Source organism: Thermobia domestica, chromosome 17 (assembly GCF_964235325.1).
Source record: "Thermobia domestica chromosome 17, izTheDome1.hap1.1, whole genome shotgun sequence".
Lineage (NCBI taxonomy): Eukaryota > Metazoa > Arthropoda > Insecta > Zygentoma > Lepismatidae > Thermobia > Thermobia domestica.
The window spans coordinates 127,659,357-127,731,445 of NC_137470.1; the positions used below are offsets into that span (position 1 = coordinate 127,659,357).

At 35.9% G+C, this 72,089-nt stretch overlaps 1 protein-coding gene across 3 annotated transcripts; it reads left to right on the top strand.

Annotated features, from left to right (window-relative positions):
• Window positions 1–607: 607 nt before the first annotated feature.
• On the top strand, window positions 608–53,809 carry LOC145674327 (uncharacterized). 3 transcript variants are annotated; one of them, XM_081744252.1, is made up of 3 exons: window positions 608–688; window positions 14,281–14,720; window positions 49,904–53,808. In XM_081744252.1, exons 2-3 carry the CDS (start codon window positions 14,302–14,304, stop codon window positions 50,958–50,960), a joined length of 1,476 nt encoding a protein of 491 aa, XP_081600378.1. In that variant the 5' UTR covers window positions 608–688; window positions 14,281–14,301; the 3' UTR covers window positions 50,961–53,808. The 3 variants fall into 3 exon arrangements, with proteins under 3 accessions (XP_081600378.1, XP_081600380.1, XP_081600381.1); XM_081744254.1 differs by lacking the exon at window positions 608–688 and adding an exon at window positions 974–1,402 and having other exon boundaries at window positions 49,904–53,809; XM_081744255.1 differs by lacking the exon at window positions 608–688 and adding an exon at window positions 10,227–12,040 and having other exon boundaries at window positions 49,904–53,809.
• The last annotated feature ends 18,280 nt before the right edge of the window (window positions 53,810–72,089 follow it).

Consider the following 72,089-nt stretch of genomic DNA (forward strand, 5'->3'; position numbering starts at 1 on the left):
GTTTTTATTTGTTTCTTTGAAATAGTAATACAGTGTATGTGTGATGTGCGAGTATCGCATATGTAAGGGAAATATGAAGCAGAACTACTCTTATACTTTTCATTGCATTGTATTAGAAATCTATTGCATGAATTACCATTTTTCTGTCAAACATTACAGCCAGGTCCGTAGACAGAACACTAAGATGTTATCGTTTAAATAAGGGCAGGATAGTTTTTTAGAGGGGTTGGCGCAACTTGAATTCACTTTACACTCATATATACATACAACAAACAATTGCAAGTTTCAGGGGACTGGGCCCTCCTAGCCACCCTCTGGCTTTGAATCTAATTTCAGCCTACCCATTTCAAAACTTCACGCTACGCTACTGAATATGGCTGCTGACTTTCACAAATCAGATCAGTTGTTGATGGATTTTATTATAATTTAAAGTCATGTATGCTGTTTGTTAGTCTTCAGCAAATAAAATTCAAATTTTATTATAACTCACTTACAATCCTACACACAAAAAAGGGGGTTAAATATCTACAATATGGGTTATAGGTTAGCAGTTCAAAATCTAACCACTTTTTAAGTAAAAAAAAAAAAAAAAAAAAAAAGCTTATATTTGAAGTCCATTTATTCTATTTTCTTCAGAGGTTATTGGCAACACTGCTCTGAATGGTAGTTCGGTTCATGTGGGTTGCCGGTAAAGCTTATTTTTTATTTATTCGCCTGTTTTATATGCAAATGAGAGTATTTTCAAGTACACATACAGTTATTAAAATTATAAAAGAATTATATATATGCATAAAAACTTACAAATAGAGTAATACATACATAACAATAACTTTTATAACTTCATACATTTATAACATAATTAACAGAAGATACTTATACAGTCCTAAAAAAAAAAAAAATAACAAAACTTATATACCGAGTAGTAACATTAACCACTAAGAACTTGCGAACATCAAATTTAAACATAGAATATGATTTATTTTGCTTTAGAAAGTTAGGAAACTTACTGAGAATTTTTGTACAGTTAATATATACGCTTAAAAAAAGTTTCTGGGGACAACATGCAAATAATCCGGAATTAGTTATTAGCAATAAGGGTTACCCAAAGACAAAACATTCCTATTGTAATTAGATGTGAAAGTTAAGCTTTAGATACAGAGACTCGTGTTATGGTGTGAAAGTAGTAACACCTCTCATACCATACTTTTCCATAATCTACTTATTATACTATGCTATAGAAATGACGCTTCTATTAAGTTATTGTACACTTAATTATTTAATGACTGCAAAAACCACAAAACAACCTGTTAGGTGGCCACTAAAAAGCACGGCTGCTATATAAGCGAGTCAGGGCAGGGCGAAGCTAGTGGCCACGCGCGGATGTGTATGCGGGTAAGCGAAGGTAAGGAAAATAAGTGGGTTTTGGTGATGATACGAGTTTCAGTAGCACTTGGCATGGTTTCATACTAGTAACGCTCCAGTTGTAAACATAAAACAGGTTGTGTGTACTGTGCAGTAATATACCGCAGTAGAAAATAACATCTAATAGAGTCATCTTTGATATGCACTCACTCATTTTATCCGTCGTAAAACACTTGTAATGATTTTATACTAGTAACCTTACACTTGTAAAATTAGAATACAGCTCTATTACTTTGTATTTAATTCTGTCGGCTGCAGAAGTTTGTTACTTATCATGTTTTTTCATACAAAGTATTAAATTTTACATGCAAATCTTCCAAAACATGGTATGCCAAAACTACACCAGCACCCGTTAGAGCTGGTCAAGTTTAGGCACATTACATTTTTCTAAATTTAGAGGGAAAATTCAATACTCTGCTTTAATGACATATTCAGAGGGAACAAATTTCTGGAGACTGAGAATTAAATAGTAAATAATACATCTGTGTTTTATGTTTAAAAGTACGTAAAATTTGGAGGAAAGAAATGGTTCATAGTTTTTTTTTTTTGGCCTATGTTTAGCAGAAGGGGTCCAGCTCTTTTCTCTAAAAAATGTTACAATTTTGGTAAATTCTGCTCACATTCGGTTAGTTTGGGGTAGGGTTGGTTAGTTTAAGTTAGGTTAGGCTAGTTTAAGTTACGTTAGGTTAGTTTAGTTTATGTTATATTAGTGTAGGAGTCTCGCATAATTTTCCAGAAATGATAGAATTTCGCTTATTTGTACTAATATTACGTTAGTTTAGGTTAGTTCAGGTTAACTTACGTTAGTTTATGTTAGGTTAGGTTAGATTTGGTTACGTCTAAGTACTTGTATCTCTCATTTCTCCTGTAAATTTTGCGTTTTCTACGTGCTTCTGGACCGCTTGTACTAACCATACCCCCCTTTTTTTTTTTTTTTTTTTTTTTTTTGGTAAAATTCCTAAAACTAAATAAGTTTAATGTGTTATTTAGATTTGATAAAAGTTGCGTCGTGTTAGTACTATTTTAACTGGAGGCATGCTGACGTCACACATTGGAGTGTAATGAGGCAGTTAGTTATATCTATCGATAAGTGGGAGTTGTATGTGTCATTTTGATTTTCAGTTTTATAACAACGTGTGTTGGTGAAATAGAAGAGATATTACATCTTGTGGAAAAGAACGGATTACTGAAATTGAGCACAAAGTGCGGTAAATGTGAGAAGCCATTGAAAATAAAGAAATGGAGGAAAGGTTTCACATTCAAATAAAAACTTCTCGTTGATCATCTGAAATAAATGTTAACACGCAGATGGTTATGTATCGGACGCATGGGCGCCCGAAGAAGATTTTCCGGAAAGCGTTGTTATATATTCTTTGTTGTATTGGAAAAATCTTAAGAAATTTAATACATTTTCGTCTGAGGATCGGGCACCACCCTGCCCTACCATAAACGAATCAGTTGTCCATAGATTCCTGAAGGTAGTGTCAGAGTTGTAAACTGTAAAGTTATCACAGTACGTCTCTTAAGAAAGGAATTAACCTAGGATGTAGGATTTTAGATTCCTGGGCTTTCGGCATCTATGGCCATTTAGCCAGTCACGTCTGAGGGTTGACGTCTCTCGGTGAGTACACTATTCCGGGAAATGAAGGGAGAAAGGATTGGTGAAGGAACAAAGCGACGTAGGTATTGTATGTTCGGTAGCGCCCCGGCATTTGCCTGATATGAATGAGGAAAACTTCGGAAACCTCATTCAAGGTGGCTGGCCTAAAAAAAGCATTTACACTTTTTCGACCGAGTGTCCCAATCGGAAATCGAACCCGGAACGCTTATACCGAGGGCAAGAGCGTTAGGGGCTACTTTACGCGGGGCCACACAGATTAACCTAACATAACTAGCGACATCCTTTTTTACGTGCATTTTCACCTTTGGTAATGCGCCTAGGGACACATTCCCCGCTACAGTTCTGTCGCTCCTACTATCTCCTGTCATGACTCGGTTTGATAGCAGTCGTCCCTTTAGGTGGCCACCTAGTACAGGTTGGTTTCTGGTTTTTAAACTAGTTTATATTATATACTCTTGGACGCAATATTTACACTGTTATGTCCTAAAGTGAATGTGTACTGACGAATTATTGAGAACCATTTTCTAAAGTAGTGACAGTAAATTTCTGAAAATGACAAAATTTTAACATTTTTAAGTCTGTAAATACTCAAGTTACTATACGGCACAAATACTAATGTAAGTCACTAGATATAAAAAGTGATCATATTATTTACTATGTTGTGCCGGCGGAGTATTTTTTTTTTTTTTTTTTTTTTTTTGTACGTTGTAGGAAAGCTGTATCTTATACAGTATTTACAAAACTAGTGTTACTAGTGTGAAACAATTACAAGTACCTTACAAACTCGTATTACTCTGAAAAATCCGTGTTTTCACTACCTTTGCTTACGTACATACTCACTGCAACTGACACGTGAGGTCTTCGAAGGAACTTCTGAACCGGCCTAACAGTTTTGGTCTGCCCTTACTCAGCTTTCTTGCTTTTAAATATCCCCCTAGCATAGGTTTGTTATGTTTTTTAAACTAGTTTTTATAGTGTCGGAGCGCTGTATTTCGTAAGCAAATCGTGTAAAAATTGTTATTTTTTAAAAATTAATTTTTGTGGTCCTTTGAACTTTATGTACGATAAGTAGGTAGTTTCATGTCAGTCTTTTCTTCTTTTTTTTTAATTACAAGAAAAGAAAATTAGTGAAAAAATTATAACTTTTGAACAAATATTTCCACTAATGTGCATAAACTTGATCTGCACGCTATTGTGTTGTAAAATCAAGTAAGATTTCTGCGTAGATTTTACAAATTCATGTTTCTTTAAAACAGGATATTTCAAAATATTTTCCAGTGTTAAAACGAGAAAATGCTAATGCAACACCTAGTTGTGACTGTAATTAATATTTAATCCTGGTCATTTTCGTTGAGACAATGAGCACTGAGTATTCGTTCATTAATATGAAAGCGATTTTTAATCTACATTATGTTCTTTGTGCTATTTTATTTTACGTTATTATTTCCTAAAATAATAATTTTAGTTGTATTAATAGCCAAACACACACACACAAATAAATAAACGAATAAATAAATAAATAAATAAAAGTTCTGTGCATCGGACTTCAGGATATAGATTCGATGTATTTTGTAACGCAGAATCCAAATTTCGAAACCATAGGACAATCTATGTTGTCATTGTTTTTATGGACGAAAAAACTTTTGCGAATTTTGATAGGGAATATACACGTAACACAACGATGCCAAAGAACAAACCCCAGGGTATGGATTCTGTGTGTTTTATTATGCAGAAACCAAATTTTGAAAGTGCAGATTGATTAACCGTTATATTTTGTTTTGTGGGTGAAAAACTTTTGCCCTCCCATCCAAAATCGCTTGTTTTTCGCCCATAAAAGAAAACTGACACGATAAATAGTCCTGTGGTTTGAAAATTTATATTCGGCGTATTAAAATACGTCGTTTCCATACTCTGGGGTCCTCTGAATAGAACTTTTTTTTTTTTTTTTTTTTTTTTTTTTGTATGGCTGGCTTACGTGTTATCCTTGCTATCCAAAATGGGCAACGTTTTTCGGCCATGAAACAAAATAGACAAATTCAGTCATCCAGGGGTTTAGAAATTCGGATTCAGCGTAACGAAATACATCCAATCCATACCTTGGAGTGTGGAGCAAAGAACTTTTATTTTATTTTTTTTTATTTTTATTTATTTATTTATTTATTTATTGTGTATGGCTGTGTAATGTAAGTACTTTATAAGGTCATCCTTGTTGTAATATGGACTGTAGCATGGTTGAAAGCACTCAGTTTTGATTACCATTTTAAAAAAATATATATATTATCAGGGATTGTTCCTCATATTTTTAATACTTATATATATTGTCCTTTTGAAATAAGGCATATATTTCTTCTGTAAAGTTTACAAATGTATCGCCTCATAAGGCATACCCTCACTGAGCAGCCATATTCGAGTTATTCCGGGTACTGTGGCTGATAACATTGTAGGTACTGAACGTTAATATTAATTCCCTACTGTGGATAGACGAGTGAGCCTCAGGCTCGGGTGCCAAATGTAAAATGACCTCTAAAGCACAGGTGTGCAGAAAATTGCATATGACATTAAGTGTCAAGCATGTAAATTAGGCTGAGGCCCTGTAGAGAGAAGAGGAAGGCGTACCAGTGATGGTGAGGTATGTCTCTCTCTCTTCATTCGACAGCAGTCTTACGTCACACCAGGGAAGACTGTCTGTCATCGTGGGTCCCATGAACTATAAACTTTTTAGTTGCGGTAGAGACTGAATAAAAAAAAATGTAGAGACTCTTTAATAACAAAATTCAATTTGATAGATAATCCAAAATTCTCCTATGTAGATCTATGCTACTTTTAAAATTAAAAAGAAAATCCCGATTTTGAGATCTACACAGGTCTCATAGTTCATGCTTCCTACCCTGATTTTACGCTCTCAAAGTGACTCATGGGCTACACAAATAGTAGCGGCTCATGTGACATGAGACTGAGTCTAATGACACCAACAGAATACACATTAACAAGGAATATTATTTGCAGTAAGTTAAATGAAGTCGCCGAACGAAGTCCACCTGAAAAAACAGAAGTTACACAACATTTTATATATATTTTGAAACTCACCAAGCAGCAAATAACCCTTCAGGATACGTACAGGAATTGCAGTATGAAACGAACGTAGAAATAAATTTTCATAACGATTTAATATATCCTTGGCGGAATTGAATTGAACTATGTACACAAGGTTTCACAAAGAACACTGTACACGAAAAAAAAAATGATACTTATGTGGCAGTAGCTACTGTGTTTACTTATACCAATAGTTCTAGTCCACGCGTGTTAAGTTTGTTGTCTTCACAGAAATGTCCTGAATGATTCCAGTCTTCACTGTTGTCTGGTTCCTCCAATCTGCATGCATTCTTCCGTATATGCGTGACGTAATTTTATTCCACATAGTACGGTTTTTGACGATCAGTCTTGAAGATCACGCTGTCTCCGTAGATCTCTGCATTGGCATCTCTCTCTTAAATATAGAGAGTAACTGTCATCATGATCACAGTAAAGGTGACATAGGCTCGTCACGCCTTACTGGATTTGGTGCGCTGTGGTGCAAAAAGTCCCACTATTTTCAAACTTTACAGGTTAAAAAAAATATATTGTTCGTGGTGCACTAATTTGCGATGCACAGTTCAAAAAGAAAAATAAATGTTTCTGCTGACGACAGATTTACTAACATACTGTGTATTATCAAAAAACAAACTGGTTGGAAGTGTGCTCATGGTAAAGGTGAGCCACACGGTGAGTCCACCAACACACGTCACTAATATCCTCTGAGTACGTACATGTTCTCACTTAATAGTTGGTCATGGTGTACAAATAACACCCCTAACTATATGTACGAAAATGTAACTAAAGAAAGTTACTTTAAAAAAAAAATCACACTCCCGATGGGGTCATATATAGGAGATATTTCCCCGGTTGCTATCTAAGCACTATGTTGTACATTTCATCGTAGTTGCTATATACTAGCAAAGACTTGAAAACAATGTCACTTAACGAACTGTCTTGTCGTGTATCTCGAAGCGAAGTCTCCTGTGTCTAGGACCGAAGTGTCTTTTTGACTAAAAACGAAGTGCCCTATGAACAGACCCGAAGGGTCTCGTCTCTCTGAGCGAAGTGTCCTGTGACCTCCCTGGCGACCGTAGTTATTAGGCTCGCCGGAACTAGAAAAACCTAGAGTCACCTTTGGTCTACCGGTTTTCTTATGGGTCAACGTTCCCTCTCTCTTGTGGTAACTACCGAATTCCTAAATAGGTCACCACTTTTATGCCCTAATATCTAGTTTATATACACACTCTGGTGAGTTTCAGATAGTTTACATAATTCTTTGATCTTTAACGAAGATATTGATATATAACGCTACATATGTTATGCACCGGAAGATTATGAACACAATTAAAAAAACAAAACATATTTAAAAAAATACACGTTCCCCCTTCCATCAAGCACTCACGTGACAGGTGGAGCCATCTATAAACAAACCCTGTCTGAAGCGGGGTGTAATCACAATACAAACTTGGACTTAATTTTACTCATCCCTGCTTATTTGACATATATACTGCAAAATTACACATTACATTATCAACATTATACAATTTACTTGATAAATATATTATAATACATGACTGTCATTACCTTATGTGGGGATAATTAATATATTTGTCTTCCGGATACATTGGTTGGCAGAAAGCCTCTTCCATCTTTGCAGACGAACACCGCTCAACGGGTTCAAGAAACTGCCTGTAAATAGTACTGTCTAAGCCTACTAAAAGAGTACGTGATACTTTCGGACATGTGGCATACCGTGTTAAATAAACATAATTTATATTCGGTTGCATCCAAGAACCTTTAAATTTAAATAAAATCAAATTTCCCAAAACCAACTCACATTTTCAAAAACATATTACTCCGCGCCGTGGCTGACGGTAGGTCGGCCTAGAGCCGTGGCGGGGGAGGCGGGTAAGGTGACAAAATACGTCATCGAGTTCGTTTGTAACACCTTATTGTTCCCAAAAACCAACACCAATGTGTGACTAGTATACAATAGCCATGTTCACGACTGAACGGCGCTATATCGGAGAGTAGCCAACCCATCTCTCATCCACTAGTCCTGGACATACAATTGTAGTTCTGCGTACCACTATCTCTGGATAGTCCAATCTCTAGTCTTGAAAATCGTAGTAAGCTGGAAACAGTTGTACTATACCAACTGCTGTTCGTGTGTGTTCCGCTGGAGGCTATGAGTTCGCTGAACTTCAGGTTGAAAATTTAGAAATCTTCTCCAGAAAAAAAAAAAAACTTAGTACTTGAAGTTCTTCCATCTCTTCTCATGAAAATGATATGAATTCAATACAAAGCATATACATATTGTTGGCTTTTAACATTTAATTAGCATGATTAAATATTTAAATTATTTTATATAAAGTATATATGATTACCAATTTACATATAATTTCCATTTTGATATGCAAAGATTTTGATACGACATTTGCATATCAAAATTTAAATGACGTACGCACTAGGTCTTTACACTACCCGACGAAACAAGTTTCACGAGGAACTTGCAACTTGTTGCATTGTATAGTTTATAATAAATAAGAATTTTCAAGATATTTGAGAAGAAGAGGACGTTTGAGCGCAAAGCCGTATATCTAAATATTTTTATTTAATTGAGTTATAATGTATTTCATATACCCGGACGTTTACGTACTAAAAGTCTTGAAAATAGGCACTAACATCTGAAAAGCTTTGTCATAGAAGTAACTGCACAGCATAAAATTAAAAAAAAAATAAAATAAATTTGACACCAATGTTCTTCAAAAAGCCGTCTTCAAAAACTAAAGTTTCGTTACGTCATAGAATGACCTTTGGTGTACAGTCATTGAAAGTCTGGGCTGCGTTAAATGCTTGGCTTAGTTCTAGTAATTTTTTGTATAATGCAGAAAAAAAAAAAAATACGGATTCTAATCATTTTGATTCTAGAATGATATATCTTGATTTCAGGAAAATCGGAGACCATGACCTGCAGAATTTATATCGAGCATGAATCTCTATTTCACTAAAATAGTATTTTTCTGTAGGCATTATATGACATTCCAAAATAAACTGAAGTTATCTTTATAATATCTCTAACGTAAAGTAATAGGCGCTTTGGATATTCATATCTTACCTTTTGGTTGTAATGTTCCCAGTCAAAAACGTTACATATTACAGTCTTCAGTTTGTATTTTTTTAGGAAAAATAATGCAAATCACCGTGACTATAAGAAAGATATAATTTCACACTGTTTCAGTCTATGATATGAACTTCTCTGTCTCTTCCACGTAATTTCGTTTCCTGAGTTCAACATTTATGTTCATAATATTTATAGTTTTTCTATAAATATTTTCCCAGCAATGCGATTATACTTTTATGTTGTCAACAAAAATGTTTTAAAAAAGAAACGTGCTACAGATGAAATTCGATGTTAATATCATTTTTCGTTTGAATAAGGGACAAGAAAATCTCAGAAAATAAATAAATAAAATTTAAAACTCTCTGCGCAAATAAAGTTTTTGAAAAATTTTAGTAACAAATAGAATTTGAAAACACAGTGGAATGAAATGTTTCAACATGCATATGTTGATAGCTCGTGATTGTTTCACTGGCAGAGCTCACTCGTGCCTAAGCGGTTAGCGTACACGTCTTTGGCGTGTGGGACCCAGGTTCGTTTCCCGGCGGGAGCTCATGTGGTTCGGATTCCATGTTAATCAGTAGGTCCACGTCTCATATAGCCTCGCTGCTGAAAGGGACGCTAAACTAAAATCAACTCAAAATTGTTTCACTGGGAGTATAGTTTAACATAAAAAATTAATTACCTTCTGTGAAAATTTTACCGAGGTAAAATGGAAAGCTCTAATAATTAGTTTAGTAGTGGTCATCTTTGAAGAGAAACTATTTGTAAAAAATAAATAAATATTGAAAAAGGAGGGTTTTCAAAATATTTCTGTATCAGCTTTTGTTTCTGTGAATCTGAAAAACTCAGTAGCAGATAGTAGTTTATTTTCTTTGTTTCTTCTTGTGCCGCGGTGGCTCAGTGGTAGAGCGTTCACCTCTGGTGTTTGGGGTCCTGGGTTCAAACCCTGCTCCCGCCAAGTGAACTTTGTGGTGGACAAACACCGTGTGCGTGGGTTTTCTCGGGGTTCTCCCGTTTCCTCCCACTTTCTTCATTCCACCATTTCATTCATCTCTCATAATCACCGTCTCCTTTAGCCTAACCGGCATAACCGTGGGACGTAAAACTCAAAAATTTCATTTCATTTTTTCATTGTTTCTTCTTTTGTTAAGCAATCTTTGGTTTCTGTATGTTTCGTGTTTTTTTTTTCATCTTCCGTTTTGGCATTTTCTTAAAGCATCTATAAAAAATTCGTTACTCCACACGGCTTCTTTTTAGTTCGTTTACTTGTTTAATCTCATAATTATGCTTCGAGGCTAAGGGTGACAGTAATGATTATTGAAATAAAAAATATAAAAGGAAATCTGAGAAAGCCGAGAAGACCCACGCACACAGCGTTCATTCACCACAAAGCTCACTTGGCTGGAATTGGGATAGATCCAGACTCTCCATGGATTGGATGAACGTTTTACCACTTAACCATTGCGAAATAGGCATCAATCGTTCTAGTATATTAGTATCGAAATAAATAGCATTCTGAGCTCCTTTTTGGCTAAGCGGTTAGCGTACGCGCCTTTGGCGTGAGAGACCCGGGCTCGATTCCCGGCGGGAGCTCATGTGGTTTAGATGGATTCCTCGTTAATCAGTAGGTTCACGTCTCATATAGCCTCGCTGCTGAACGAGACGTTAAACTCAAAATCAACTCAACTCAAATAGCATACTGTTTATTGTCTCAATGTTACGACCGTATAGTATATAGAATCCGAACCACCTTGATGCGTTAGAACTTGAAAACACACCTCCCGGGAATGATCCGAGACTAGGTACTCCAGACTCGTGTGGGCTTGCCAATAAGTCAGCGGGGATGGCCACATGAAAATAAAATTAATTATACGTAATTTAGACCAGGCCCACTTAATGATTGTGCTCCTAACAAAAGATGTGTAGTTTTGGGCTTACGCCAAGTTCCATTATATAACTCGCAACTGTACCATATATATGTACGAGGGCAGGCTGAAAAGTTTTCCTCCTGGTTAATATCCCTCTAGTTTTCATATGTAAGATATCCTCTGTTCCTTACCTACAACGCTACGTAACGTTAGTTGTCATCTGACCACGATATCAGAAGTTTTGCCTAGGATGGCGGCTGGGATGGACGTGTGGTTAAAGCAAAGAGCAGCAATCTTTTTTTTTTTGTCGGCGGAAGGACTTTTACCCGCTTAAATTTTTTACCAGGTGCAAGTTATATATAGTGAGACCTGAGAGGATGAGAGTACCGTTCGAAAATGAGGCAACACAGCACAGGAATCGACCCAAGCCATTTAAAACAATTCACAAAGGTTTTCCAACTACAAAAAATTCTAGATTTGTGTGAAGAGTCATGCTGACTCTTCTTCGATGTGAACGGCGTTTTCCTCGTGTTTCTTCCTAAAGATACCACCGCGAACTCAGAGCGGTATATCAAGATCCTAAAGAAGCTAAAGGCTCGACTGACACGCGTCAAGCCTAACAATGGAGCGTCTATTCTTCTCAATGACAACCACGTAAGCAAGCTGGCCACCGACTCAATATTGAAGTTTGGATACACTGTCGTCCCACACCCTCATACAGCCCTGATCTTGCACTCATCGAATTTTACATCTACCAAATACTCGTACAAGGAGGAGGTCCAGCGCTGTACGATCGTGGTGTCGCTCGAAAGGCAAAGATTTTTACTGTGACCCCATTGAAGGACTGGTGCGCCGTAAGAGGAAGTGCGTTGAAGTGGATGGTAACTATGTACGTAGCTGATGTTCCAGAACTGAAGCATAGATGTCAAGGTACAGATTGTTTTTTATTTCATTAAATTATGTTCACTATAACCCAAGGTATTAATAACAATCAGAACTTTTCAGCACACCCTTCTATAATGCTCAGGTAATAAAGTAAAATAAACATTGCAATGGACACAAATATTGTATAAAATCACAAATATTACATTGTACTTTTATGTACTAAAATATATAATAAAGTATCTGTAGATATTCAAAACTTGAAACGTCCGTAGAAGCCACCACATTCGTCTGAAAATGTAACTTCAAGAAATACCAATATATATCAAGATCAAAACGTCGGACCAGTGCGATCCCGTGACAGTTCGGGGCTGTTGTCAGTGTTCTCGTTGGCCTCGTTTCAAACGGGAGAGAGCGATCAATCTCCGGGAAACAGGTATATCATACCAAGATAGTTCGTCTTGTACAAGGTATGCTACTACGATAATGATGCGAGTGTGGAGAGGATTTTACATAGCTACAAGCGGATACTCGACGATGCAACGCGACTAGAGCATAGGATGACTGCCATCTTGTCCACAAGAAGATAACAAATTGCACAGCTTTGTTCACACTATTGGCTTGACGCGTGTGCGTCAACGGTTAAAAGCCGTCTGCTGCGGAATGGACTGATGGCACGCATACGATTGTGTCGGCCTCCGTTAGCCAGCAACAGAAACTTCTCAGACTGCAATGGGCACGTCAACACCGTCGTTGGCGTGGTGATTGACAAGATTTGGGACAGGTTCAAGCGAAACTTGTTCGAAAACACTACATTCAGCACGCCTGCGACGACGTTCACGTATTATTTGCAGTCGGTGACGTTCTGTTACTGGTTAATAGCAGCCGACATTTGGCATAGAAAATTTCGTTGGAATATCGCACGATTGTAATCCATACAATGAAGGAGACAGATGAGCGATGCAAATGAATGATTATGAAAGAACTGGTAGAATGACAATGTGAACGAAAATTGGTAAACCTAATTAAGAAAGAAAGAAAATACACGAACTTTGCCTTCCTTTATCAAAAGTTGAAATTGTGTATCAGTGTTATCGTTCATAGGAACTGCACCCGAAGTTCTGAAATTTGAAGTACGGCAAGAGTTTTAAGCTTTTCCTGTTATGTATTTCAAATGCCTAACAATCATCATAGTTACATGGACAATCGTATATCAAGTACCATTTGATTCTCCCTCTCTCTTTTTTTAAGCCTAACTAGGAAAAACAGATTTTAAATTTGTTAAAGTTCACGTTTGCAGTACTTTTCAATGTACTTGGCTAATTTTGCATTTGTTGTAATCCGTCGTTTAGATCACAAATCTGAAGGTATTTGGTTTCCCTTTTCACATTCATATACAAAATAAATAGTTTGCTTAAGGCTAATCCCGTGATGCCAATAGAATGAATAACAAAACACTTTTACAATCTAATTTATATGAATCCTTATTAGATTAGCAATGTATCCTACACCATTATGAAAAATAAAAGACGAAACAGGTCATTCTCATTGTGCGAATGAAACACTACAGTTGTTGTAGTTTTAGTGATTGAAGTTATTAAAGTGGCAAATAGTTAATTCAATAATTCTTTACAAAAAACGAAGTGTATTACATTAATTTATTTACTCCTTTATTGTAGATGTTATTTATTGTTTCGTCTTTAAAATCCTTTGAAAGCAAGGAGTTCGGATCCAGTGTGAAAGGGTGTAAAATATCCAATAGTATACTAAAGAAATGGAAAAGTTGTGTGTGAGAGCGTTCCATTGGATTTAGTTTAGTTAATTGCACCATCATCTGTAGGAAAGAAAAGCTTTATATATATATATATACTGTCATACTTTGCGGTATCCTAATGTACTCCATTATTTCATAATCGTTCAGTTGTACAATCGTTACAGTTTAAATTGAAAATAATAATCGCTGGAAATGTTGTTCAAAATATTACCAAACACATCTGAAATAACGGTACTTCAGTACCATTAGAATGACGCAAGCCAATATGATTTATCATTAAATAAGTCATACTTGGTTTAATCTTCTTTCACAATGTTATAATTTATCTGTGTAATATGAGTATTGCGTTCCTTTTACCACTGAGACTAAAGGTGCTCTCAGTTATCTAATATTCTAAGTAGTTAGAAGTAGTTGATTTCGATTTATCTGTATTTGTTTGCTGAGTATAGTATTATATAATGGTATATTGTCATTTTTAATGTTCTCATAGTTGTTCGTTTCTTCCATTACTTAGTGGTGAAGATCAGTTAACCAAATGGCTTTCGATCGTTTGAATGTTGCTTCGATTGAAGTTGAAACGGAAAAGGAAGATGAGACATTTGAATATTGCGAAGTGAAAATGGAAAATGAGACATTTGAAGATTGCAACTATAAACTGTGTGATAGTAATCCTAACGAACTGGAAATTATGGATCCTCTTTCAACGTGTTCTTTCTCATATTTGGAATGTTTGGAGCAAGAAGAAACTGAAACGGAGAAAGATAACGTCGTTAAACAATCCATATTAGGAGAAACTTCGGTGCCTATGTTTGTAGTTCCTATGAAAAGTGTTGACCATGATGCAGTAGGAGTAGAATCAACTAATCGCATTTTTGCGATTACTGGAAACCCTTTCGACGAGAAGGTTCAACAAAATTATCATAGAGAAATAGATAGCAATTCTCAAGAACTCAGGTACGTTTACATTATTTTTTAAGTTGTATAGTAATTATTTTTAGCACTGACAATACTTTTTTAAATAGGTATCCATCACTTGGCTGGCACAAAAAAGAGAACATATGAACAATGGTCTTTCGCAGGTCAAAATGTAGTTCCGGAGGTAAAATATCCCCCATTCGGATCTCCGGGAGGGGGATGGCTAGGAAATACTATTGGACGAGAAAGTAATAATGGGGGGAAGACAGACAAAGAAAGAAAGACAAGGAAGAGCAAAAGGTATAGGATAGTGACATGGAACGTACGTACTATGTTACAGGGAGTAAAATTAGAAAATCTTAAAGAAGAAATGAAACAAAATAATTTAGATTTGGTAGGCATTTGTGAAGTTACATGGGAAGGTAATGGGGTATTGAACAGCGAAGGATATAGAATGTTTTACTCAGGTAATGAACGGTCATAATGGCGTAGGAATAATTCTTGGAAAGTGCTTAAAGGAAAAGGTAGTGAAAGTAGATGATAGAGTTACGATGTTAAGACTTAAAGGGAGAACGAAGGATCTAGTGTTGATACAGACATATGCACCGACGACTTCGCATGCAACTGAAGAAGTAGAGGAAAATTATAAGAAAATAGAATAAATTATAGATAGGGAGAAGAAGGGTGCATGTATAATTCTAATGGGAGATTTCAATGCAGTTGTGGGAGAAAAACGGGAAGGTAGTATCGTAGGCAAATATGGTTTAGGCGAAACTAATGAAAGGGGAGAGAGACTGGTGAATTTCTGTAGACAGAATTCACTAGTAATTGGGAACACTTGGTTCAATCAGCACAAGAGAAGAAGATATACATGGAAATCACCAATAGACGGCGGAAGATATTAGATAGACTATGTTATGATTCAGGACAGGTATCGAAATAGCTTAAAGAACGCGAAGACCCTTCCCGGGGCTGATATTTTCTCTGATCATAATCTTGTGCTGGCCAAAGTAGATATTCAACTGAAAAATGTAGGAAATGTCCGTATTTTAACTCCGTTACATTTCTGCTATCAATATCAGCTCATTCGAAAAGTAGAAAACAAAAAATTCTTACATTGGCTGGGAATCCTGTAATCAGTGAATGAACAGTACGCTATTGCATGTAGCAGTTTCGAGGAAGTTATTACACCACCCTGTTCGACTTGATAGCGAGTGAAATTTGCAATGCTACTTTTTCCATTGAACTTGATAGAAACTCGGATACTCTCCGGAATATTAAAAAAAAAAAAAAAAAAAAAAAAAAAAGACTTTGAGTGTTTCTACATTTACAAACACAGGGAAGATGGCTGACCTGTTCTCCAGCAACACATTAGATAATTTAACAAGAATTATAAGTTTTTCAGAGGCTAGGGGCACAGAATTGTGCTTTGGTCCAGGTCTTAAAAAAAATGTAAATCTGGTCCTGACAATTACACACGACACAGGGAGAAAAATCAGCTTTTCATCAGATTAAACTGACGAACGTAATTTTGGCAAATACAGCCATGTAAATAAATATTGCTAAACGCACGAAGAATATTGAAGGTAGATTGTACCACTGATTTAAATAATTTGCATATTGTTTTCCTGTAAAGCATTTTTATAGCACATCTTAAGTTTTTAGGCATCTTTAGTCCGTACAATTAATTGCAGTGTACGAACAGAGAAAAGCAGCTGCTGCTTCGTGAACTTTCGCCTATTATATAATTGAAAAAAAATTAAAATTAAATAAAATGAAATCTTTTACTTTTAGTCTCACGGTTATGCCAGCTATGCTCAAGGTGACGGTGATGATGAGAAATGAATGAAATGACGGAATGAAGAAAGTGTGAAGAAACATGAGAATCCCGAGAAAATCCACGCACAAGGTGTTTGTCCACCACAAAGCTCACTTGGCGTGAGCTGGGATCGAACTAGGGACCCCATGCACCAGAGGTGAACGTTCTACCACTGAGCCTCCGCGGCCTATTACACTTTTGTTCATAACCAGGCTATAGTTAAATCCGTTGTGTTGGAAAGTTGAGGAGGGGGTGGGGAGATCTGAGGGGTCTCGTATTCTCATGGAGAAAATATGGCAGGTTTATTTACGCTGGAAGATGTTAATTTCATGTAAGACATTTTGAAACATTTATTATTTCATACAACATGAATTGTATCTGTGTTTTAAATTAATAGACCCTTTTTGGTATTCATATTTGACGAACGTCAATCTGGCTTCTGGATGACTTGATCTACATTTGTTCATTTGTCTGCCGAGGTCCTTCATGGCTAAGCGGTTAGTATATGCGTCTTCGGCGGGAGTGACCTGGGTTTGCTTCCTGGAGGGAGCTCATGTGGTTCGGATTCCACTTTAATCAGTAGGTCCCGTCTCATATAGCCTCGCTGCTGAAAGGGACGTTAAACTCAAAATCAACTCAATTCGTTTGTCTGCCTCTACCACACACTACAGGGTACAACTTTCGGCCTTTTAAGTTAAAATTTTCAGAGTACACGCACGAGACACACTAAATTTCCTGTATAGATTTTGGCGGCATACCAACGTAAAATGTCAAAATGGCGGCCATTTTTTCAAAACAGCGAGTATCTACGCTACGAAGCGCAATTTTAAGTCTTTTAAGTTGAAATTTTGACGGTGGAAGCACAAGATATGCTAAATTTGCTGTATAGATTTTCTCGGCGATCGAATGTAAAATTTCAAAATGGCGGCCCTTTTTTCAAAACGGCAGTGAGTAGATAATTGTTGCAAGTTGTGACAATGACAATCTTGAAATATAAATCACATTTTAATACTTTTACCCCAAAGACATTGAAATATTCGAAAAAAACCGATTAAACCCGAAAAAACCCATATGGACCCAGGTGGATTGGGCTTTTTCAGAAAAGCCCGGGTTTTTTCAAACCCTGTTAGTCAGTATACCAGCGGGGAGGGCTTTTGGAAGCTTTATTGCCACTCAATGGTGATACGTTACACAAGCGTTCAAATGTTATAAAGCAGTTTTTGTGTTGGTAAATTGGGGAGCAAACAGTATATTTGCAGTAAATATGGTCTAAGCATGACCTGGTATTTTGTTAACTCATACCGTTTGTTAACTTATACCCATCCGAGACAAGTAACATTTCGATTCTATGAGGTTGCTTACTTGATGATATATAATTATATATTACTAATTATATATATGATGATATATGTGTTACTTAATGATATTAAACTTAATTTTCTTGAGTTCTTCAATGTCTTTTACCTCTCTTCAAGAGAAATAGTGAAAATTGAGACCTGGTAGTCTTTTTTTTCTGGCAGCCGTTCTTTTCGAAAAGACAGCGGCAGCTGATAATTAGTGACTGAATGACGGATTATCAGTTTATATTTTTGACGGTTGTCTCTAGCTCTTCATTCACGCGTTACGCCACATAGAGATCTATCGCTTTTCACTTGTGTGGATTTCGTACTCCTTTTTATTAGCACATTACTAAATATTTTACAAACTGATATCGGACGATTACTTTACGAAAAGGCGAAAAGGATATGAACATTCTTCATAGAGCTGGGTGCACAAACCTTTGTTTTACTGTAAGTGATGGATATCTGTATTCGTGATAGTAAAGAAAATGAAGTTACCTTCATTGTAGAGAATTTACTTCATAAAAAAAATATAATATTTTGTCAATATTGTATGATTAATTGGTTATCAAACACATTTGCAGTTGAGATGTATTTTATCATATATAAAATTAGTTTGGCATATACATTTCTAATTACATGCTTGTATTTATTTCAGTAATTTCACACCCATCCAAGCATAATTGATTATTCTAGAGATTTTCAACTGATGAATCGTAGAAGTATTTGTTTTGGAACTAAAAATAAATAAATAAATAAAAAAAACAATATAGACAATAAACGTTAAATTTTAACACCAAACAATTAAATTTGAAATTTATGTATGTAACAAATATTACACTTTTAAATATTTTATCGCATCTTCATGTTTAAAAGATAAATAAGAAATATCTGAGACCGAGTTTCGAACCCTCGATCTTCAAGTTTCACAAGTTCTTTACAAATACTTAGTGTGTCCACGCTCGGCTACCGTCGGTACTTCTTGCAGCTAGTGTCTATATACAAAATGGACGGAAAGTGCAATTCCCTCTATACAGATCTGTAGGAATTGTGATGGATCTAGGCTCACTTTTTGGGCTTAGTTTCTGGAAGGGATTCTAGATTTCTGTGAAAGAAGTGTACAAATTGTGATCATGTCGACTTACTAAGCTCTAAGTTCTCCTGAAGGATGAAAGAAGGAAATAAATAATTAAATAAGAAACTGTAACCCAAGAACAGCTGAAAAATAAGAAAAAGAAAATAACTAAAAACTCCAAGTGTTATTCGAACCAGGTTCAGAAATTTTGAATCCCAACACATCGAAGGAACTAGCACGGAAAGCTATCGAAAAAACAAGTTGTATTAATAGCAATGGAGCTCCTTAAGCACTTCTTTTGCGATTTGTTTTTAGTCCAAAAGCCTGTGTGTTTTCTTTAAGTGCAACAAAATTTTCTGTATTGGTAAGCTACTATTTTGTTCTAAAGTGACATTGCATGGGGTAACAAACTATAGAGGTTAAGATTTCAAACAGCAAACAGCGAAGTGTGTTCCGAATGGTTCACTACTCGGACGCTCCCTCCTTCGAATGCACTGTTTTCAAAATTCCTATATTAAGTAACTGAAAAATTCTGGCGAGCAAATATATTTTGGGGAACTGTACATTAGAACTCGAATATTGATTGTAGTTAGTATTAGATGGCAATCTATAATGTATCGTGGTGGACACAAGTCATTGATCAGGTGATGGCGACTGCATTGAAACAAATGCAGAGTATGACAAATCTGTCATATTTGTAGTTTCGAGTGGAGAAGTAACAAACTTGTGAACCAAAGATTTAACAACAACTTAAGTTATTAATATAAACTTTGCCGAAGATTATTCACTTATATCATCATAAAAGAAATACAAAAGACGTTTTGAAACGAAGAAAAATAACATACAATTTTGCAAGCGGAGGCAAAGAAACCTAACTTAACCAGACTAAAAACGAATGATTAAGTGCGTAGTGATCGTGGTTCAGTGGTCAAGGTGCTCGACCAGTAATCTGGAGGTTCTTGGATCGAATCCACATCGGGCATTTTTTTACTTTAGGATTTTTGATGGCGATTCATCGGCGATGACACACGTTTATTATATTCAGATATTTGAGTACACGGATGTTTCAATACTTGAACTATCAAATCTTCAGGAATAGTAATAGCAATAATAATAATAAATTAATTATATTAATAATAATAATTCTCTCTTAGAAGATTAAAAATTAGAAACTTATTGTCGCTCAGGTCATACCATTACGAGCAGAAATGTGACATTTGAGAAGAAAAATATTTCGGTTTTGTTTAATGCAGTGGCGAAGCTTTAATCTCACAAGTAGGGTAGACCCGATAAACTAATAACACAAATAACTTTTAATGTATCGTAAAATGTTCACAATTATGGTCAAAATTGTATTTTCCTTATTGGGTAAAAAAAAAAAAAAAAAAATCCCAAATCTATTCATTTCAAAGAATTTCCTTTGTTGTATTTCGAACACTGTTTAGATTTAAATTTATGTGCATTTATACATAGTAGTTTTTCGCTGTTCTTTAACAAGAAAGACTGAATATTTTATAAGCAAAAGTAGACGGAAAATAATCTATTATTATTATTATTATTATTATTCAAGAAATATTTACACGAAGCAAAACACGCAATGTGTATTAATCGAATATTGCCATTTAGCTCCACTACAAATTTTAAAGTGCAGTTAATATTTTCTTCTGTCTGGGATTTGCAGGGGGGATGAGACAAATTTCCTCCTCACATGTTGTTTTCATTTTCTGCATATTTAAAAATGGAGGGAGAGATAAAGAAAGTACATTCTTACAGTAAGCTGTCAAATTTCCTGTTTAACCGTTTGTTACTTGCATCTCCCACTTTAAAGTAAGTACAATACTGCATTTAATTAATGTATCACGTGATAATGACTTCATTAGAAATATTAATGCCCAGAAGGGTCTTCGTTTGAATAAACGGAAGATATTTAATATTGTATTCCATGCAGTGGTATTTTAAAAGGGGTAGCTTCGGGCCTAAGCACTCACCGAAATTTTATCGGAAATTTTTATTGTTTTATGTACGAGGGGGAGTCTAATGAAAACCATAATTATTTTTTTAAATATTATTTATTGGTCACACAGGGTACAGAAGTAAATCACTTTTCAACATAGTCCCCTCCTCGTTCAATGCAAGTCCGCCAGCGCTTCGGAAGAGCCTGAATACCTGCAGAAAAAATCTTTTGGGCGATGGCGCAACCACTCGTGCACCGCGTTATGATGTGCCGATCCATGACTCATGTGTACACATGCTGCAATTTCGTCTATTATCACACGGCGGTTTTCCAAAACGATGGCTTCAACAGCTGCAATGGTCTCTGGAGTCACTACTCGCCAAGCCTGGCCGGGGTGTGGAGCATCGGCCACAGACGTAACACCATTTGCAAATTTCCGGCACCATTCATAGATTTGTGGCTGTGACAAACACGCATCTCCATACTGAACCTTCATTCGCCTAAATATGTCAATCGGTTTCACACCTTCACTTCGCAAAAACCGAATCACAGAACGCTGCTCCTCGCTGGTGCATGTGGCTAGTGGGGCTGCCATTTTGGAACTGTTGTGGCGCCGGTGTTTGTGCATCTGCCGGCTGCTGCCACCTAGGAGACATCCGGCATACTATCGTAAACAGGCATGCCAACTTACAGCTCACTGGCGCCATATGCGGATTTTTATTTCTACTTTTATGGTTTTCAGTTGACTTACCCTCGTATATTGCAGAATTTTCACATTTCCGGGAATAAAGTTATCAATGCTCCTCGGAACAAAATCGTAAATACGCCATAGATTCTATGAAATGGAAAACAACTAAAATTACACATAAATATCATTATTTTATAATGTACGGTAGTGTTTGGTAAATTTATTTATATGTTTAATATATCAGACTTATATTCTACAAGCTGTTATAGACTAGGCCCTATGTAGGGGAAAATAAGAGCTAATCTGAATAACTCCTGAGAGTATATACCAAAATTAAACAAGTTATCACTAATAGGAATACATAATTTTACACAGAACCTTCTTACTCTGTATTAAGGTAATTATTTTATAACATATTAGCAGTGAAAGATGCCTTCAACGCTAAAACTAAACACCCAGAGGCGAGCCTTCGCACCTCCTAACAATGCGTGCAATCCGCAGCAATTATAGATTCGCTCCCTGAGCAGCATAACATGTAAACCCGTCTAGCGAGCTGGTGAGGCTCAGATGGAAGAGTCTCCAAGCGTTTCCAACCTACTATTTTGTTACCGAAAAAAAAGAAATGTTGAAGTATTGATTTTATTTTATAAGAAACAAATAGAAAGAAAATATACGGTAGAAAACAGGGTAGGCCAGGCATCAGTGCCTCATAGTTCGCTTCCACTAGTTTAATGTTACCCACGAGAAGAGCAATTTCTTATCTCGATTCTAAAACAAAACCTCTATAGTTTTTACGAAATTGGGATGAGAATTAACATTTTACATTCGAGACGGGACAAGGCTAACTCAAGTTATCGTCTCGCTTTTGAATCATGTACAACTTCTTGGCACCTTCTTCTACATTTGCACGACTAAAACTTTTAACTGACTCTTCAGTCTTTACTTGAATTACATTATATTGATCAATGGACATGCTCTCAATCTGCCCATACTCAAAATCAACGTGTTTTATTTTACTGTGTTTTATTTTGATGGCTGGCGATTGTGCACCTATGGATACATTGACTTTACATTGCTCTACAGACTGTTTTTTCAATACCTTAACCGACGCCTTTTCAAATACTGGAGTTTTAACCAAAAGTGGAAGCAAATGCTCACAGCTAACGTAGTCTGAGGTTTGCAGAACGTAATTTTTCTTTAATGCCATCTTTACTGACTTTATTTGCTTTTCATATCTGTTATCAATTTGTTTCCTAGTATCTGTACTAATGTCTACTATTTTACTTTCCAAAGATTCACGCAAAACTTGCACTTCTTTACTAGTTGACTTAATTGCGTCCATCAATTACTTAACATCTCTTCGTTCCATCTTGTTACGCTTCAACAAGACAATTTTACACCAGGAATTTATATAGGCACAGAGTTGCTTTAATGATTACGTTGTCACGCCCTGAAGTCACTGTCACTGATTATTAACCAACGGTTCAGTGTTTGTGTGTCTATTAGGAGCGCCATTATTTGTAATCCGATTCCAGTTCCTAGTGAACGTAAATCCTATTATCCGTGTTCAATTCCAATTTCATCTCATAAACTGTTCAGAATTTTATTCTATATTTCCACATTGAGATTCGAACCAAGACCATGAATCACTCAGTGACCAGATCCTCCAATAGCGCGAACATGCTAAGAATCACCATGTGAATAACTATACGAAACACCGGTATTATTTTCGTTCAGGTATTCACATTAAAGCACAAACATCACAAAATTAACATGCAGATAACTTATAATTAATCATGCAGTAAGAGAGGAACACTTTCATTAAGCAAGTCCAATTTAGTTTAACATGTATATTTTTCGGGCTGTCGTAATGACATTTGTTGACATTCTGTGATTTTGCACCGAAAGATGTACTCACACTAATGCAAATGTTCACGCAATGCAAATGTTCACAGTAGTATACTTTCTACATGAAACTTTAGTGGAAAGCTTTCGTTTAAAATTTGGGTACTTGCAGAGGTGTGTTGAAGGTACGGAACCCCTTCCCCCAAATCCCTACTTTTAAGTAAGTTTTGCTAAATTTTATTGCAACTTAAAGAATTCTAATACCGTTATTATTATTATTGTTACTGAAGTGTTGTGAATTTAATGGTTCACCCTGTTCCACCCAGCTCCCGCCTAGTGGGCATTATTCTGGTCAAACGCCGTGTTTGTAGGTTTTCTCCGGGTTCCGCTTCCTCCCATTTTCTTTATTCCAGTATTTATTTCATTCTCATCATCGATGTCTTCTGTAGCTTAGCCGGCATAATCATTACTTAAGGTGGATTACCCCTCGGAAGTCAGTACATATTTTAGCTGGCTCCCTTAACTACTGCGCAATGAAACGCTACATATTATAAATATTGTACTGCAAGACAGAGTTATGTTTCAGCTGCATCATAGGACATTGATTTATAACCGCCACCAGGTTATAGAAGTATTTTTGTGGACACTCTGTATATTTCGTGAAGACAGTGATTATTATTTTCGATTTGTACTTTATTCTGCAACGCATATAAGTTCTTTCTTTGGTGGGAATTGCTTCTTTCCCACACAATTGGACAAAGAAGTCTTTCATCGTTTTTTCATATATATATTTAAAACATTGCTTTTGCTGAGAACATTTCAGTTAGTGACTAACCATTTCAGTGTTTCTCCCTGACTTATTATATGCACAGTATATATTCTATAGTTATTGGGAACTGAATTAAGTGTTTTCTTTAATCGCTTATGGAAACATTATAATAGATTGGAGAAATACGGACTGACCAGATGTTTCAGTAACCAAAGTGGCACCAACTGCGTTGTATTCCAGCCCGTTATCTGTACTTTCTCACGCCAGTGTTATCGCCGTGTCTAGTGCATTATAGGCAGTTGACTAAAATTAACAGAAATTGTTTTCTATATTCTGTTTGTATGTGCATACAGGTGAGTTAACTGAGTAATTTTTGAAATGAACTGCCAACACTTTTCTGTTGACCATTGCAATCCGTAGCTTGAGCTTGGACGCTCAGGGAGTTTGACTACAGGTTTGGAAGATGCAACCACGCATCTCGCGTTGAACTTCAAACATAAGTTGTGTTAAGGGGCACAAGCTATTTAGCCGATGAAGGACGATTACTTACGGCTAGCCCCAATCAGTGAAATCCCAGGTCCTCAGACCTTGTGCGTTTAAAACGTTATATACGCGCCCTCCAATATCAGAATTCAACTGTGAAGACCTTCTTTTCGTTTATTTACTCAAGATTTACTTTTACGCTGCAGGACTGTTCAGCGTAACAATTGGGTTCATCGTGGGACGATCCAGACAACTTTTCCCCAGTGCGAATCCCCCAAGTGTGTTAATGGTGTGAGCAAAGTGTTTCTAGTGATACCTGAATTATAATCATATGTATATAGAAAGGGCTATATTTCCTGAATAGGGCAAAACGTAATTTCAGCGGCAAAATTTATTAGTGTCCAGTGTTGTGTTCATTTCTCTTCGTTATTTTTTTTTTCCAAAATAGTGTTCTAATAAATAAGTATAGTGTCATTTAACCCAGTGTGTTTTCGTTGTATGTATGAATGGTGTTTGTGTGCGTTATGGTCTGGATGACCGTCTGATCGTCCGTGAGGTTTTCGAGACGAGACACCCGAACCTCTCGGCGCCTAATGCTCATATCATTATTGAGACCGACGAGCTTTTTGGGAAACAGTTTGTAACCTTTCTTGGAGAGGTCTTCGTCGTCCTGTCCAGGTAAGTTAAAGTATCAGGAGTATACTTATTGGTAATACCACGAGCCGAGGACAGCGACCAAAACCCTGCCGGTTACAAATAAATGTTCGCCCGAACAGTGACCCGACCTCTAGTTGGTTACAAATAAATGACGCCCGAACTACCGACCCGAATCGAGACCGTTGGTGCTCGAATACTCACAATATTTTAATATACCATTTCTTTTTCAGCTCAGTACCAGAAAAAAAAAATCTCTTTTAGGTGATTTTAATCATACATTCTTGTGATAGTTCATTTTATTCTAATTGTATGTTTTAAGCTTTATTCTTGTTCAAGATGGCACACCAGAGACTTAATGCGATGGCTAGGGTGATTTCACTTCTCGAAGAATCGATGAGAGACAATAAAAAGAATTTTGCTCAATTTAAAGAGAATTTTGCTAGATTAGAACAGGGAAATAAAGAGAATATTGAAGATTTAAAAAAGGAAAATAAAGAAAACCTAGATGGATTAGAACAAAGAAATAAAGAGAATATTGATAGATTAGAAAAAGAACTAAAGAGTGGATTAGGTCAAAAGATAGACACTTTACGGGACGTGTTTCGTGAAAATAGTCAGCAAACTGAAAATGCTGAAAACAAAACACCGGAATGTGAACCCCAGTTACAGTCAGATGTTCCTACTGGATACGAAACACCGGAATTTGAACCTCAGTTAGTGACTCATATTCCTAGTGTAAACAAAACATTGGAATTGAAACCTGAGCTAGAGACTAATATTCTTAATGAAAAGGAAACGCAGGAATCTGAACTCCAACCAGAGACAGGTAGTCTAAACCAACCTCGTAACAAATCTGGCAACGATTTTATCTATTCAGAATCTAGTGACGTCGCTTGTAGTAGAAGTAGTGAAATCCACGAACATATGATTGTAGACGACAGAGGTCGTAAGCGTACAAGAATAACTACCACTAACCACAGAGTGAAAAAGCGCAAACGAAGTTACAGTTATTGCAATAAGCAAAGATACCAAGATCAGATCGTAAACAATACGAAAATTAAAGGGAATCAGAACCAAGACCGCACTCGAAAAGGCAGTAACAGAAACAGAAGGAGTCGTAAATCACGGCCACGTAATCTGAGTTATCACAAACGAGATAGGAAACGCAACTTGTGTGAGAACATTAACAGTATTTTTGTACATAGAGCTAACCATCGTAGAAATAGACGAACAAACCGTAACTATCAAAGTAGAAACAGTAATCATAGAAAAAGAAAAAAAAATAACTAAGACTGTATGTTGATACAAAATTTTCTCCTAGGAAAGCGACGCATTTCTAAGCGATAAACATGTATTCATTTTCTTTCTTTTTGCTTTTAGTTTTTGATCGGAACACTTGAACACGAAAAGAGAACTACGCATTGTTTTTAAAACTCCTCTTTGCTTCCAGCTTTTAACTGTCCGGCAAAGAGTAGATAACATGTTTTTCTTTCTTTTTCTTGTTTCGATAAGGCAGTCGCCAGACTGTAGAATCACTTGTGTTTATGGTTACGAATAACGGGTGATATACAGCTGATTAATTCTTTTCTTTTTTTCTGTCTTTGCTCCGTGTAGCAGTTCACACCTCAGTCAGCTGTGTATGAGTGTTGCAAACTTTATCATTGACTTATTATTAGTTTAATGTCATTAATTTTTTCTTGTTTTCATTTCAGATGTTTGCATTTAGATTTTTTAGTAAATAATTAACATATCCAATACGTAGGGAGATTGCATTTATCCAAAAGCAATTTGAACTAGTGGCGCAGTTCCGTACCCTCAGCTAGTGGGAAGATGTTTTGGCGTTATAATATATATTTTTATTGTATTTTAAATTTTAAATTCCTTTTTAGGATCCCTTCCTACTTTCGAAATTCTTAAATACGCTATTACATGTTATTTACAATTAATGTTTGATTTTCTTTTAGAAAAAAAAAAAGAGAATAATGTATCCAGATGCGCAGAATCAGAAAAATTTTAGTTGTTACTTATATATATAGTTGTATGTTTATAAATAAAATTTAGTATGTAATCACATACGTAGAGGGACCGTATTTATCCAAAAACGGTTTGATATCTTGGCGAGATATCCGTACCTTAGCTAGTGGGAAGATGTTTTGGCGTTATAATATATATATTTTTATTGTGTTCTAAAATTTTAATAAAAAAAAAAAAAAAACTTTTAGGATCCCTTCCCACTTTCGAAATTCTTAAATATGTTATTACATGTTATTTAGAATTAATGTTTGATTTTCTTTTAGAAAAAAAAAAATGTATCGAGATGCCCAGGATAAGAAAATTTTTAGTTGTTAGTTACGTATATATTTCTGTATTTGTAAATGAAACTGAGTATGTAATCTCATGCGTAGAATATGAAACTTTACATTTATAATCAACGTTAAATTTCTTTTCAGTGTTAATCTTAGATTTTCGTTTTCATTTTGAAGTGTTTACTGTAATTTTATTGAACCTCATTTACGTCATTTACCCGATTTTGACTTTATTTGAATTTCCAGGATGTGACATGATATATTTTGTTCGAAGAGAAAAGTTTAGAACGGAAAGTAGGCTAAGCCTTAAACAAGTGATAACAGACATTTCCTTGTTGGTAATAGAATGTGCAGGAATGTCGTGTGAATAGTATAATTCTCCGAACGAAAGCAGTAATCTTTTTATTGTAGAAGGAACTATATGAACAGATATTCTGATGGTGAACGGTCGTTTTTCCCCACATATTAATATGTATGTGGAAATATGTTTAACTTCTATATTTTCTTGTAATTTCTAATTAACATTTTTTTTGTCTTCTCTAGACCACTGAACGACCGTAGGGAAACTTCTTCGGGTAGGATATTTTATGGGGATAAATATAAATATTTTTTTTCAGGGAGGCAATATTTCCTGGAATTGCAGATCTCTTGCAAAAATGGATGTGGCTAATCCATTGGATATTCCATAGCTAACTGTATTTTCGCCATCAATCGCAAAATATAGTTTTCATTTCTCTTCTTCTTTTATAGTAACCCGTAAATAATCATGCGTATTCTTAGGTTAGATTTTTCGAGTATATTTTGATGTCTAGTAACATTTCAGTGAATATTTTAATGTTTATGAACCGTAATTCTATTAAGTGGATTTGTATGCTAATGAGTTGTAATGTTTATTTTTCATGTTAATTTTGAGAAAATTGTATTTTAGTTCCAGTATGTCCTAGAAACTATTCGAATGCGATATAGATCCCGAATAATAAATTTATTTTCTTTTTTTCCGACAGTATGAAGCCATAACGTTTTTTGAGAATTACTTTCTGTCAATTATTTCATATGCTCGATGACTGAATTTTAATATGTTAATAAGACCATTTTGAAAATTTTGTAGCGAAGATGCCTAAGGAAGCTTGTTACAGCTGTTTTGTAGGGAATTTAATTGGATGTTTCAGACCAACCAGAAAGTTGTAATGTCGTTGACTATATTCTTGTTTGTATCTCATGTTTTTCTTTTCACCGGTCTCATGTATTTTGTCTTATAGAGACATATCTTTACGATGCTAGGAGAGCATTTGTATTTTGTGTGTTTACACATTTTTCTAGGTGGAAGACGTATGTTATGTTCCAGGGAACATACGCGTATTTTACTGAATATAAATGTTTATATTTCAGTTCTGTACAGAAACATTTTGTAAGTGCCTATGGTTGCAGGCCTTCCTCGTTTCTAGTCTTGCCTCGCAGGTGTCGATGGCATATTTTGTGTGTAAGTACGTGTAGTATTACACATTTTCCCACCAATAGTTTTGGTCAATTCATGGCATAATGACCATTTATTTTCAGGAATGTTTGGACTAGCGAGTCAACTTCCTTGATTCAGACCTTTGAAAAACTTGGATCAATATTGAATAGTTTTCAACACTTTATTAATAAATTTTTTGCAGATAATACCCATCTATTCTGGTAACCCTACAATGTTTACGTTTTAGAAGTGAACAACAACCATTATTCTAGGCCTAAGCTAATAATAACTTTGTTTCAGAATGAAACCATTTGTTGTATTAAGCATTATTAAATTAAAGTCTCGATTTTCACGACGAGCAGATGGCATTTGATCTTATGGCGTGCCGAATTTTCTTCATACATGTCAACGAAATCACGATCTTTTTCTTGATATGCAGAATCATGCTTATTTCTTGGAATTACTATAAACGTCAATTTTGACACTTAAGTTTATTTTTTTTATTTTGAAAAACGATTTTTCGTTCTTTTCTGCCAAACAACACGAGGCACAGTTAAAAAAAAAAAAAAAAAAAAAAAAAAAAAAAAAAAAAAAAAAAAAGGACATACAGGTGAAAATCTTATTTTGTTTATATATTGTCAGTTTATCATGTGTTTATATTTCCATTCATTTTACTTTTTTAATGATTTTCATATTTTTTCAAATATATTATAGTGATATCGAAACTTTAATAATAATTTTAATATTTTAGTACCTTTAACATGTTTTGCTATTTGCTTATTCATTCATATTTTGATATTTTAAATACAGATATCAGTATATTTACTAATTTTTGTTGAGATAGTTGATAATTCTTCAAGTCGATGTTTTCATGAATAGTTATCGTGTGTGTATATTTATTTCATATTACACAAAATAAAGTGATCGAAACGGAACACTAAAACATTTTGCGAAAAGAATTTATTAGTGTTAAAAAAAAAAAAGAGCATTTAAATAGCCCTATAACGTATTTACTTCATATTATATCAAATAAAGTGATCGAAACGGAACACTTAAACATTTTACGAAAAGTATTTGTAAAAAAAAAAAAAAAAAAAAAAAAAAAAAAAAGTAAGAATTTTAATAGCCCTATAAACGCTTTCTGCGAACTTAAAAAAAAAAAAAAATATCATACAGGTGTTGTAACCGTACCTCGTTTCTCACACCAGTGTTTAAAAAAAAAAAAAAATCTCCCCTTCTCCCCTCATCAACTCATCGTTGGAGAATCATGGAGGATACTTACACAGGAAGACAGCATGGTTTCAACATGTGAAGAAACGGAAGATAAGGAAACCCAACTGCACCAATTGTTCAAGAGGATCTTATTACTTTATGGAACATTTGGATTGGACATTGCTCATGCAGGAACCTCATCATGTTGTAGTGAGTGAACTAGTTATTTAACTATTTTAAATAGCCCTTTTTCAGGTGAAAAACCATTCATCGTTCATACACGTAAGTCTCACACCATATGACAGTGTTGCCAACTAACTTATTTTAAATTTTCAGGTGAAAAACCTAATTTTATTCATACCTCGTCATACGGCCAAGGGTTCTCAACCTGTCTACGTGTGCACTTAACAGGTCGTTCCACTTTCGGACACCAATCTATAACCGCCACCAGGTTATAGAAGTATTTTTTTGTGGACGCCCTGTATATTTCGTGAAGACAGTGATTATTATTTTCGATTTGTGCTTTATTCTGCAACGCATATAAGTTCTTTCTTTGGTGGGAATTGCTTCTTTCCCACACAATTGGACAAAGAAGTCTTTCATCATTTTTTCATATATATATTTAAAACGTTGCTTTTGCTGAGAACATTTCAGTTAGTGACTAACCATTTCAGTGTTTCCCCCTGACTCATTATATGCACAGTATATATTCTATAGTTAATGGGAACTGAATTAAGTGTTTTCTTTAATCGCTTATGGAAACATTATAATAGATTGGAGAAATACGGGCTGACCAGATGTTTCAGTAACCAAAGTGGCCCCAACTGTGTTGTTTCGTAGCCCGTTATCTGTACTTTCTCACGCCAGTGTTATCGCCGTGTCTAGTGCATTATGGGCAGTTGACTAAAATTAACATAAATTGTTTTCCGTATTCTGTTTGTATGTGCATACAGGTGAGTAACTGAGTAATTTTTGAAATGAACTGCCAACACTATTCCGTTGACCATTGCAACCCGTAGCTTGAGCTTGGACGCTCGGGGAGTTTGACTCCAGGTCTGGAAGATGCAACCACGCATCTCGCGTTGAACTTCAAACATAAGTTGTGTTAAGGGGCACAAGCTATTTAGCCGGTGAAGGACGATTTCTTACGGCTAGCCCCAATCAGTGAAATCCTAGGTCCTCAGACCTTGTGCGTTTAAAACGTTATATACGCGCCCTCCAATATCAGAATTCAACTGTGAAGACCTTCTTTTCGTTTATTTACTCAAGATTTACTTTTACGCTGCAGGACTGTTCAGCGTAACAACTGGATTCATCGTGGGACGATCCAGACAACTTTTCCCCAGTGCGAATCCCCCATGTGTGTTAATGGTGTGAGCAAAATATTTATAGTGATATCTGAATTATAATCATATATATATAGAAAGGGCTATATTTCCTGAATAGGGCAAAACGTAATTTCAGCGGCAAAATTTATTAGTGTCCAGTGTTGTGTTCATTTCTCTTCGTTATTTTTTTTTTCCAAAATAGTGTTCTAATAAATAAGTATAGTGTCATTTAACCCAGTGTGTTTTCGTTGTATGTATGAATGGTGTTTGTGTGCGTTATGGTCTGGATGACCGTCTGATCGTCCGTGAGGTTTTCGAGACGAGACACCCGAACCTCTCGGCGCCTAATGCTCATATCATTATTGAGACCGACGAGCTTTTTGGGAAACAGTTTGTAACCTTTCTTGGAGAGGTCTTCGTCGTCCTGTCCAGGTAAGTTAAAGTATCAGGAGTATACTTATTGGTAATACCACGAGCCGAGGACAGCGACCAAAACCCTGCCGGTTACAGATTCATTTGGTTGTGTCTTCTGACATCGCAAAAGGTAACAAACAAAAGAAAATATCTGATTCGTTTTACAATGAGTACCTAAGATGGCACTTTCTGTTAGATCTTACTAGAAGTCCTCAATTTTATGAAATGTTTATTTGAATGTGAAAAATACTTTAAAGTAACAATCTTATTACAGAATAGATGTATAGGTTGACCGTTTTTCGTGTTATGTTTCTCATTTTATTTAAATATTAATTTCCATTTAAGGAAATAGCTTTTGAGTAGAAACTTGCGCAGAACGCCATAATTTGTTGTTGCCAAATTTGTACGTTTAATTCCTGGATTCTAGTGTTGCAGTTTCAGAAGAGAAACTTACCTGTGAATTGCGGTAAGGATCGAAAACTGATTTTTCCAGGAAGTGTCCAAGCAGAATTCCATGATTACTTACTTTCTTATCTGGCACCAGTAAACACTCGAAACTACCTGGCAACACCGCACTATTCAAACAGCGTTTAGCATAGCCCTGAGAACACATAGTGATCCACCTTAAAAATAAATGTTGTTAGGGCATTTGTGAGCTCAGTAACCCTACTTTCTACATGAAATTAGCCTGGAAACTTTCCGTTTAATATTTAGCTAGTTATAGGGGCGTATGCAGAGGGTATGTCCTGATAGTCCCGACACTTACCTCCAATCACGAGTATTTTGTAACATTTGAGTAACGCTAGGACGATTTTACAGATTTTAATGCAATCTGCCCTCATACGGAATTTGCCGTCTATATTATTATTATTATTATTATTATTATTATTATTATTATTATTATTATTATTATTATTATTATTGAATATTTGAGACCTGAATATTATGTCATATTCCAATGCAAATAAGCATACTGAAGTTAAGAAAAATGAAAAGAAAATTTTTGGACACTGTAAGGATGAATTGCGTTATAAGTGATACTTTGGAAGGAAAAGAGGGGGTAAAAAGAAGGTGTCAGCTCCTAGACAATATGAAAATGTAACTTTCGGATGGCTTAAGAGAAAATAAGTATTATTTGTCTTCATCACGATACATAGTAACGCCTTTTCTTTGGGTAAGACTTTGGATTATGTATGCGTTATATTGATAATTTTTCTGTTAGAAAATCGTTTCAACTCGAACTTCTAAGAATGAGAGAAATGAATATTTTTCATGTTATTATACACCTCAAACATCAACATTGTAAATGGTAAAAATTTTCTTTTATTTCCTCGGAGGGAATCGAACCGTTTTCCCCTAAATTGCGAAACGAATGCTCAAGCCACTACCTTAAGACGGCTCTGTTAAGTAAGAGTGAAGAAACCTCATGTAAGTAGCAAATTGCACACGTTTACGATTCCAATATTTTATTAACAATTAAACACTGATATCGGTCATGATAAAGTACTATAATCCAGAGAATTAAAATTAAAATTAAAAAAAAAAAAAATACAAACACGGAAGATCATGGGGGAGAAAGTGGTCTTAAGAGTAGTTTGAACCTTAGCTGGAACCTCGTGCTTAAGACCACTGTTTCCGATTCACCGAAAGTATCTCTATAACTTTTCTGTTTTGTACTCGATTATTCCCGTTTTACAGTTATTTGCAGTAACATTGAACGACAGGGGCATGAATACAGATGCATCCAGGACATTTAATATTTTAAAAACTCTCCCAGCGGGAAAATCGAAACCGAGACTCCGCCCACTGAAGTATCTGATGGGTGGGGTTCCTGGTTCGTTCTCAGGGCATGTAAGCTTGAGATGGACAAAATCGTGCTCACGGGTTTTCTCGGGACACCTCCGTTAATGTGTCTGAAACGTGTTCCACAGTTTTGGAGCTATGGAGCTTCTAGAGTTCATTTTTTCGTGTTTGTGGCAGCCTATAACTACGAACGGAAGCATTTGTGCACACAGGTTGGTCTATACATTTTGTCTTATGTTAGTGTCAGGAATCACCTCCCAAACGCCTGTGTGTTTATAGGATGTATATATATATATATACAGGGTGGCCTATTTTAATCTTTCCACGGAAATATCTTGAAAACGGTTGAACATAAATGAACTGAACAAAAACTCAAGTGGGAAATACCATGGTGCAAATCGAATGGTGCTGTCGCGGTGCCCCCCAGGGCCGCTCTTCATAGAGACCCGGGGCCCAACTTTAAAATTTTAAATGGAAGCATGGGGCGAGTGACACCTCGTTCAATAGATCTTTAGAAACTAAAAAGCAATGTGGCAAACGATTTGTTGTGTAGATACAATTTGAAAAAAACTAAGGTTCTTATTTGCAATTTCACCGTTCCTTCCTGTCCCGCTTCACCCGCTTACGGAGGTCGTTGGAACGATGATTTTTTAGGAATTTGATTTCCTCCTTTGCTCTATGGCACTTTTAATCTAATCATCATCTCTTCTGTTGCAACATTTTCGAGAAGTGGAATGATAAATAGTTTCTGTGATTTCCCATAGGAGTTTTCTTCTGTGCATCCGTTATTATCTTAACCGTTTTCATATTAGTTTTACTGGACGTTTTATCTGATACAGGCACCATGTCTTGGTAGGCATTTTGAGAACGGTGATCCATATGGACAATCTTTTGCCACAACAATGTTTAGTGTATAAAGATCTATCGAGCGAGGTATCACTTGACCCGTATTTTCGTTTAAAATTTTTAAGTTGGTCCTGGGCTCCCATGAAAGGCGGCCCTGGGGGCATCGTGACATCATCATTCGATTTGCCCCATGGCTTTGCTATTTTAGTTTTTGTTTGGTTCATTTATGTTAAACCGTTTTCATATTAGTGGTACTGGACGTTTATCGGGTACAGGTAACATATATGGCGGGCATTTTGAATATGGTTATCGATATGACAAATCTTTTGCCACATCGCTTTTTAGTTTTTAAAGATCGAGTATTGTGTCACTCGTCCCATGTTTCAATTTAAAATTCTAAAATTGGGCCCCGGATCCCCTTGAAAGGCGGCTCTGCGGGACACCGTGACATCACCGTTCGATTTCTCCCGTGGTATTTCCTATTTGTTCAGTTCATTTATGTTCAACCGTTTTCGTGATATTTCCGTGGAAAGATTAAGATGGGCCACCCTGTATATATATATATATATATATATATATATATATATATATATGGGCGGAAAGAGCGGACTATAGGGGTTAACTGGTTTGGGTTCTGTTTAAGCTTGAAACAGAATGTGTCCTTTTATTTCAGAAAACGAACCGTAATTTGCTTTCATTTTGTTTGAATAATTGGCACTTTTCAGAATATCCGTACATATTTTGGAAAAGATCCAAACGATATATAGTTGCTTTGTTTTTAGTTAAGCTATTATGTGTCTGCTGTTTGAGTTTTGAATGGAATTACGATTCCTCATGGCTTTTTCTCTCTCTCTCTCTATATATATATATTTGTTAAAACACGATAATCAACAATAGGAAATACAACTATTTTTCAGTTCGGATTGGATTGGGTTATCAGCTTGAAAATCAAATTCTAACGTTTAATGCCGCGCGATTATGCCTGTTAGGTAGAGGAAGACTGTGATTCAAGCAAGTGAATTATGGTAGACGAATTGGTGGAATGAGAAAGTGGGAGTATCCCGAGAAAACCCACGAGCACGATGTTGTCCGTCTCAAGCTTACTTGCTTTGGGAACGAACCAGCTACCACACTCATCAGATAGTTCATTAGGCGGGGTCCCAGTTTTGATTCCCGGTGGAAGAGGCTTTTAAATAATTAAATGTCCTAGATGTATCTGTGTTCGTGTCCCTGTCGTTCAGTGTTATTGGAAATACCTGTAAAAGGAGAATACCCGAGTGTAATAGAGGTAAGTTACGGAGATGCTTTCGGTAAATCAGAAAAAATGAGTGGTCTGAGGCACAAGGTTCCAGTTAAGGATTCGAATTACTCCTAAGACCACTTTCTCCTTCATGTTCTTGCGTGCTTGTATGTCTTTTTTAATTTAAATTTTAATTCTCTGTACTATAGTATTTTATCATGACCGGAAACAGTGCTTCATCGTTAACAAAATATTGAAATCGTAAACGTGTGCAATTTGCTACGTACACAAATCTTTCTGACACTTACCTAACAGAGCAGTTTTAGTGTAGTGGCTTGAGCATTCGTTTCGTAATTTAGGGATCCACGGTTCGATTCCATCCGAAGAAATTAAGAGAATTTTGTCATTTACAATGTTGATATTTCTGATGTATAATAACATGAAAAAATATTGAATTAATTTCTTTCTCACAAGTTAGAGTTGAAGCGACTTCCTTGGGGAAAATACTAACAACATGACGTTACAGTCTATAATTTTGATTCGTCATGTCTGAAAACTGAGCGTGCTCAGCAAACAATTCATTAATACATAAGGGTCATCCTTTGGGCCTAGTATGACTCATAAATGTGTCTGAAACGTTATTGTTTCATTGTGTAATTGTTTTTAAGTTCTTCCACTCTTACTAGAAATAACATTTTCGTTTGCCATTTCCAACACGTTTCATATATCCGTTCAACCAAAATTGGTTAAGAGGAACTATTGTTTTTTATATTTGTATGTATATTTTGTTAAAATATCAATATAACGCATACATAATCAAAGGTCTTAACCAAAGAAATGGCGTTACTATGGATCGTAATGATGACAAACCCTACTTAAGGAGTGTATCGAAAAGTAGTTAGCAACATTGGAGGTGTCGGTGTGCACTTGCAAGGCTACATAGACGGCAAAACCTAGAAGCACGTGGTCAGTTGAAGTCTTGTAAACGGATAGCTGCGTGCTTGTTGCTGTGTTCCGAGTTGAATGGGAAATGTAGCGTGTGAAACGGGAAGTGAAGTGGGAAATCCTGCACAATTGATGCACCATCAAAGGCATAACATACAAAAAAAAAAAAAAAAAAATCTTTGAGTTTTACGTCCCACGGTTATGCCGGTTAGGCTAAAGGAGACGGTGATGATAAGTAATGAATGAAATGGTGGAATGAAGAAAGTGGGATGAAACGGGAGAACCCCGAGAAAACCCACGCACACGGTGTTTGTCCACCACAAAGTTCACTTGGCAGGGGCTGGGATCGAACCCGGGACCCCAAGCACCAGAGGTGAACGCTCTGCCACTGGGCATAACATACAATCAGATAGGAAAAAAAGTGTGGGGTTCATCATACAACTGTGAAATCGGTCATTAAGAAATTCGGTGAACATTACAGCTTTGAAGATATGCCGAGATCCGGGCGAAAAAAGGATCCCAGAAACCCTGGACTCGACCGTGAAATTGTGCGGTTGATACACTAAACTCCATCAATGTCTGTGCGGGATTTGGCTACCAAAGCGAGAAGGTCCATAGGAATGATTCAGCGTATAGGCCAGACTTAATTTGAAGACCTATAAGAAGCAAAAACGTGCGAAACAAACACCAAAGCAGAGACAAACGGCACAAACAGGAGCCTGGAAGCAAGCTGTATGACAACATCGTAAAGTCACCAGAGCGATGTGTGTTGATGGACGATGAAACGTACGTAAAAGAGGACTTAAAAACACTTCCGGGACCCCAATATTATACTGCACGCAATGCTGGGGATATATGTGGTACACAGAGGTACGTTGACGTGTAAAAATTTGGGAAAAAAGTACTGGTATGGCAGGCAATCTGCTCCTGTGGTTTGCGCTCCTGTATTTTTTATGCAGAAACCACCATAAACGCAGAAGTGTACCGAAAGGAATGTCTACAAAAAAGACTGCTGCCATTGTATAAAAGGCATGCAATTCCCCCTTGTTTTGACCCGACTTAGCAACAGCACACTATGCTAAGGCGACAGTACGGTGGCTCAATGAACAGAACATCGAGTTTGTAGGGAAACACATGAATCCACCAAACTGCCCACAACTCCGTCCAATCGAAAGATATTGTGCAATTGTCAAACGCAACTTCCGAGAGAATGATAAACCAGTGCGCAACATGGCGGACTTCAAGAGAAACTGGGCTGCAGCATCGAGAAAATGCACCGTCGAGACTGTGCAACGGTTAATGGCTGGAATTAAACAGAAACTACGTTCATATGTACGACGGGACATGTAAGTTGTATTTTCTTTGTCACGTAGATACACGGAGGTTCTCTATTAACAAAAATGTGGGTTTGCTTCACTTTTTATTTTTTCTTCTGACTTTCCTGACATATGCATGTTGCTAACTACTTTTCGATACACTCTTAGTTTCTGTTAAGGCATCCGAAGGTTCGAGTTTCATATTGTCCAGGAGCTGACACCTTTTTATCCCCTCTTTTCCTTCCAAAGTATCTCTTATAAGGCAGTTCATCCTTATAGAGGGACCAAAAAATTTCTTTTCATTTTTAACTTCAGTATGCTTATTTCATTGGAATAGGACTAAAATTGAGATCTCAAATTTTCAGTAATAATAATAATGATAATAATAATAATAATAATAATAATAATAATAATAATAATAATAATAATATAGAAGGCAAATCCCATATGAGGACAGATTGTATTAAAATCTGTAAAATTGGCCCTAGCGTTAGGCAAAAGTTACAAAATACTCGGGATTGGAGATAAGTGTCAGGACCATCAGGACATACTTTCTGCGTACGTCCCTACAACTAGCTAAATGTTAAACGGACAGTTTCCGGGGAAATTTCTTGTAGAAAATAGGGCTACTGAATTCATAAAGGTCCTAACAAAATTCGTTTTTAAGTAATAGTTATGCCGACTAAGCAACAGAAGACGTTGATTGTGAAAATGAAAGAAGTATTGGTATAAATAAAGTGGGAGGAACCAGAACCCGGAGAAAACCTATACACACGGTGTTTGTCCAGCACAATGCCCACTAGGCGGGAGCTGGGTGGAACAGGGTGAAACATTCAATTCACACTTCAGTAATAATAATAATAATAATAATAATAATAATAATAATAATAATAATAGTGGTATTAAAAGTTTTAAGGTTGCCCTAAAATTTGGCGAAACACTTAAAAGTAGGTATTTGGGGGAAGGAGTTCCGTACCTTCAAGACATACCTCTTCAAATACCCAAATTTTGAACGAAAGCGTTTCACTAAAGTTTCATGTAGAAAGTATTCTACTCCACGTTTTAAGAAAAATAACGGAATATCATTGAACAGTAAGGCATATAATAAACTAACGTGTAGAGTTGATTTTAGTTTGACGTCCTTTTCAGTAGCGAGGCTATATAAGACTGGACCTACTGATTAACGTGCAATCTGAACTGCATGAGCTTCCACGGGAATTGAACCCGTGTCTCCTACGCCAAAGGCGCGTGCGCTAACTGCTTAGCCACGAAGGAGCTCAACTTGCAGAATATGAATATGTAATTATAGAAGCTTTGCTACAAAAATATATACACAGACCATAATTCAGTGAGCTCTGAAATACAAAGTAACAAAATAGCGTATAAGATTCAGTCTACAGAACAATTGTTACTTAAAGAGTGGACATACATTATTTCGAGAATCGAAATAAGACGAGAATTGTTTACGATACTTTTCGTCTCGTCTCGATTCTCATCTCTAAAGCGAGACAACAAATTGAGTTAGCCTTGTTCCGTCTCGAATGCAAAATGTTAATTCTCATCCGGATTTTGTTTGGTTTGTTTTAGAATCGAGATGAGAAATTCCTCGTCTCATGGGCAACGTTAAACAAATCCGAAATAGTTTTTTGCCTAATGTCACATTTCTGCTTGTAATGGTAATAAGTTTCTAATTTTCAATCTTCTACGAGATTATAATTATTATTGTTAGTTTATTATTATTACTATTGTTATTTTTTGAATGAATGATAGTTCAAGTATTGAAATATCCGAGTATTCAAATATCTGAATATAATAGAACGTGTGTCATCGCCGATCAATCGCCATCAAAAATCCTAAAGTAAAAAAAATCCCCAATGTGGATTCGATCCAAGAACCTCCAGATTACTGGTCGAGCACATTGACCACTGAACCACGATCACTACGCGGTAAATGATTCGTCTTTAGTCTAGTTACGTTAGGTTTCTTTGCGTCCGCTTGCAATGTTGTGTGTTGTTTTTCTTCGTTTCAAAACGTCTTTTATATATATATATATATATATATATATATATATATGATATAAGTGAATAATGTTCGGCAAAGTTTATATTAATAACTTACGTTGCTGTTAAACCTTTGGTTCATAAGTTTGTTTCTTTTCCACACGAAACTACAGATATGACAGATTTAATTTTCATAATCTGCATTTGTTTCAAAGTAGTCGCCATTACCTGATCAATGACTTGTGTTCGTCAGGATACATTACAAAATGGTTAGTATTCTTGAATTATTAATGGTTTAAGATTTCTTGTTGTGTTTTACAATAATCAATTTCCAAAGATTCCCGTTTTGATTTCTTATAGGTATCGAATCACACAGCTTTTGATTTATTTCTGAAATATTCCTGGAATAAGGAATCAAAACATTTATCGTTATATAGGTAATCCCATGGAAAATAATACAATGGCATCATACTGTGAATACTGAACGTTTAAGGGGATCTTCTACCATCTCCGCTTAGGTTTCTAACTCTCCATTTGATAACATGTAAAATTTAATATGGTAATTTCTAACAAAGTATTGCAGGTAATAACTTGAAATTTTTAATACAAATACACAAGACCCATATAAATCCAACCACGGTCTCCAATTTACGTTACATGCGTTAGATTAATTGCAATATATTCTTCAGTAAGTTTGGCAACAGAGAATAAAAAGTATGCTGCAGAGGGGAGAGGGCTGACCATCTGTTTGCTTGTTACCTGTTTTAAAAGGACGCTCTTACCAGAAAAATCACGTTGTGATTCTCACTTCTCAGTGGTTAGAATGGTCTGGACTGGAAGAGCCCAAAACCTCTTCTTTCTTCCTTTCACGGTTTGTTTGTTTCTTCCACCTCCTGCTGTCACAAGAAGACAACTTGTTTCGGAAAGCACTTTGAATTAGTAGCGAAAAGCCAAACTGAATGACACCACGGACGGATTAAAGGGAGGGGCGGTCACTCCCTCCGAGAACATTTGAATACTTTGAATAATCGGAGTAAGAAACTAGAAATTGCGTAATCTAATAAGAAAAGTTTGTTGAAGTATACAAATCAAGACGCATTTTAAGTGTCACAGCATTGTACTCTCATCTCCTCCCCTCCCAATTCCCTTCTGAAGAAGTTCTCTTTTGTTTCTCTGTTCCATATTAGCCTTTACACTTACACTTTCATTATCCAGTATTGATTTTTACCATACCATCTGCACAGAAGGCGAATAAGGTTTACGAGTCCTTCCTGCCCCCTTTTTTAAAAATTGCTAATTATAATAAAATTTATCGAAAACAATTCATCTCAACGATAAAGACTTATACACATTCATTATTGCAATTTTAAAATAAACTCGCCGCCTGTTGCGTATGCTAGCGATCTAATATATACGAATAGATGAAAAGTTAGTTTGAAGCGTATTGTTTTTCTGTAATTAAGTCCGAATTCATATTTGTTTCTATTGTTGCATCGACAAAAGTGAGTGCTAAATCGATTTAGGCTCGTTGGTCTTTGCGAGGTCCCTCAAGATGCAAGGCCGTGAGCAGTCGCCCACCACTTGAAACGCCTCTGCACTAGAGGTCTGCACGTGCTCGGGCCTACAAAGAATGTATCACTTCGGGCCCGGGAGGGGTTCAGGCAGTAGCGTCATTTCAGGTTTGGCTTGGGGGGCCAAGACCCCTTGATATATGTAAAATTTCGCGTTTTTCACTGATTTACTACTATGCTATTGATAAAATTATATAAATCTCAAACTCGGGAGGGGGGCAAATGCCTCTCCCTGTCCTCCTAAATGACGCCCCTGGGTTCGGGCTGTGAATTTTTAAATATACAACCATATTTCTCGGACTTTTTCGGGCCTAACTTTGTAAATATAGTGTAAAACGATACAAATTGCACCGTTCTTTCTGGAGGACTTTTAAAACACAACTGCAAAATCAAACCTCGAATTGCTGTAAATAAAAATACAATTTTGCATGAATAATTAAGTTTCTGCAATTCGGGCTTATTTCGGGCTCATTTGATTATCACAGCTCAGTCCGGGCTAGGGCCTAAATGCTAAGACATATTTTGGACTCGGGTCGGGCCTCACATTGTAAATTCACGGGCCGGGCCCGGGCTGAAAATTCCGGCCCGTGCAGACTTCTGCTCTGCACCCGCACACATTTCTTCCTAGTCCAGAAAATCTCCTCCCCTCCGCATCGTCAATAATGGTAAATTTGTTCCTCGTATATTTGCTTATTATTGTGAGAGAAGTTCAAACCAGAACTCTAAAATTTGTTCGTTCTCTGGGGTATTGTGAGTAATGCAATTTAAGAAAGATATGCGTAATATACAAATGTCAGAAAAACTTGATATCAATTTGAATTACCTTTTACGTAATGTTTATTTTAGAAATAATAAACTTATGCAAGTATATCGAGGCATCTGAAATTTAATGTTAAATAGTGGCGAGTGAGCCAGAGGGGGCGTGCACTATTCAGTTAGTCAAAGAACTCATATATGTAGCTTGAAAACTAATGCTATTTAAACCAATATTGAATTAGACAAATTTGATCACTCTGGCCACAGAAAAGGCGTCACCTTCTATGGCCCACCCATCGCATGATGGGAATGAAAGACAGAGGAAAAAAAAGACAAATTTGTAAAAAGTAGGATAACCATAATTGGAAATAGTGTGTGTATTTTTTAAGGAGGAAACCCAGAAGTACATTCTCGATATAATAATAATAATAATAATAATAATAATAATAATAATAATAATAATAATAATCTTTCTCACTTCAATCATAGGTTGATGCGCAAGAAGGAAATTTTAAAACTTTTCTCTCCCCTGGGAGAGCTGTTTTATAATTTGATAAGGTCTCTTCTTCGTAACTGCATCTATCCCTGGTCGGGCCGCGGTGGGTCAGTGGTAGAGCGTTCACCTCTAATGCATGGCGTCCTTAGTTCGATCTCAGCTCGCACCAAGTGAACTTTGTGGAGGACAAACACCATGTGTGGGGGGTTTCTCGGGGTTCTCCCGTTTCCTTCCACTTTCTGCATTCCAGCATTTCCTTCTTTTCACAACATCATTAGCTCCTTTAACCTACCAGGCATAACTGTGGGACGTAAAACTTATAGATTTTTCTATCCTTGATCTTCCACTTCCTGGTTTTTCTTCTGCCTTTTCCCCTATCAACACGGTGATCCAATCGGAGTGCCGAATAAGATGTCCAAGCATGCTGTTTCTTTTTTTTTCTATTATCTTCATGATCTGTCGTCCTTCATTAGCTTCCTTTAGTACGTCTTCATTCCTTTTCCTTATACAGTATTATTATTATTACACAACCACACAAAATAAATAAAAGTTCTGTGCACTGGACCCCAGGGTATTGATTCGATGTATTTTGGTACCCAGAACCCAAATTTCGAAACTCCAGGACGATTTGACCGTGTCAACTTTGTTTTATGGGCGAAGAACGTAAGTGCTGTTTTACGTTTGCTTATGTTTATCGCCCATTTAAAAAAAATATCACGGTCAATCGTCCTGGGGTTTCGAAATTTGGATTCTGGGTACCAAAATATTTTGAATCCATACCCTGGGGTCTGGTGCACAGAACTTTTATTCTTTTTGTGTAGCTGTGTTATTATTATTATTATTATTATTATTATTATTATTATTATTATTATTATTATTATTATTATTATTATTATTATTTTCCATGCGTACATTTTCTCGAAAATATCCTCCCCCTGAGAGATGATCAACAATTCATTCCTGAATAGTACTCAGCTTCTTTTCCTACTAATGACTATTTAGGAGTTGTTCCTTAGCTGAATCTTGTTATATTGTGTCTCCATTGTACGTAGAATAGGATTCGATTGCCAGTGTAAGCTCACAACTTCCGAAGTTGAGTCAACATCGTGAAAGAAATGGAGAACTATCCGAATAAAGTGGTAGCGATCTCTGGCCAAGAAAGACGAAAGGATTGTTTGATGTCATTGCACTGATCACGATCTTCTAGGTTGTGAATGTTTACCAGCTGGCATGTCCAGGCCCCTATGGGCTGTATTTCTGATTTTAGATTTTAGACTAATAAACAGCTGTCTTTAGAAAATAACCTTGTAACACAAATATGATAGTCATGAGTTCCGAACCATAGTGTCAAGTGGTATAAATCTCACTTGGGTGGTAAAATTTGTTATTAGACATCGTGGAAATCAACTGCTCTGTTAAAATATTTCAGTTTTCTAACATTGTTATGCCTAATTATTATTAAGCATTAATAATTAATTATTATTAAGAAGAAGCTGAAAATCGAGAAACATGGAAGAAATATTTCAAGGTCCAAACTAAAAATTAAGAAGAAACGAAAAAAATCTCATCAGTCCCAGGACCGGCCAAAAGGCAGAATACTTAATAATAATAATAATAATAAGAATTTTAAAATTTCGTTCTTGATTATAAGAATACATTATACATTATAAAAGTCGTATACAAAGAAATGTATACATCCTAGAAATAGTATATACATATCAACGAAATACCTTACTACTGTCAAACAACATTTGTACTGTGTATACATTTATATTAATTCTATAGACTGTCACGTCTTTTATTCACGTGGCTCCCCAGCTTGGCTCACAACGATGAGCAAACGCCAATGATTTAAGTATTCTAGTAGGGAATCGAACCTAGAATCACGCGAACAGGAGTCAAAAGTTCTAACCACAAGACTATGGAACCCCTTAGTATGACGTTATGCTTGAAATTCAAATGATTCTACCAAAAACAATTATCAACGAAATAGTTTATTACATCTCTAACACATTACATTTATACTGTGCATACATCTATATTAATTACATTATGAAAAGGAGTAGAATGACTATATGCCTGAAATTAAAATGATCCTACAAAAAGCATATTTTTCAACGAAATACCTTCCTATTGTCATGTATACGGGTAATTTTATTCGTGGGTGGAAGGAGGAGTCGCCCGAAGTAAGGAAGAAATACAATACTCTCCTATCTGATAATTGAAATCATGAATAAATTTTATTATTATTATTCTTTCTGTATATGTTCATTTTCGAGTTAATCATTCCATATCGGACTCCCGAAGAAAAAAAAAAAAAAAAAACTATCGAAACAACTTATTGACCGTGCTGATAGCGACTACTCCCCGTCACGACACCGTTTTTCAGATTTGTTAGTGTTAGGAAAAAGAAGAGTGAGAAAGAAGAGTAGCAGAGGGAGGCAGAGAAGAAAAGAAAAAGAGAAAGAATGAAGAAAGATAAAGGATTGGAGGAGAAAGGATTACTGGATAATTCAGGAAATATAGTAATGAACTTGAATGGTTATTAACGAAGGATCAATTCCGAAGTGATCCGGAAATAGACACATGTCCATAAATACGAGCCTGATCTGGGTCCAGGCGACTGCACAAGAGGGAGTTGCCCAAACCCAGCCCAAGCTAGGTGAAAATGGAATTTAATTGGTTGTAAGGTAATCCTGAATGGTAAATATTAACTATCCAGTCTCTGAACTCCATACTCTGAGATCGACCACACATATGAATTAGCTTGGCGAGACTTCTTTTTTGGAAGGAGAGAGTACCAAATTCTTTTCCTCTTTGATTCCTTCATTTTGTCACACTTCTTGCAACACAGATATTATAGCACAACGACAGTAGAATTTCCAGTAAGTACACTTTGCAGTTCGTTTCAAGACTATTCTAAAACTCAAGGGTCACAAAATCACCCTCCCCTCTTTCCCTTTTCGAAGGGATCTTTCGGGGGGAAAGGTGAAAAATGTGGAAACAATTGGATACAATTACTAAGAACATTTTCCTTCTTCCTTCACAAGTCTCTTGTTTATGGTCATTTCGTCTTGTGTGATAAGGCGGACTTCAGAACACAAAATTGCAACGCTCCAGATTCCCTACCCAAATTGTCACGCGGTTCGTATGTCAGTTTTCGAGTTTCTTCAAAGAATGTTACATTATCTGCTATGAGATCTGCAAACCATCTCCATTGTATAACTGGTATCTCGATAGAGGCAGTGGACAAAACTGAGGACAAAGCTGCCCAAAACAAGTTTTTGACAAAAAAAAGGAAGAAACAGAGACAACATTTGTTTTTAGCCAGAAGCGCTCATAAATCACTACCACGTGACGCGAAGACTATTAGGGCTAGAGGTTCAGCAGAGAGCTCTCAATTCCTGGAGAAATTCTATCCTCTACGTTGCCAAGTGTAAACGGAAGTATACATTATAATTAATCTAAATTGATCTGGGGCATTAAATCAAAAACAGAAACCATGAACATATAGGTATTGCTGTTGGAAAATATCATGGAAAATTTTGAGACGGTAAGTGCAATATCTTGTTAAATATTCACATAGAAATATCTACGTGTTATCTTATAGGGATCCTGAAACACTTGCAAGTGGGTAGACATCCCCTTAAGACTTGTGAAGAATTAAAAATATTATCAATACCTTTTCTCATCAGCTCGTTCAGTTTCACTTCTATGTGTGTTTTTGTTGTCGCCAAGTATCCCTGAGGTATGAATGTTATAAATTTACATTAGAAAGTACTTCTTATTGCAGGCTATGAATTTCCTGCATGCTATGAATTTCCTATTTATCCTGTCTAGATTTGTTATTAATCCTAAGAATTTCCTGATTAACATTATATGCTTGATTCTAGTTACTTCATATCATACTCTCTGGTGGATTTTGAGTTATATTTACCAGAATCTTACATTAGGACTATATAAGAAACGTTAATTGGACTTGAACTGGTGCATAAATTCTTGTGGTTCCATTTTTAAATCAAATTTGTAAGATAAAGCCGAAATCAGCATATTGAGAAAAATGAAAATTTCGAACACAAGGTTTTGTCGAGAAAAAGATTATTTAATGACATTCAAATTCTGCTGTTCATTTGAAAATTCTACTCTCGAAAACTCATAGGAAATATTTCTTTCAATTTCTGACCTTACATTCAGTTCAAGTTTCTTGATCCCAAAATGATTCATTCCTTAATCAATATTATTGTGTTTCATTCTTTACATAAGTACTAGTGACACTAAAATTCACGACTGTATGGTTTTATTCTGAATATTTACGATTAGGAGTGAATACCTGACGTGAATATTTATATGCACTAAGCATAAAAGTAGAATTAAATCTGGAATCGTTAGACAAACTAGCTCTCATGCCTGCAAAGTACGGTTAAATATTCGTATTCACGTATATAATACGTATACACGTATAAAATAAACCGTGACAAAAGAGAGGTATATATATAGATTTTTGTGCTTACTTCAACTTTTAGTGTTGTTAGTTTATTTATTATAATTAATTTAATTTCCTTGTTTGAATTTTATACTCGCCTATAATGATGGAATATGATAAACCATAGCTTCGGTACTTCCAACTTGCACACACTTTTTCACAATGTTGATGATATTTATTCCAGTCTGACAACTGTGTCACTTTTATTTATGCACTTGCATATTTATGCTCTCTGTTTCCAGATCTCTTAAGGATGTTTCTTATATTAGTATTTTTAGGGTATAGTGTGGAATTACTCAGTTTTTTGTAATGTGCTGCATCGTCACTCTTTAAAATTGGATAATGGAATTCACATACTGTTGAAATCAGTCACGTAGTTTCCATCCATACGCAAAGAAGGGCAAGATGATAGGATTACAATTCTGTTGTACACAACAATTAATAATATAATGTGTATATGCGTTCACGTAGTTTGTACATTAAGTTTCACCTTCATAATTAACACCAGAATTATCCATAGCATATTGTATCATACTATGTACAGGGTGGACCAGTTATTTTAATCCGCATTTGTAACTTTTTAATTATTAGGTAAAATGCGCTGAAATTTTATGCCATGAAAATATAGACAGAGGACATTGGCATGCTCAAAAATACAACCAGACTATTAGTGCTGCCAACGCATCATATATATATATTTTAATAGCACTACCTATATATTTCAAATTTGCAAGTTAAACGAAAACTTAATTATTCTGCACACTGAGCACACTATAGTATCAAAAGAACAAAGTTTTTGTGGTCTCCATTGCAGTTACAAAGCAATTGAGAAAGACTTGGCAACGCATATCTAAAGTACTTTAGTGTCTAATTGTATGATGTTAATATAATGGCTTTTGAATGGAAAAACAAAGATACAAGCGATTAAAGCTTTTACTTTCTCCGAACGTCTCTATTTCGAGAAACTGCTTAGGTAACTACTTCACCCAATTGCATAGATGATTTTAATAGATGTGAAAATCATAATGTCGTTTACAGTAACTTGATATCTAAGATCTCTCTGGAGATATGGAAAATAATTTAAAGTTTGCAACACTGGTAAAATTATTCACAACTCTGTTATTTCGAGCACGTGTTGTAATTGCATCTATCAAAATCCTGTTGTTATGTCAGGGAAGTAAATCAAAATGTTTTTTTAAGGTTCCCACAAATACGCCATCTAAGCAACATATCAAATTTTACATTTTTTTTTTTTTTTTGTATCCGGAATGGCTTGATATATCAAATTCGTGTAAACGGTATTGTAATCGTCGTATCTATTGAAAACTATCTATGTCATTGGATTTTGGTACTATCTAAAGTTTTTTTCGAAATAAATTCTTTTCGGTAAAGTCAAATTTTTAATTCCTTTCAATTTTGTTTCTTCTTATTAGATATACGTTATATGGTAAACGCAATGTTCAACACGAAGAAACTCTAAATGTGCGGTACCCCGTGCGTTTCATTTGCGTAGTCAATGTTGTAAAACCTTTCATTTTTTTTTTTTTTGTTTGTTTTTCGATGTTAGTGATACTATGGCGTCCTTAATTTGCAACACTGCAAAGTAAGTGTGGAAGTATAAGTTTTCGTTTTACATGTATATTTGAAATAGGTAATAACCTGACATTGTGTCGTTTGAGAAAATACAATTCTGTGTTAGGTAGGTAATACTGATGGTATTGAGTATGTGAAACAGTCTCCCGCTATTGATACTTGCATGGTGTGAAATTTCGGCGGTTTTTACCTTTTAGTTTAAAAGTTTCAAGGGCATACAATGATAAATGACCCATCTTGTCTTGGTATAGGTTGCATCTGATTCATTTTTAAAGGGAATTTGGTGGTTTTTTTTTTTTTTTTTTTTTTTTTTTTTTTAACAATACTGAATTACATGTAAATGTAGGACAACTCTATATAATTTTCTCCAATTTACAGAATGCAATGATAGGAAACTCCGTCTCTACTTTTCGCTGTCTTTATACTACGTATTTCAGCTAGTAGCAGCAGTTTCTATTTTAGTGCCTCACGAACTGCTTGGCATATACAGGGTGGCCCAAAAGTAGGTATACACTGCCGTCCCGTATTTGATATAATTTATTGTTATCAAACAGGTAGACCTAGTTTCTTTATTACTTGTTCTTAATGTCTTTTTACTTAAGGTCGGAACAGTCGAAGAAAATAAATTCATAAGCTAGAATGTTATACTTGATCAGTACAGGGGTTTATACGTTCTTTTGGGCCACCCTGTATATAAATAATGTCTGTATTCTAAAATAAGTGAAATTATTTACGTGTTAGTGCATATTACACGCAAGCGAATTCATTTTTTAATTTTTTGATTTTTTTTTTCAATTTTAATCCTTGTTTATTTATATTTCTTACAGGTTCCATGAATGTCATTGTAGAAAAGGCAGTGAGAATTTTCATTCTTCCGAGGGGTGTGACAAATGTTTTACTCGTAGATCCTATATCGAAGCGCAAATCGAAACAGATAGTGATACAAAACTTAGTAGGTGTCCAAAACGTATAAATGAACATAAGGGTAAATCAAATCTGGGAAATTACTTGTTAACACGAAGTGGAACACCTCGTATATGTAAAGAGTTTGGTGAGGATTTCAATATGGGAAACCATTTGCACACTAACATGTTGACTCATACAATTGACAAACATTATACGAACGAGAAATATGGGAATGGATTTTTTCGGAATTCCCCTTTTGAAAGTCTCGCGTTGAGTCAGAGAGATGAGAAACCTCACTCCTACCAATTATATGACAAATCACTTAGTCGTAGTCAAAATCACTTAGTCAGTTTGACGAAACCGGTTTTAACACATAAAGGTGAGAAATATGCTACGTGCCTGGCATGTGGGAAATGGTTTATTGAAAGAAATTTGAAAAGACATATGCTAAAACATACTGGTGAGAAACCTTTTGTGTGTCAAGAATGTGGAAAGGGATTTACTCGAAAGTTGATTTTGGATACCCACATGTTGACCCATACAGGCCAGAAACCTTACTTGTGCCATAAATGTGGAGAGAGATTTCGTTCGAAAGATTGTTTGGAAACCCACATATTGGGTCATACCGGTGAGAAACCTCATATTTGCCAGGTATGTGGAAAATCGTTTACTAGTAAATCAAATTTGGCGAAACACAAGCTAATACATAATGAGAAAACTCATTCTTGCCAGACATGTGGAAAATCTTTTCATGTTAAATCGAACTTAACAAAGCACATTCTAATACATGTAGGTGAGAAAAGTCATTCCTGCCAGGCATGTGGGAAGGCATTTATTGATAAAACAAGACTGAAGAGGCATATGTTAGTACATTCAAGTGAGAAAACTCGTAGTAAAAAATGTAGCTTACTTGCAAAACCACATGTTTACGCACTTGTGAGAGACCTTGCACGGACAAGAATGTCGAAAGGAATTTAGACAAAGATCTACAGTAGTTCGATAATATGGTAACACGTATGGGAGAGGAACCTCTTTCGTGGAAGCAATAAAACGAACAATTTAGTGTGAGATGAAGTTGGACTAAGTGTATGCTAACATATAAAAGTGAGGTAACTCATACTTTTCCTGATTGTGGGAAGAAATTTAGTCGAAAATCAAATTTGAGACAAATCTTCCTATGTCCCATGTTTATGATGAGACATTGAATCTAAGAACACAGTAGACAAATCACATTCTAAAAAATACAGGTGAGAAACCTTATCAAATATGAGGAAAGTCCTTTACTCACAGATTAAATTTGTCAGATTCTAACATTCACATGAGAAGCCTGATACCTGTAAATAATATGGAATGGGACTTTGTGAGAAAAAATGAAAGGCACATGATTATTCAAATAGGTAAGACCTCTCATTTGTGCAAGGTAGGCAGGAAGAGATTTAAGGTAAAATAAAATGTGATGAAACATAATTAAGTAACAGATATGGGTGGCAACCTTATACGATCCAGGAATGTGAGAAAAGATTTAGTATAAGATCAATTTTAACAAACTTAATACGTAAAATTTGAAACCTCATACCTATAAGGAGTGTAGGATACAATTTTGAAAACTAATTTGTAAAAAGTGTGTTGACTGAGACTTACACTTCAGAAATCTCATATGTAGAAAGAATTTAGTCAGTCCTCAATCTTTATGCAATAACATGTGGGTGAGTAAAGTCATGCCTCCCAGGAATGTGAGATACAATTTAGTTCGTTATAAAATACAGTGGATAATATTTCTTGAGGCACCACATGTTAATACATAGAGATAAGTCGGATGTATAAAATATTTATGTAAAATCACCAAGGCCCAAATACCAGCAAGAAACCTGATACGTACCAGAAATGTAAAAATAATTTCGTTAGAATTAAAGTTGAAGAATAAAAACATTTTACACAGGCAATGAACATCATAGTTCTTATTAACGTAAAAACACAACCGTTGTTTTTTTTTAACTTTGAAAACCGCGTGTTTACCTAGAGAATGTCAGACTTGCCATACTTGTAGGAATAAATTAATATAAGACTTTCTTTCTAAAGCACATGTTTACAACTGCACATGAAAAACTTGTGTTCGGTATGGCGTGATAATTAGTCTAATATCATAGAAATTTAATGAGCATTCACGCTTATAGACATACTCATGAGTTGCAGAGGGTATAGTATAATGTTTGTTCACATTCAGGAAAAATCCGTATTGTCAATTTTGCCCTAGTGGTTTGGTACTGAAGGTATCGCTTCGACTCCTGGAGTGTAAGAATATGAACGTTTTGCATTTAAGAAGGACGAACTAATTAAATAATCTTAAAATTTCCAATTCTATGGCAGAAAAATGTATTTTTGGCAAATAATATACAATACTGTATGAAAAGTCATTGGCACTTTTGTTCAAGTGACTCCTTGATAATCATTTATCTCAGGTTACAAATAGTGCTACTTCGAGTAGAGTTACAGAAAGTCTTTCATAAACGTTACATACAAATAAGTCAAATAAGATTTTTCAATTTCATGTGTACTGAAGTGGCAATCGATATTAAAAGTTACACAATCATGCATATGTGTATCAAGATACGTGAAAAACTGTGCTCTTCCTATGGTGAAATAAGATTCTACAAACATCGCTTGCAGAATAAATTTGTACTATCTACATACTTACTTCCAAGTAGTAACGAATATTTTCATTACCCACCATACTTTCGAAATTGACAGCTCAGGGCATAGGGACTCGGCATGGAACTCGGCATCGTTAAGGAATAGGGACTCGGCATGTATTTCAAAACGACTCAATCGAATTTTATTTAAGATTAAAGGTGTCAACCGCTGTAGCTAGGAGTCCGAACTCAGCAGATCTTATTTAACAATGACAAACTAACTCTTTAGGTTCAGGAGACAACGTGCAACGTAGATGCACACTTTAAAAAATTAACAGTAACTGAACAGGGAGAAAAACGAATCAATACAGCCTATATTTAAATATGCCTTCTGGTTTTTGTCCTGGGTAACTATTAGAAACGTCAGTGTTTTCTTTTAGTGGACACGAATTTTTGGTCTTCCGTTGACAACGCGCAAATACTAACCAAGACTTGATAGTGACTTCCTGCTGTAGTTTCAACACGTCCATAGTGTTAATTGTATAAATAAGATGAATAAACTAAAGAATCTATTTTTGTACAAAATCTATTCCTTCAATAAAATGTTGCAACTTGTTTCATCGAAAATATTAGTTAAGTCCCCTATGCAAAAGTTTTTTTCTTTTTCTTTCTTTTTTTCTTTTTTTTATTTATTTTTTTTTTTTACCATTTTAATGTTTGAAAGTTATAAATATTCGTTGGGATACAATCGCTAAGTTCAAATTTGTCAATAAATATTTTGTAGCCAAAGGGAGAAATTATTAGTCTATTTTCAATTAAATTTTTCAGTCTTTTTATCTCAAACAGGAAAGAGATGGAGCTGAAATTTTTGAATAAGGTAGCTTCTCCCTTTTCATATATTTGTCTTTAGATTTAATGGTTACATCGAATAATACTACTTTCACATATTGATTGAATAAAAACAGTTCTCCTTATGGTCAGTGTTATTTTTTAATGTTTTGTGACGCTTCTTACTTTGTTGACTTTTCATGTAATTTACTGGTTTGAATCTTATATCGAGTTTTTACACAGACGTAACATAAATATGTTAATAAAAATGTGTTATTGCTAAAATGTAAGAACTGTTAGTTCCCAATTGTTTTAATTGCTTTTTATTGCTTAAAATGGTCGCATACATTAAGAGGTCTCGTAATATATATATATATATATATACATATATATATATTAACGAGTAGTGTTCTGTAATATTATTAACTTTCGATGTTTTACTCATATTTGATTTCAGGTTTCAGGAATGAATTTGGTTTTAGTTTGATTCTTTTCGAATATACTGATTAATTTCTTCTTCCTCATAGTACTGCCGATTTGCTTATATTTTATTAGTTTTCGTATAGACAGTTACTTTTCATAATTAGAATGCGATATTCTTGAATCTCATAATTTCAGAGTTAAGATCGTGTAGAATATATTCCTTACCACAACATCAATAACTAAGTTTTCAACTATTCATTGGTTTGTTCTTTACATAATGTAAGAAAAAATTACAGCAATAACTTTGCTTCAGCCTATGAAAAACTTAAATTTAGAAACTCTAAACTTTTTTTTTTCTTGTGTGAATTTTACACATCTTTTCTCAGTAATATATGCAGATGTGACAGAAGATATTTGAAAATCTTCGACCGGTTTCAGAAGTGTTACAAAATAATAATAATAAATTTATTTACAGAATACTGAAATTATAATCGTAAATTGTTTATTGAATTGTCTTAAAGTGTGACTTCCAAAGGCCAGAAATATTTTTAACTGAAAAAATCTGTTTAGTCAAAATTAGCTTCGGTTGAACCTACGTACCTCTACCATCGCTTGGTCAAGGATTGGGTTCTATGACAAATTAAATGTGGAGTCTGCGATTTCAAAAACTCCTTCAAGACAAGTTTCACCTTTCGATTATGAGAGACATTGTTCTCTGCCAAAGGGTGAAAGAAATGCTGGTTGAGTTGGTTCTCTGTTACAATACAGAAGATTAGAAGGGGTTTTATTGTTGCAATTAATTTAAGTTCGTTCAATCTACATGTTGTGCAATATGACGAGACCATATATGTTGATCATTAGTGAATTCTTAGCACACTGCACTTCAACAGTTAATATCGGCAACAGTATGACTCTTTAGATCGGTTTCATAAACCATCGTGCAAATAAATGATAATCGAACACTGTCCTGCCGTGTTCAATTGGTGTAGCAGATCCATTTTTCATCAGAGGAAATAATTTTTTACAGGAAACTTTCTTGGTTATTTTGTACACTCAAATTGGTTCATACATCCTGACGACGATTCTTGTTGACCAGTGTCAACTTATGTGGCACACAAGAGTCCAACTTTATACATTATCGAGTGACATGGAGCCGCCAAACGACCGTCGTATAGTACTTGCATAACTTGTCTCCAATACATTAACTCGTCTCCAAGCTCCGTAGCTGTGGGTTTGCATTTCATTGTGTCACCTGAACGAATTTTTATACACGAAAGTCGTGTGGTGTGCTAATCCACCGCAATTGAACCAAATAGTTTTTCTATGCTTTTAGTTTCTAGATGTGTAATATGTTCCCAATTTACATCCGTAAAATAACTTCGCTCGCATTCTTTGTTTTCCATGCTCGACGTTCACAGCACTCTGTGTCTTTACTGCGGAACTCAGCCTGTTTGCTCTAAATGTTCGGAATATGTGACACTGTGGATGTGTCTTCGGTCCATCGATTAGTTACGTCATGGAGCGCGGTTTCTCATCAGACGTACAATCGGCCATTTCAAACGTTACAACCTGATTGATACAACGCAAGTGTTGTTACCTTTTAGCATGTCTCGTCTGTGTAATTTGCTAAGTAATCAACATCCTTTTGCTCTTTCAGATCCTACAAAAAACTACTTGTTAAACTATAATATTAAAGTTTGTAGTATTTATATTATAACCGGTGAACCCCTGGTTTGCGAGAAATATGATCCTTGGGATTTATGTTCATATCTTTCTCAGTTCATTGTATCCTCTGTTAATCTAGAAGTAAAGTTTTGTATGTACGTACCACACATTGATGGTATTTTTCTATTTTGTAAGCTTACTTCCGATGTGTTAAGGTCGTTAATGATTTCCGGAAAAACGATTTTGATGCTGTTTATATTTGAATTACTCCCCTGGACTGTGTTTATGCTACTTTTTCTGCGTGGTAAGTTATTCACCCTTTACACATATTAACGTCTTACTGGAGCCACGTACATTGCAATTGATAGTTGTGACTTACGTATATGTGGATGCTTTATATGACTTGGTGAAAGTGTAGCTCCGGAAATTTTTCATTCCTTCCCAGGAAAATAGTGATTATGGGTTGTCTCATCTGTATGTAGTGATATATCGATTCGTGTAGTCTGAGATTTCATACTATTTTGTACCCTCTCATCAATTTTATTAACATTTTATCATGAGTTTATTATACGAGTGAGGATCAAATGAAAACATTGAAAGTGCAATATATGTTAGAATATAACAATGAAAAGGAAATCTTAACTCTTATTTTTCAACGTAGTCCCCTTGACGTTCAATGCAAGTATACTACCGTTTCGGAAGTGCATGGATACCTCGGTGGAATAATTCTTTTGATCGAGATTGTAGCCACTCATGCACTGAATTTTTCACCTCTTCATCCCTATTGAAATGTTTGCCGCTCATTGCTTCTTTGAGTGGTCCAAACAAATGAAAGTCACTGGGGGCAAGGTCTGGTAAATAAGGTGGATGAATGAGACACTCAAATTTGATGTCATCGATAGTCTCAACGGTCAAACGGGCAATATGTGGCCGGGCGTTGTCATGCTGTAAGAGTACTCCTGAGGACAATAGTCCTCGCCGTTTACGCCTGATTGCAGAGCTAAGTTGATTTTTCAGCATGTTTGATTACGAGGCACTGGTTACTGTCACTCCTTTTTCCATGTACTGTCCCAAAATTATTCCATTAGAATCCCAGAAGAGAGTGAGCATGACCTTTCCTGTTGATGGTTGAGTGCGGATTTTTTTTTTTTTTTTTTTTTTGTTTCGGCGAAGAGCTATGCCGCCATTCGTTGCTCGCTTCCTTGATTTTTGGTTGATGATAGTGAACCCAGGTCTCATCGCCTGTAACAATCCTGTCCAGAAATGCATCACCCTCGGCGTTGAAACGACGCAAAAGTTCTTCATAGGCGTGGACGCGACAATCTTTGAATTCAGCAGTCAACTGACGTGGGACCCATCTTGCTGATACCTTATGGAAATGCAGAACATTATGCACAATGTGTTGAGCTGAACAAAAGCTAATCTTCATTATTGTTGCGATTTCTTTCAGGGTAATACGCCTGTTGTCCTTTACAAGCTGTTCCAATAGCGCAATGTTGTCGTCGGTCACTATGCGATGAACCTGTCCCGGTCGAGGAGCATTCTCCACAGATGTTACACCACATTTAAACTTCCTACACCACTTGCTGCAGGACAAACACGAATCACCATACTTTGCTGCCATTCTGCGATGAATTTCAATTGGTTTCACACCTTCACTACCCAAAAACCGGATCACCGAACGATGTTCTAATGCAGTGCATGTGGACAGTGGGTCATCTTAAAACTGCTCCTGTGCTGGCGCTTGTTTGACTACACTCTTGTGCCACCTACTGAAGAAAGAGAATGCTGTTAGAAACAATATTGCCTACTTTCAAAGCAATAGCACAACATTTGAAATTAATAATAAAGTTTTAAGGTTCTCATTTGATCCTCCCTCGTACATGATGAACACTATTTTTTAATGTTTATTCTTTTAACCAAAGCATTAATTTATTTTTTCTCTTCATGAACTTGACTGAAGATGTGTTTAGATACATTTAAATCTTCAAATTAAACAGTAGCTTTGTTTCAGGAAACGTCCTTTTTGTCTGAATGTGAATTTATGAATAGGAAGGTATTAATTAATGAAACTTTCACTTAAGGAATGCTCTTTGAGCCTTGATGTCATTGAAGTAGTATCTCCGAGAATCATTATAGTCTCTCTGCCTTTGTACTTGGCAGTGCAGTTCACAAAACAAATATACTTAAGCTCTTCTTCAGTACTTGCGCTTCCACGCAAACGCACCCGCATTTTACAAGGTTTAAAGGAAAGTCACATGAACATTTAAAAGTTCTACAAATGAAATAATCTATGTTACACATAATTAAATTAAACTTCCTTTCGACTTAGAACCTGTCAGTAATGGTAGAAAATTATAGGCGAAAGGGCAAGAGGGAGAATAAACGGTAATTAATATTGTAATGATATGAAATCTTTATATTAACTTCCTACGTCTCTGAAGTTCACAAGAAGACCAATGCAAGTGAATGGTTAGAAATGAAATGGGGATGTGGAAGAAAACGGATAAAAATCTATCTATCCGACGGTGTCATCTACACATTCACGTGACCTAAAATAAACAACCAGTGACCCTTCATACGAGAGTTTGAGCACTTCACCATTGAGCAACTGTGCCTCTTGATCTCAACATTGTATGTCACACCTGAAGGACGCAATAACGTAATAGGCACAGACGCGGGTGAAATAGAATCACGCTATTAAATCTTCCAAGATATTGAAACTACAAATTGCGTTAATCAATATTGAGTTGAGTTGAGTTGATTTTGAGTTTTACGTCCCGTTCAGCAGCGAGGGCTATATGAGAGTGGACCTACTGATTAACGTGGAATCCGAACCACATGAGCTCCTGCCGGGAATCGAACCCGGATCTCCCGCGCTAAAGGTGCGTATGCTAACCGCTTAGCCACGAATGAGCTCTTAATCAATATTGCGTTGAGTTTTAAGATTCCTCTGTGTAGTTGGAAATATAATGATATTAGTTGATTAATTTCAAACTAAGGTCGTAAAAGGTTACTGTTTGCAATTCTTTTAGCTTAAAATATTTCGTTGTCAGAATGTTGTAGCATTGGTAAGTTAAATGGGTTAGAAATGGAAGTAATTCTGCTAACATTTTCTGAAATAAATTGTAAATTCATTTAACAGATTCACAATTCTAACGTATTTCTCACTCGAATATGATAAACACATTTCTCTCTTCGGATGATTATGAAAAAAAAAAAAAGAAAAGAAAACAACGCTATTATGAATTTTGTCTTTCATTATAAAACATTTCCTGTACAAATAGAGGTAGTAAAGTATTAAATATAAAAGGATATAATAAAATAAAAGATCATCTTGTTGCATGTGAATATTTCTGATCTACGGTAATTAATTGGTTAAAGTTCCTTAAAGTACAAACATTTCAGAAAAACATGTAATATTCATATGATTGAACTCATGCAATATTCAACTATTTTAAAATCCATAATAAAATCTTTAAAAGATGAACATTATCATGTCTTCTGTATATCATTAACAGAATGTAAATTGTTACAAAAACATATGGGTAACTTTCCTGGAAGTAATCACAATATATCTTCTAATATACATATTTTTTCATAAAGTATATATAAAAAGTTTTGTTGTTGGAAACATTAAAATTTACAAGTACAAATCCTTAAAACTACATATACATTACATAAGAATGTTCTGAGTTCCTGGAAGGAAAATCCTTGAAACTACATAACATACCTAGGGCATGTAAATAGTTGTAGAGTTTGGCAAAAATTAAAAATTACAAATAATGATAATAGACAACATATAGAAATTCAAAATGCACTAAAATGTTAACGTATGTAGATTCAGTAGTTCGTATCCTAAAATATCTGGCATATTTGCATAAAATAATTTTTCTGTAAACAAAATGTATTTAAGGTTGAAATGATGTGTAACAAATACGGAAGTATATCTTCTTAAAACAATTTGTTTTTCATTTGAAAATGGTCTCAATCAGGAAGTACAAAAAATGGTTGGTGAGCGGAGAAAAAGATATAATCCGTCTAAACTTACGGCAATTGAGCTACGTAGATTATACCAAGATCTAACACTGTTGTTCACTGGGAATGCTGAACGTAAAATTCACATACCTCCCAGTTTGTCAAAGACGGTTCCACCCCAAGATGGAATGAGAAGGTCTTAAGGACTTCATAAAACTCCGATTTGCAGTTTCAATCCTGATCACAATACTTCAAAATGGTAAATAGAAACAAGTGATTTCCTAAAATGGAGTTAATACCTTAGGAATAGGTTTAATCTTGCACTTTAATCCTCAATTGCAACCTAAAGTGGTAGAAATATACTTCTAGTTTCAATAATGATTACCATAGAGCAAAATGGTAAAACAAAGTGAGTAGTTGTTTCCTGATGTGAATCCAGTGTTTCAAGGATAAGTTTGGTCTCTAATTTTGTTCCTCTACTGAAACCGGAAGTAATGTAAATCTAAGATTTCCGATAGTGAAGAATGATAATTGCAAGAAGCAAGTCTTTTGACACGGATTCAACACAGCAAAAATGATTTTATTCCTCTATTCCTCCCTAATTTTATTGTTCTATTCAAACCAGAAATGGTAGAAATCTAGTATTACTGACAGTTTTAATATTGCCCTATAGAGCTAAACTAGAAATAGGAGACAATAAACAGTTTTGAAAATAAGGAATTCAGTATTCCAAGAAAAGATTTCATCTCAGCTTTAATATTCTACTGAAACAGGAAGTATTAAGAAATAATAGAGCTATGAGTTTTAATACTAATTTCTATATAGTAATAATTTTAAGAGACAGCAAGAAACTGTTTTTAGTATGGTTTCATCGTCAAATAAACAATTTCCATTTCTAACATGATTCCTCCTTCGCAGGTATAACTTATAGATCTGTTTTAACTTTCAATATTAAATTCGCATTATCTGGAAGTCTACCGTAGTCACAAAACCGTTTGTTATCATTTGCTTTCGTTAATATGCGTATCCTGAAACGAGGGTGGGTTTTGAAATGTACGTGAAACATATCTCAAAAGTCACTTTTATTAGACAGATAAAGCTCGATATGTGAGAAAATTGACACTTGTCCCAGCGCTGTCGAAAATTTCGATTTTATGGGGAGGAGAACATCTTTTACATTATTTTAACCGTCTCCCTTAGTCTCGTGGTCGTATACGTTCAACTGAAGCATTTCATTTTAGAGTACTTTAGTTTCCCATTTGTAATTAATAAAATAGCCCAAGTGAGACGATTGTTAAACTGTTTAAAATGAATTTGTGATTTCAGTCGACATGGTATTTTCTCATTTCATTTTGATTCAAAGGCCTAAAGGCGAAAGAGAGCTCAAATATATCTTCAAATAATTTCCATACATTTAATTTTCCCGTGCCAACAGCACGTATTTTAACTTATATATTCAAAAATGAAATTGACCTAGTTTGCATCATTTAAAAAAAAAGTCATGTGGAAAGAATATTTGAACATTGTTCTTGACTTAAGATTTTGCTTTCAGTAAGATACGTATACTAAGAGAAAAAAGAGCTTAAAAATGTATGCTAAAAATATAGTATCTATGACCTCAAATTAGGGTTAAACTCGGTATAAATATTTCTCATTAAAAATAATTGCACACACATTCTAGTTTTCTAAAGTCCTCTTTTAGGGAGAGGAAGGGAAAATTTCTACAATTATTTTTTTTTCACATTTGAATCAAATATCGTCCCATCGTCATGGAAATTTTCTGAATCGTTGAAATGATTCCTGTAACCTAGCACTTAGCTCAAAGCGGATTTTTTGTTATGTTAGTTCGTTAAAATGGTATCGAGTAGGATAGTAGGAGTCAAAATATATGCCAAAAAATTGAATATCTCTAATGTTAGGACCACAAAGCTTGCCGTATAAACTTCTACTTAAAAGTAAGTGCACACATGCTACAATGTTTTCGAAAATCCCACCTTTAAGTGGAAAATAGATTGATTTCTATGTATTTTTCTCAATATATAAAACTGACATCGTTGTTACCAGTCTCATCACGAACAAACGGCTGAATATAACACTTGGGTCAAGCTTAGATTTCACCAGTTCACTTTAATTGAAATACGCATATTTATGTGAGATGGACGTATAAAATAACCTTTCAAATATTGTTAAAATAAACCTACTATTCCCCTTCGGAGAGTAGATATTTCTGCTGTTAAATAAATAAATAAATGTATATTTTTTTGACATTTCACTCTATCAGTCAGACGCATATTAAAATACAAATATGAAATGCGTTCTCGATATGTAGAATATACTATTCATCATAGTTGTACTTCCTTAACCGTTCTTAAATGGTATACCCCTCTTGAATCCCACATTATTGCTACAAAGTAAATTCAGAACTGGTTCAAATATAAGTGAATTAAGATGTTTGTTAAAGTATGCAACGTTTTCCCTTGCGGCAAGTGGTATCCTTGTGAAAGAAGTGCAGGAACGTTAGATTCGATTGTCGGAAGAAGTGTATTTGATACTTATTCCGTTTAAGGCCACATATCCTGGTCTTTAAAACCTCGGCGTTGCAACTAGACGTTAAACTTCCATAAACTTATTTATAAGTATGCTAGATGATAATGTACGAAATTGAAGAAATAAAAAAAAAAGTGCTATTATGCCATTCCCCAATCCATAAATAGTGCCTACTATCCATTTCATAAAGATAGGCCCCTGGCTTCGTGGTGCTGCCATGACGTTCAGTCAAAACTTATATTGCATTGTCGTACCTTGTTGGAATTGCTGGAATGTTGTCTTTTCAATACTTAAGACATAAAAATTTTCTTTGTACTATGTAGTGAGAAAAAAATAAAAATTAATGAAAAAGTGCGTATTTTTTCGTACTTTTTTGGTAGATCAATGTTTATAGGACTATATATCAGAAAAGAGATCACGTGAAATAATTTCCTGTGTACAATATGTAGATGCATCCATTAACTGTAAGTTGTGAAAAATTCAAGTTTCATCACTTGATACTTTTTGTGTAATTAAAACAAATGTACGACGCTCTGATCTCCTTTACCATGGTAGGTAGAGAAACGTACAAAACACTGTTCGAAAATTCGGAAGTCTAGTGTTCCAAATATTTGAATCTATTAACAAAAAAGGTTTAGTTGGTAGAGTATTTATTTAAAAAATTTTTTTTTTTACTTCAACATATTCTCTGCGTTAAGCGGTGAGCCATGTTGCAGCCCAACCTTTAAATTCCCCGCGCTTGTATGAAGATACAGCATACAGTAAGTGGAAGTGCGGCACCGCTGTCGTACAGTGTTGTCGCGTTCAGGAAGCCTGTAGCGCGAAGCCTACTTCATAAAGAATGTAATAGGAAAAAATATTTATTATAATCTTTCACATCATAAAAATAATAATAATGCATTACACATCTCAATGTAATAAAATAAAACGTTGAAGTAAAACATCCAAAAACTCATCTCTTAATCTATTTACTTCATTCAGTTTCATAATGGGTTTGTTGACTCATCGTTGCTCCTGCTATCTTCCTGAACACTTATTAACAACGGCTCCATTTCTACCTCAAGATCTATCAGTATACACTTTCCAGCTTAGGAACATGTTAAAGGTTAAAAAGAAATATAGCCTTGGCAATCACGTGTTACCCAAGTTCTGCGATCAATTCCCCTGCCGAATGTACAGTAACACAGAATGGGTCCTTTGTTTTCTTTCAACGAAAGAAAACAATACAATGAGTAGCTGACGAGGGCTGTATTTGCGTCGAATCACGTCGCACTGATTACGTCTTCAACACTTCCCTTCGGTTCGTAGGCGTCAAAAACTTACACACGCATATATATATATATATATATATATATATATATATATATATATATATATATATATATATATATATATATATATATATATATATATATATGGATATTACTTTACGAGCGGCGGTATTACAAAAAGAAGAGGCAAAATTTTTAGCGATAATAGAATTGCAGAACTGATGAATGACTCCGACTCAGACGGTTATGAGTTAGTAATGAATAGTAATGACATTGATTATTCTGTGCTCAGTGGCGTATTCGGGAGTGAACAAGGTAGTAACTCGGTTTCAAGTGAACCTGAGGCTGCGCCGGGAAAGAGAGAAAAAAAACGTGTCGTTCCTATTCAAAGACAGATTCTGATGTAGCTTGGAGCGATAAAATTCAAGTAAACGCAAAACCCCTGTTTAGTGGTGTCCCGGGAATTGATCAAAATACTGGACTATCTACAGAGTATTCCGCATATAAAGTGTTTCAGCTGTTTTTACCGATGAAGTTTTATAGTAAAAAAGAAGTTGAGTTGATTTTGAATTGAACGTCCTGTTCAGCAGTGAGGCTATATGAGACGTGGACCTACTGATAAACGTGGAATCCAAACTACAAATACGTAGCATCCGCAAGGTGAAATGAAGTTTTTAATAAATATTACGTTTATTGGAGGAATGCAAATAACCACTCGCCCGGGGCGAGTATTTAATATCATATGGAAGTTAAGTAAATTATTTTTATTATGTGATGTGGGCTAGTAACTTTCTTTCTTGGGCGAGTAAACTTTTGTTGCTTATTTGCATCCCTGGTTTATTGCCTGATATATAAAGTTGGACTTTGCGTGGGAAAGTGCTTCGAAATGTACAACACTAAAGAGACGTACTGGGACTCCTAGATCTGAAAACAGATTTTCTGTGAAGTGTATACTCAATATTACATATCAACTAAGGTTGTGTCGTATAATAAAGTTTGTGCTTGTATTTGTTTCTGTGCAAGTGTATTTTGTACTGCGTGCAGTAAGTGAAAAACTGACAGAAAGCAACAAATTTTCGAGGACCATCACATGCAAATCCAAACAAAATAAGAGTTCGCTTTTCTAATTTTGAACACTTGGCGCATTTACTGTATATCCTGTTAATTTCTAAGAAATTGGTTCAAAATCTGTGGAGACATAAAATTTTAAAAATATCCAAAAAGTGCCGGACAGTGTCATGACAAGTTTAAATACCCGTCCGGCTGAGAGTGTATAGCGCCAGGAAAATGTGGCAACGTAGCACTCCGTATAAACTGCGATAGGAAAGGGCGCAAAGCTGAGAAAATCATAATGTCATATTTGTGATTGTTTATCTTTTAAAACAAGTCAAAACAGTTTGGTTGAAAAAGCTACTTTAAGATCTTTCTAAAAGTTTTTTCAGATTGTAAATACACTGCAGCAATTCAGAGATAATGATGTCTCACTTTTTACTGAATAACAAGAAAATTACTATGTGTTGAGTAATGAAATTTTCAGAACTTACAGGTAATATATGCATCTACATATCATGCACAGGAAATTATTTCATGTTATTTCCTTTCCGAGATATAGTCCTATAAACATTGATTTACCAAAAAAGTACGAAAAAATACGCACTTTTTCATTAATTTCTATTTTTTTCTCACTACACAGTACAAAGAAAATTTTTATGTCTTAATTATTGAAAAGACAACATTCCAACAATTCCAACGAGGTACGACAATGTAATATAAGTTTTGACTGGACGTCACGGCAGCACCGCCAAGTCAGGGGCCTATCTTTATGAAATGGATAGTAGTTACTGAATTGCCCACAGGAAGATCTGTTTACGCACATTCCAATATAAAGTAGAAAGAAAACATTTATCTGAGATTTCTTTTCTGCTGCGGTATTCAGTAATACAATTGGGGCGTTCAGAGCACAAGGGAGTCAAGTCACATAATCTAAGTTGTGAGAAAAATAGACAAATTATATACGGAACTCTTAGATACATGAAAAAACTGATTTTTCGCGGTATTAGAGTTACAAGTATTTACAATATATGGACATGCATCTTTTAAGCTCTGAAAAGAGATTCAAGTAGAGATCTTGAAGATGAAATATGTCCAAAATATCAAAAGTAGACTTGATTCCCTTGTGAACTAATTGCACCAATTCTCAGCATGAAAACGCTTGCTTCCGCCACCAATCAAAATTCGATAATAGGAAGTCTCTCAGTAGTAAATGAAAAGTGATAAATGCGATTTCTCTAGGATATTCATCTATACTTGGTTCGTGTGGTAGACATCATGTAGGAAGGAAGAATTTGTTTTATTCTGTTATTAAGACTACAGTGCTAAACAAGCTGCAGAACACGTAGACACGATATACAACCTAGAATTAACCTAAAAGTGTCACACAGATAACATCTGAAAGAAGAAACGACTTGTCGTAGTAGTAGTGGTAGACGAAGAGTTACCACAAGTAAGTACCTAAATCGTTGAAAAAGCCAGAGGAACACCCCATCTAAATTCGCACCAACTGCGACAAGTCACTTGTGTATACATGATAGTATATAGTATGATTGCAACAATTTATGACTGAGGCGATGAAATCACGGAATTATTGCAATGAAAAATTGAATATTTTTTTTTTTTCAATTTAACGCCCCACGGTAATCCTCTTAAGACTAAAGGAGACGGGTAATTAATGAAAATGAATGAAGAAGAAAGTAAGTTTTGTGATCTCGCCGAAAATCGAACATTGAATCACATGCTCCAAAGACGCACAACTCACTAGACCAACAAGAATGACTTATGGACTTGGATATTAATAGTTTATCCGAGGGTACAATATCGTATTGATATTTATTTGCAACAGTTTACTTAGAGCAAATAATTTACCTACTCTCCATCATTTACTTGTATATCGCCTCGCAACGGTATTTATTTAACTTCGCTTTCGTACTCAATCAGCTATCAAGTCAAGGTGATTGTATTATACCTAATAAACATTTTATTTATTTATTTATTTACGAAAATTTTTCTTAGCGAAAGGTAATTTTACACTTTAACAATAACAAAGAAACAACTTATAACGAAAGTTTACCAAGGCTTATATATTGTAATGTACTACGTGCTTCTTTATACGAAAAACTCCTTGTTTATAAACATCACCACATGGATTTCCTGCACACTACGTGGGATTACTACGAGCGGCAGACGGCGGACCTCCTGCACCTCCTACAAATCACATGACGACAGGAGAGCAGCAGCGCCACCGCCGTTCTGGACGCCTATAAATTGGACAGCAACCATCAGACCAGTACCAGTTCTCTGGTTCTCTCCTACTGCTTGCCTTGGAGTATTAGGAGTAACCTACCCTCGAGGCCTCTACTCTGCTTCCAGACTCTTGGCTATTCCTTTGCTCCTGACTTAGTCTGCTTCGGAGCTCTGTTAGGATTCCTACCTCAGTTGTTTAGTCTGCTTCGGGGCTCTGTTAGGATTCCTACCTCAGTTGCTTAGTCTGCTTCGGGGCTTACTGACTTTTAACCCCCTTACTGCTTGCTCGGGGCATTGGGGTTTCCTACGCCACTCTGGTTAGCCTGCTTCGGGGCTCTGTGGAGATCCTGTCCGCGATCTTATGGACAAAGACTACCTAATTACTACCTGACGAATTAAAGAAAGCATGTAGTATTTTCTGTAAATACTGTTATTATAGAGAGTTTTTATAAAATAAACCGGTAATGGGAGTCGATTCTGGACTTTGATTTTATTAACCTAGCTCTACCCACAAAGAAGTTTTACAGTATTTAAGGTATCCCGGGATTCGCCTGGTCGAACTTCAACATCATCAGTCAGGATGCTTGAAACCTGGTGACTCACAATTACAAAGCTCCAACGCTAACCATTAATCTACGTTCGCTCGGAAATGTAATCAAATTATTTTTCTGCAATTATTATTATTATTATTATTATTATTATTATTATTATTATTATTATTATTATTATTATTTGTAAAATACTTATTATTTTCATGAAGCAAAGGATGAATTTTCTATTTCGGCTGAGAGTTATCCTTACTATACATCTAATTGAAAACCAATTGTTTATGTTCAATATTCCTGTCCGTTTTCCTCTTACATGTTACCTGTAAAACCAATTTGGAGTAAATGTTTTATTTTAGTAACATTTCATTAAGGTTTAGCCATACCGTAAGAGGGTGTTACTTTGCATATTATATGAAAATAATTTCACAGTTGTCTGTCGGCAAAACCATGAACTATAAAGAGGAAATTTCAACTGCCACCGTAAGATAGAACATCTAAGTGTATTTTGGCTATAATGTTGCCGGTTGAGGGACCGCGGTGGCTAAGTGGTAGAGCGTTCACCTCTGGTGTTTGGGGTCCCGGGTTCGATCCCAGCTCACGCCAAGTGAACTTTGTGTTGGACAAACAGCGTGTGCGTGGGTTTTCTCGGGGTTCTCCCGATTCTTCCCACTTTCTTCATTCCACCATTTCCTTCATTACTCATCCTCACCGTCTCCTTTAGCCGTAGCCTTTAGCCTAGTTGAGAAACACATGTGCTACACAACGCCACTGTTTCCTGCGTATGTACCCCGACATCAATATGGAATATGATCATCATGCACACGTACACAGGCCGCACAACGGGTTGGCATACTCTGGATCAGGTGTCGAGCAGCTGCTGGGATATAGCCTCCCATTCTTGCACCAGTGCCTGTCGGAGTTCCTGAAGTGTCCTAGGGGTTTGAAGTCGTGCAGCGATACGTCGACCGAGAGCATCCCAGACATGCTCGATGGGGTTTAGGTTTGGAGAACAGGCAGGCCACTCCATTCGCCTGATATCTTCTGTTTCACGGTACTCCTCCACGATGGCAGCTAGGTGGGGCCGTGCGTTATTATCCATCAGGAGGAAGGTGGGACCCAGTGCACCCCTGAAAACGCGAACATACTGATGCAAAATGACGTCCCGATACACCTGACCTGTTACAGTTCCTCTGTCAAAGACATGCAGGGGTGTACGTGAACCAATCATAATCCCACCCCACACCATCAAACCACTACCTCAATACAGATCCCTTTCAAGGGCATTATGGGGTTGATATCTGGTTCCTGGTTCATGCCAGATGATAACCCGGCGAGAATCACTGTTCAGACTATACCTGGACTCATCCGTGAACATAACCTGGGACCACTGTTCCATTGACCATGTACTGTGTTCTTGGCTCCAGGCTTTACGGGCTCTCCTGTGAACAGGGATCAGTGGAATGCACCTTTCAGGTCTCTGGGCGAATAAACCATGTCTGTTCAGTCGTCTGTAGACTGTGTGTCGGGAGACAACTGTTCCAGTGGCTGTAGCAAGGTCCCGAGCAAGGCTACCTATTGTACTCCGTGGCCGTCTACGGGCACTGATGTTGAGATATCGGTCTTCTTGTGGTGTTGTACACTGTGGACGTCCCGTACTGTAGCGACTGGACACGTTTCCTGGCTGCTGGAATCGTTGCCATAATCTTGAGATCACACTTTCTGGTACACGGAGGCCTGTGCTACGAAATGTTGTGTATGACCAACCTCAAGTCGCCCTATTATTCTACCCCTCATAACGTCATCAATATGTGTTCTTTGAGCCATTTTCAACACACAGTCACCATTAGCACGTCTGACAACATCTGCAAACTTACACGCTGCACCGTACTCTGACATGCACCAACACACCTCTGCGTATTTGGACTGCTGCCAGCGCCAACGTGCGACGACCGCACTGCATACACCGCACCAAATGGTCGAATGCACCGCATGGTCATACCCCGAGATGATTTCCAACCGAAAACCGCCTACAAGAGCGTTGTTTCACCATGTATCTACATTATCCTTAATTTATGAGCACGAGTGTATATATGGTCGAAAATAACCAATATTAGTGTTGAATCTATAGTTCTTGGGATCGCCGAAATGAACAGTGATACTTCCCTAACAGCACAATTACATAGCAGGCATCTGCTTATCATGTTCCCTCAGGTACATGGGAATGTGTTCAGTATGTGCCTTATGTACCTCTGACAAGGAAAGTACTTGGGCTCGAACGGGTGAATACACACAAAAAGGAAAACATGTGTAATGTTAGCATCCCGGAAGGAAACTGTGATGTCCGTTTTTCTGCAAGATGCTAAACGTCCGCAAGAGCAGGGCAAAGTAGAGCACGTGCCATAATTACGGGACGTCTATACTGTCTGACCCCGTATCATTTTTTTGCAGAAATGGGTTGGGTGAATGGAAAAATCGGCGAACACGTATTCCATTATTTTAGAGGCACACATTTTGAATCAGAAAGTTGTGTCCCAGGGTCCCCCGGGGTCCCAGACAGGGTTCTACCAACATTTTCGAATGAAAAATGAAATGAAATGAAATTTTTGAGTTTTACGTCCCACGGTTATGCCGGTTAGGCTAAAGGAGACGGTGATAATGAGTAATGAATGAAATGGTGGAATGAAGAAAGTGGGAGGAAACGGGAGAACCCCGAGAAAACCCACGCACACGGTGTTTAACATTTTCGAATGGTAAGGAGGTCAAGTAGTATATCGATTGAAACAAGATGAAGCAAATCCCGAGTCTCTACGCTCACCCTGTACAAAATGGTAAACAGTCAAAGTATCAACACAGCTGTCATGAAAGATCCTATGACCACCATGTTGCATAGGGTGTGCATACAAACTCGGAACTTGTTGCAACTTATTCCTTTTCACAATACGTTTCAAACGATATACTACTTGACCCACCTTACCATTTGCAATTTTTGAGTTGGACCCCGCCTGGGACCCTGCAATTGGCCCTAGGATAACCCTTTTTGTCTTGGTACTTTGTACTTTTAAAATGATGGAATACATGTTTTTCTGTTTTGGCATTTGTCTCACCGTTTTGATTTTCTAGGGTTGGTAACGGACTTTCTGGACACCCTATATATTCACATAACTCGCACAGCAAATGCATTCAGAAAAAAAAAATACTACATTTTCGTAATAGGCGTCATTAGTGCTTTCCATTGGTGTATAAACCATCTTCCACTTCGATATATAATCTCCCTCTCTTTCCTTGTTAGGTATGAATGATTAAGTATATAAGTTACAAGACTATTTACTAGACAGGGGTGGCTATACAATGAAGTCACAAAACCACGTGGATCCCCAATTAATACGTAGAAAAAAGGATATTAAAGAGAAAAGTCAAAAATATAGTGCATTAATTTATGCTGTATATGTGAGTGAGGAGAAACAGAACAAACAGGTGATTACTTTAACATAAATTATGTAACGTTGATGTGCATGAGAGATTTGGGAACATAGTGTGAGGCACGGTGTTTAATATATCCTCTGTTTACGTGTTCTGGCTTCGTTCTTTGTGTGTCCATCTGCCGCTAGAGAATCTTATTTCTGAATTTTGAACCCCTTCTACCCGTCAGGAACTCCCTCTACCCGTCTGAAACTCCCTTTAATAAAATTAACAATATTAAATCTAGCTCAAGACAGGTACTAACTGTTTCAAAATTCATTTGAATGTGTTCAGCCCTGTTCACGTGATGTTATGGACAACAGACAACTTCAGTTTCAAGGTGACGAAAAAATGATAGAAATTGACCCTTTCGTCTCTTTCAATGATATTTTTCCGAAACGCTGAAACATTCATCTACTTACTGTTAATGAATAGATAATATACAAATTTCATCTTTTTAACTTGACAGGATCGTGGGATACTAATTGCTTCGTATAAATTATGATTCTGTCAGCTCCTTAGAATACACATTTGAATCAAAGTGATATTATAAAACCCAGTTCGAGGTAAATGGCAATCGCATTCCAAAATTCATTTCAAATGGTTCAGGTGTTTTCCCGTGAATCGATCATTAACAAGATTAGTTTCATAGATAGATAGAAAGACAACTATGTATAATACTATCAAATTTTTCATATCGTTCAATGTTAAAGTTATATTTTTCTTATTAAATATTTAACAAGAATTGTAACGGGCACGTTGGCTCATTAGTAGAGCGCTTTCCTCTAGTGCGTGGGGTCCCTGGTTCAATTCTCAGGCGAGTAAGTTTGTGATGGACAACATCGTGTCAGTGGGTTTTGTCGGAGTACTCCCGTTTTCTATCACTTTCACATTCTACCCATTCTTCGGGTCTAGGTCAAAACTCCCACACTAAAAATGTCAAAACGCCCACACAATCGGTCATAACTCCCACATAAACGGACAAATCTCTCAAATGCACGAACGGTCATAACTCACACCCAAAACCCCTACACTCAAGAAATGTCAAAACGCCCACGGAATCAGTCATAACTCCCACACATAGCAACGGTCACAATCCCCACATAAATGGATTAAACTCTCAGACAAATGGATAACACTTCCACACGCAGAAATTGCCACAACTGCCACACAAATGGCCAAAACTCCCACATAATCGGACAAATCTCCCACATTTTGAAATGATCCTGGTTGCACGTCTTGCAAGTTTAACACGTTGAAAATAATAAAAAGGAGTCAAAAACAAACAAACAAACAAACAAACGCTTATGATCCAAAGTCCAAGGTCCATTTGTGTGGCGGTAATGACAATTTCAGCGTGTGGGAGTTTTGTCCGTTTGTGTGGGAGTTTTGTCCATTAATATGGGGATTGTGACCATTGCTATGTATGGGAGTTTTGTCCATTTGTATGGGAGTTAT

Excerpts from the sequence above, each read along its gene's own strand:
- LOC145674327 (XM_081744252.1), top strand. The coding sequence starts at position 14,302 with ATGGCTTTCGATCGTTTGAATGTTGCTTCGATTGAAGTTGAAACGGAA. Across the intron at positions 14,721-49,903 it reads AGCAATTCTCAAGAACTCAG|GTTCCATGAATGTCATTGTA; the intron begins GTACGTTTACAT and ends TATTTCTTACAG.